This window comes from Nematolebias whitei, chromosome 15 (assembly GCF_014905685.2).
Source record: "Nematolebias whitei isolate Nwh7 chromosome 15, NemWhi1, whole genome shotgun sequence".
Taxonomy (NCBI): Eukaryota; Metazoa; Chordata; class Actinopteri; order Cyprinodontiformes; family Rivulidae; genus Nematolebias; species Nematolebias whitei.
Window position 1 is genome coordinate 25,975,576 of NC_056512.1, and position 68,658 is coordinate 26,044,233.

General features: G+C 40.3%; 3 protein-coding genes across 3 annotated transcripts in view; 2 read left to right on the top strand and 1 right to left on the bottom strand.

The window, feature by feature from the left end:
- The window catches only part of grapa (GRB2 related adaptor protein a), an 85,904-nt gene extending 76,998 nt beyond the window's left edge, over positions 1-8,906 (top strand). The window contains exon 5 of the mRNA XM_037689537.1: positions 7,828-8,906. Coding sequence (XP_037545465.1) covers positions 7,828-8,013 — 186 coding nt within the window. The 3' untranslated portion in view covers positions 8,014-8,906. The remainder of the gene's footprint in view (positions 1-7,827) is intronic.
- A 9,042-nt stretch (positions 8,907-17,948) lies between these two features.
- On the top strand, positions 17,949-51,064 carry LOC119421118 (protein FAM83G). Its single transcript, XM_037688513.1, has 5 exons — positions 17,949-18,401; positions 21,283-21,450; positions 30,688-30,812; positions 31,311-32,295; positions 50,963-51,064. Exons 1-5 carry the CDS (start codon positions 17,949-17,951, stop codon positions 51,062-51,064), a joined length of 1,833 nt encoding a protein of 610 aa, XP_037544441.1.
- Positions 51,065-61,507: 10,443 nt separating this feature from the next.
- Positions 61,508-68,658, bottom strand: part of LOC119422178 (sphingosine kinase 1) — a 29,873-nt gene continuing 22,722 nt past the window's right edge. Inside the window, exons 3-5 of the mRNA XM_037689538.1 lie at positions 66,827-66,921; positions 64,218-64,333; positions 61,508-62,411 (exon numbers count right to left, since the gene is read on the bottom strand). Coding sequence (XP_037545466.1) covers positions 61,508-62,411; positions 64,218-64,333; positions 66,827-66,921 — 1,115 coding nt within the window. The remainder of the gene's footprint in view (positions 62,412-64,217; positions 64,334-66,826; positions 66,922-68,658) is intronic.

Consider the following 68,658-nt stretch of genomic DNA (forward strand, 5'->3'; position numbering starts at 1 on the left):
ATATATATATAATAACAATAAACTACTACTTACTACTTGCACTAATAGTCCTACTTAAATGTTTTTCACTCATCGTGTGTATTCAGGATACGGATCCCACGCGATAAATGAGGGACTACTGTACTATGAAACGGTTTGGGACTGAAGTTGTTTTAGGCCAGGAGCAGTCCACAGTAGCCTTAGTCTCACTCAGGCTAGACAATAATTCATTAGTCTGGTCAGAATTAAACTTTATGTCTCCAAACGGAGGTCGTTCAAAGAGCTATCTACAACAGGTGAGATATTTTTTGCTCATAATATTCACTTCAAAATTTCTGAACTATCCCTTTTGCAGTGTTACCGTATATGACTTTTAGGCATCTCGTTAGGACAACACAGTGCCAAAGCAACTCCAAACCAGGCAGGACCTACATGCATGCTTCGAAAGACTCCATTTTGTTTTCAGAGCAGCACGGCCTGCGCAGCCTCTGACAGTAAAACTCTTTACACTAGCAGTGATCAAATTGTATTACAAAATAATAAAACTGTAACCGTAAAAAATAAACCTTTTGTGCAGTGCCAGCAGTAATGCAGTAACACTGTGGCACAGTGTGGAACTGATGGTATTTAAAAATGATCCAATAAAAATGTTTAAAATAGGTCAGAAAGTCGGAGCTGAAATTATAAACTGAGGTTTAAAAAGTATCATCACAAGCTTAGTGGCACCTGGAAGTTTCCTCAGTCTATTCCTCATTTGATTTGTGTTCTGCATCAAGTCTAAAGTAGAAAAAACAAAACAAATCGACATTTTTGAATTCAAAAATTGTAGATTATCCACATTTTTTGAGCTTCGTGGTTCATGACATGCACCTCAATTGCAGGCGGCTCCTTTCACTCAACCCTCTGGAGTTTCATCAGCCGTCTAAAAACCTTGACTCTTGCTAACGGATTACAGACGCACTTCGTCAATGTATATTTTCATTGAAGGGGGGAGGTTTGCAGAGTAGCCAGCCTGGTGATGTATTTCGTCTGATGGAGTGAGAAACCCTCTGATGAGTGAGACAGGTTAGAATACTAAAAATAGGCTTTTTGGTTCCCAGAGCAGATTGTCAGAAATGTCGCTCTTGTTTGATAGCATCCCGCCTCACCGCTAAACAGTTGAGCTCGTCCCACATCACCGGGCAGGCGTTGCATTCAGCTCTCTGACAAAGAGCATCTGGAGCAGATGTCTGTGATGATTTCAGCTGAAGGGTGTGGTGATGGTGGGTAAGTAGGCAAAAATGAGAGCTGTCACGTCATTAATAAATTGTATGACCCACATAGTGCATCAGTCTAACAATACAGAGAGCAACACTGATGTCTAAATATAAAAGCACATCTTTCTGAACCCTTTTTTAGGTTCTTGAAAGTTTGTAAGAAAGCAGCTCTGTGTTGGTTGGTGATGGCGGGTCGTCTGTTAACACATTCTGTTTTAATAAAAGACAATGAGGTTGGTGCAGAAAAATGGAAAGATCTCCATCAAGAGGCCCTATCTACACAACTGTGGATATTTCCTCTCTAACACACACACACACACACACACATACACATATATATATATATATGAAGAATTAATAAAAATAAAAAAACTCCCAACTAGGCGATTAAACAAAAATGCTGAAATACTATTACTACACCACTAGGTGGCGAGAATAAAAAAAACTCCATCCACCCTTTATCTTTACCCACTTCTTCCTTTTCGGGTTGCGAGGGTCACTGGTGCCCATGTCCAGCTATCAATGTGCAAGAGGAGGGGGACACCCTGGACAGGTCTCCAGTCCATCACAGGGACACATGGAGACAAACGAGACAAACAACCATTCACACTATCTCTCACACCTACGGACAATTTAGTTACCAATCAGTCTAACATGCATGTTTTTGGTCTGTGGGAGGAAACCGGAGTACCTGGACAAGACACATGCATGCACGGACAGAACATGCAAACTCCACCCAGAAAGGTCCCGGCCGGGATTTGAACCGGCAACCTTCTCACTGAGAGGCAACAGCTCTACAACTGAGCAGTTTAAAATAACCACGAACCAAACTACAAAGAAAAACCTTTTTTACTTTGGTTAAAGATTCTTCAAAAAACAACTGCAGATCAGATGTTTGTTTGGTTTGTATTATTTTTGGACTGCTGACTATATTTTTCTCCCAGTTGTTGAGTGCATGACAAGAGTTTAATAGTGACAAGATGAAGATGAAGCAAAACAGATGCAGCTGAACAAATAAAAAGATGGCTCTTTTGTTGTTGTTTACAGTGCACAAAGCAATTGTGAACATAAATTAAAAAAAAGGAAGCTGCCATTGTTTCTCAAGAACTCCATACGTGGAGTTTACACATAGCTGCCAAAAACAGTTAATAAAATAAACTACACACATTGTTTGCATGTGGATGAGAGGTGCAAAAACTGTGAGAAATATTCATTAAAAAAATATCTGGAGTAGTAGTTTTGAAGTTTTACTCTCATTAGGTACAATATCCTCATTATTATTCCTTTTCTTTCCCACTTACTGCCACTGTTACCATTTCTGTTCCTGTATTAAAGCACACCATTCTGGTTGATGGAACCTATAGTTTAATTTCATCCAGACACTCAGGTCACAGTACCACCAACGCACGGCCTTTGACCTTTTGTCCCACGAACAGCAGGATAAGAACAGCTGCTCTCTCAAACTGCACAAAACCCAAATAATCAAAAGAAAAGAGTATAAAATGTGCCCGTTGGCAGATATACGCCATTAAACAAACCACCTGAAAATAAAACTACTCAGAGACAAAACAAAGTCTAAACACTGGATAAATAACCCAGACAGATGCCTTCTTGGTTTTTACTGTGAACTGAAAGGATAATTTAACAGGATGCTTATGCTCATCAATTTTATTGGCGCGAGTATTGTCCATGCTGCCTTCTGAGTCATGAGAGAGTCAATATGTTCTGCTTTCTTAATTTATAAACAGGTATTAGAAATCAGCTGCAACAATTCAATGAGTTTTTTAATAATTTGGAACAAAAAAGGCTGTTATTCTTCTTCATAGAAAAATGTAAAAAAATAAATAAATAAATAAATAAAACGCAAATATCTTTGAGCAGCTTCAGAAAATTTAGTAAGTTTACACTTATTGTCTTTTAAATAATATAAAATAGTATTTTCACCATTAACTAATCAACTCTTCATTGACTATTTCTTACTCGTGTTGGCAAACTGAGTCAGACTGAGCAGTGCACAAAAACATGAAATTATTAATTTTGCTGTGATTAAGATTTGCATAAAAATGAGTCCATAAAGACACGGTCTAGTGATCCCGGTAACAAAAACAGCATATAATCATCTTAACCTCCATTTAAATCAAAGTTTTCTCACTGGTATGCCTCCAGAATTATTCCTTTTAACATTATTTTCAGCCAGCTGCTAACGCGCTGGGAAATCCCTTCGTATAATGTTTGGCGTCATTGTGAAGGTTGGGCTTTCCCCTTTTCAAATGTACTACTGGAATTCCTAATGACATCACTCTAGACCAATAAAAATCAATGTTTTCAAACCAGCACGATCATAATCAGAACTACAGTAAGTTGTTGCCAGGTGGTAAATTGCCATATTTCAACAAACCATTCATTATTAAAGCTTCTGAGATGGAGAATTTAAAAATAAAAATATCCCAGTATTAAAAAAGTCCTCAGTGTGCTCGTTTTGCCAGCATGGGTCATGCATGATGTGCAAAATATTATTAACAGTCTGTAATGTTGGTCAACAAATAATTATATCAAATTTATAATTATAAATAATTAAATCAAATCTCATTTTAAACTTGTTTGCCAACTCTGCAGCACGAGTTTAAAATAAAACAAGGAGCTGTGTAAAATATTTCTAAATGTCTATTACCAGTTGTAAGTCTGCTTTTTCTAATCTTGTTACATTAGAATTATTTCTTTATGCTTCAAAAATATGTTAGTGTTGCCAACATAGACTAAGTCTTGTGAACGGTGGTTTAATTGCACCTTTAAGCTTGTTGCATCGTTGCTCCAAAATGTGCCGTAAGTCTTTCCAAGCTAATCCCCCTCAGCTCATTACATGGCTCTCACATTTTATCTGTGCAGGACAGAATGGGAAATGATTTACTGTCTTTTTACCTTTCATCTCCCAACACTTTTCTAACGTCCGTCTTTGTCACTTGGAAAAAAAAAAAATCCCTCCCTGTGCAAAATTTGGACTTCTGTCCCGTTATGTTTTTCAAAGACCTGTTTGGTCACAGCCTTAATCGTCATTTGCTTTGGATAAGTAGCTGTCCCAGATTTTGATGCTCCATCAAAATCGATGTGGAGATTAAATGATGTTACTATCTCAGACTCACATGGGCACAATGTGACTACATCAGCGAGAAGATGTGAACCTGTACAGTTATGGGATTATATCTAGACACATTGGTCGGTCACGTCCTTTAATCAATAAAACCTGATTTATTTATTGGTTAGGCGAGAAGTCTGCAAGATCCACTCTAAAAAAATGTAGAATAGTAAACAAATATAAAAGCAGTTACATCTCTGTATAATAGAACTTGTGTATTCACTTCTTTTCATAAACAGCTCTTCTTCTGGTTACACTTTCTGCTGTTTAGCCGCAATGTCTTTTCATTAGTGACACCTGCTGTTCATACGAAGAACTAAAGCAGCACAAGTACAAACAGCTACAAACACTGAAAATGTGCTTCACTTTGATTTTTGTTTCTTTGCAGCTGTTCTCTCTTCAGGGGTCACCACAACGAGTCATCCTCCTCCATCTCTGTCCTCTGTAACTGCATCCATATATCTCCTCTTTGTCTTTTTCCTGGTAGCTGCATTTCTAACATCCTTCTACCAGTATACCCACTATCCCTCCTTTGGACATGTCAAAACCATCTCAGTCTGGCCTCTCTAACTTTATCTCCCAGTTGTTCAACCTGTGCTGTACCTCTGATGATCTCATTCCTAATCTTATCCATCCTTGTCACAACTAAGGAGAACCTCAACATCTTCAGATCTGTCACTTCCAGTTTTGTCTCCTGTCTTCTTGTCAGACAAGAGACTGACGCGCTTCACTTGGATCATGTGGAATAAATAATGGTCTAGAAAGAAAATATTTGTTCATATTTTAGGTTAGAAAGTAGAAAGTGAAATTTGCTGAACAATAAAGCACATCTGGGTGACTAAAGGCTGAACTGATCTGGTTTTGCCCAACTGTTGACAGTGTATCAAGATACGTACCCTATCAGCCACAAGCCAATGAAGCACAACCAAAGTACAACTCCTTCTACAGTACAATGTGACAGATAGTTCACCCCATTTAGACTTTGGAGATTACCATTTAACGTTTTGACTGAAGTGGTAACAACAATGTATTCTGAATTTAGAGACTTTCCTCACACACATACATAAAACAAACCAACTTCCACTAGAAGTCTAGACTAAATCAGGATGCAATCAGGTGTAAGACTGTGAGGGTTTTGTGGATTTTCAAGACTATTTGTATGCTACTTACTGCCTTAATTGTTCTCTAGTTCATGTCTGCCCACATCAGCTCATTCCACCATCTTGGCCTTGGTCTATGTTAAGATATCCCACAATGATGGTATCCAAAACTGCAGCGTTGATTCCTCCACAAACACAGCAAAAGCAATATTAGTGCTCCTTTCAGTCTCTCAGCTTAGAAACCACATCCACTTTCCTCTGCGGGAGTGCAGCTGACAGCTAAGGGGTTAGATACGGTTAAGATTTTTCCCCCCCCCCCCCCCCCCACACACACACCTAAAATAGCCTTTTATTCTGCTGCTCTTAAACTGCTTTTACTTCACCAGTCAACACAGATCAGAGGAGGCCAGCTATAAGGGAAGCAGAAAAGCACTACTTCTGTTGAGCTTAAAGAAAAAAAAACACGGGGAGACAGAGAAAGCACAGCGTCTGAGGCCTGAACTGAAGATGGCTCACATCGGAGCAGCAAACACATATTGTTCTCTGTTTCTGCTCCAAGACGTTCAGCCTTCAACAGATAAAACACCTTTCCGTCTTCCTTGTTGTCACTCTTACATCTTCAAGGTTCACTTCTGCTTTTATAGAGTGACTTTCACGCTCCGTGAAGTAACCTGATGTTTAATTCATCACAAACCATCCCAAAGCGTACTTGTTTTCTGTTTTTGTTGCTCTTGTTCGGGCTCTGACTTGATGAAACCACAGTTCCACTGACTCAAAACGGGACAAATACAACTTTAATGATAAGAATAAATAAAGTATATTTGTACTGTGTAGACACAAACAGTACAACGTTTACTATGTGGAAAAAGTCCAGGCTGCTCTTCTGCCTGAGTGTGGACAGTCTTGCCCTAGTTAAGTTTATTTTGATACTAGAATACAAGCAAAAAAAAAAGCAACTACTTTGAAGAAATATAATTACCATTAAAGAAAATCCCCGCTGGATGGTGGTTGTTGAATTAAATAATATCTCTCAAAAATGGAAAAAAGCATCTGTATTGACAATTCAGACTTTTACAATTTATTCAGCCAAACCTTCTCCCTTTACAAACTCTTTGAGTGAATCTTAAGAAAAACAAGGTTTAAAAAAACAAAGGAAGAATGGGGGTGATTGTCTTTTCCTCAGGTGGAAGAGTTTCAGTATGTCTTGTTCATGAGTGATAGTAGGATGGATCCGGACATGGATTAATGCATCGGGGCCTCGTCCGCAATAATGACGTTGTTGCTTTGGTTGGTTTTGGTGAAGAAAGAGTTGCATCGAAATGCAAAGCTCTTGATTTAAGTGGTCTATGTTCGTCTACGTTCACCTACTGTATGGTATTGAGGTTTGGTTCATGACCGAAATAAAGATCCCAGATCCCTGCTCCTTCGCATCAAAAGGAGTCTGTTGAGGTGGTTAAGGCATCTGATTAGGGTGCCTCCTGGGCACCTCCCTTCTGAGGTTATCCAGGCATGTTCCACTGGTAAGAGGCCCCAGGCCAGACCCAGGACCTGCTGGGGAGATTATTAATTTTCTCTTGCCTGAAAATGTCGCTGGGTCCTCCAGGAGAAACTGGACAGTGTCGCTGGAGAGAGAGGGAGGTCTGGGTTTCTCTCCTGGACCTGTTGCCTCTGAACCCACTTTGGATAGGCAATAATAGATGGAGATGGAGAGATGTACAAGACCACGAAGTAAATTTATTCAAGAACAAACAAACAAGCACATCAAATGTCTTAAAGAACAAATATTACACCTCATAGGAAGGTATGGTAGCTTAGCTCAAAAATCTACACAATCAAAAACATAATTACAAAAAGTAGCATGTTTATGCCTTCTGTTGTAGTAAGCTCAGCTAACTATCTTTCTTTAATGGTTCGTTCCGTTTGTATTCAGAAGTCAGAATTTTGTAGTGACAAGTCAGAGAAATCAACAGAATCCCACACAAAGTCAGAATTCTCACTCTACAAGTCAAACGATCCTGACCATCCCTAACCTTACAATCGAATATGTCTGCCTTGTGCATAAAAATTGCAGTAATAAACGTTTTATTTTCAATTCTGTCAGTTTGTATCTCATTAAATAAGTTGAACTTCACCTCGACTATTGCCACAGCGTTTTACTGCAGAGAAATAAACTGCTCTCAGCTGTGTTGCATTGGTCCTGCAAATGTTTTCAAAGAAATCTACTGTAAATGTGTTTATGTGTTTGAAAATAGCTCAAGACCATTTGTATCTCATGGTGTTTCATACAGGCTGTCTCAAAAGGTTTTGTGTTTCTTTACCATTAACTCTTTTATTCCTTCTCTCCTTTCTCCTCACACAGCGTCCCCACCACGCCCACGCTCTCTTCGACTTCACCCCCCAACACCCTTCCCAGCTGCACTTCCTGCGCGGTGATGTCATCGAACTCATTGACTGCTCCGATTCGCTACGTTGGAGGGGTCGTTGCCAAGGACGCGTAGGCTACTTCCCCCCAGAGTACGTCCAACCCATTTACCAGCACCAGTGACCGGAGACGTCAAGCAGACACGCATTCATTCCCGAGGCCTTAATCGATGAGGCATCCTGACCCCCCTTCTCCCTCCCTCCAAAACACACGCACACATGCCCTCAAACTTCTGGAGCGAATGAGTAAATGAGCTGAACTGATTTCTCCCACGTCTCCGTGATGTCACCTGTCAACAACAAAAACAAAGCTCTTCAGTCTTCTCCCCCTGATTCTTTGCCCCATTTCTCTATTAAAGGAATCACTGGGATATGGACCTACACACTGTGGAAGACACAGTCATTAACTAACAGACACACACAAACTCCCAGGCATAATCATTCATTATATCTTATCAGTGCTGGTGCAGGCTAGCAAAAAGGAACACACACACCCGGAGAAGGCCACTTTTGATAGAAATGCAGATTTGCTCCAGGATCATCCAGGAAGACATCTGGTGAGCCAAGAAGAGACACAGGAACAAATTGTGATGGAAATTTTTAGTCCAAACACTGAAGATTCTGACGCAACAGACCCCTCAGTCATTAGGCTGATACATGAAGGGGTTTAACAGGAGTGGCTGAGCGTATGTAAACCTGTGAACTCTACATGCTAGTGATCATGTGTGTTACTGAAAAAAATAATTGTGTGTGTTGATACTCTGTGGAATGGTAAAGGGTGTTTCTGTACATTTACTGAGTGGAATACTGCTTAAGACGCTGCTTTAAAAATACTGCTTAAGATGTGATATGCCTGACTCAGTTTGTGGATCATTTGTTTGTGTCTACATATTTATTCTCTTTAACCTGAATGCAAAGATACTGTAAATAAAAGTTCATCACTGTAAGAAGATTTTAATTCTGTTGCAACAAACAGTACAACCGCTTAGAAAAAACAACACAATTTACAGTAAAAACCTGGACTGGTCTTCCATTATTACTTGTTCTGAAAAAACATTTCAATAAAGTGTATTTACCTCTTTGAACCTGTAGTTTGTGCATGAATAAACTAGCAATGACTATGCTCCAAATTTCCCTTTAGAAATCAATAGTCATCATGATAGTGAATTGACCAATACAGCAGTCCCTCGATACTTCGTGGTTCAACTTTCGCAGACTCACTCTTTTGTGGGTTTTCAGCGTAAGATTGTAAACAACACACAATTGGCTGATTGATGGAAGGCAACCAACCAGAGCATTGTGCAGAAGGGAGGAGTGGCCAGCACCGGGACATTTCCCGGTGGCCTGGCCTGCTCATGATTGTTGAGGAGCCCCTTCCTTTCTTTTTCTGAGGCTGTATGTCACTGCAGAGACACACAACAGGTGGGCACAACCTGTTGTGTGTCTCTGCTATGACATCACAGACAGACGCAGAAAAAGAAAGGAGGGGGTGGGGTCTGTCTTTTCCCATTGCTGCTGTGGGAGCTTAAGTGAGGCAGTTACCAGAGTGAGCGGCATAGATTGTTTATTTAAAATAGTCAAGTGTGACCCGAACCGAGACTTTAGTCCCCCTCGGCAATGACTGAGCAGGCCAGGCCACCAGGAAATGTCCTGGTGCTTCCTATGACCAGTCCGCCCTCAGTCCAACTGACTCAGTAACCATAGCATCAGTCTGTCTGCTCTTTCGCTATGCTCTTTTAGAGCGTTTAGAACATGGTTAAGAACATTGCAAGAGTGTGGGAAGGATTTATGAAGTCTTAAAATATATATAACTACTAAAATAAATATAAAGTCCCTACTTCGTGGATTTCCACCTATCGCATGGGTGTCTAGAACATAACCCCCATGATAGGTGAGGGACTACTGTATACAAAAAGGTCAATAACCCACTGTAAAACTTTGCTCAAAATCTACTATACAGCATTTACACCAACTATCCTAAAATCCTAGTCCAGAGGGTTCGCAAGTTCCTTGCACGAGATGCTTGGCTTCACTCTCGAGTGGCCGGAACTTTGAACAGATTTTTAAAATTCATTTGACATTTTACTCTCAAAACAGTCACAAAGTCATCATCGTTATTTTGAACCTTCTCAATAAAGTTGAGTTAGAAAGTGAAGCCAACTTTGGGAGGGTATGGTGACATATGAAATCAAACTAACTGAATGGAGCCAAGAAAGAGAATAAATTGAGATTAAACTGAGACACTGATGTGAGATTATGGGACTAAATTGCAACAACAACAAAAAATCAATTAGTTCACCAGAATGTAGCCATTTATTTGTTGTTATAGAAATATACAAGCTGTGTAGATACCAAATCAGTATGAAAATTTGTCTATTTGTATTTGTTATTCTACGTTTTTGCCTCAATGTAGATGCCATCAGGGATGAGTCACAGTTCTGGGAAATTAAGACTTAAATACAACATTGAGGTAGACAAAATGAAACCAAATATACACAGCAATGGTTCTCAAACTATTAAATGATCAGAAAGTACTAATTCCCACCATACTTTTATCAAGTATAGTACCTCCATTTTGACCGGGGATAAGTCTAAGTAGTACAGGCTTACATTTATATTTGACAAAAATGAGTGAACTGGCTAAATCCCATGTCTTGGTTGAAGACCAGTGTATTATGTGATGGTTCCTTGCATTCGTGGCTTAGACCATCACATCACACACTACGGTCTACAGTTTCTTATTCTCAGAAAAACTCAGTACAAATCTGAAATAATTTAAATCACATTTCTTCACTTTTTGTTGCAAGCAGTTCCAACAGAGACTTTTGTTGGTGGTTCTTCAGTTGCTACAGACACATTGGTTAATTATGATTCACACCGGTTTCTACAAGATTCTCAAAATCTTCACTGCAATTAATGTCTTTTTGTCCACTTTTGCTGGCTTTGCAGCACAGTTTAGATTGTGATAGTTAATTAGCTTATTATTTAACTTGTTGAGTTGGTGTCATTTATGATATTTCTGGGTACTGTCAGAGGAATACCACTTGTGTTATTTGTACCACAATTTGCCAACAAACTAAAGTGAAATGATAATTTGATGCTATATTTAAAAATTGTATTATTGTTGATATTCACATGAGAAGAGAGTTAAATGGAGGAATAACTCATTACGCCCAAAGCAGATAATGGATGTATGGACGGTTTTGTTGTCTACTGAATGCATAGACAGTAAGAAATGAATGTTTAGCCAGCTTATTGCCACCAGCTGGTTTGTTCTTGAAGCACTGAGCTGGACATTTTTACCATGGACTTTTTGCTTTATTAAAACCAAAAGGCCAGTTTCACTGAAACTACAAAATTTCATGGTAAAATGGTCACAAATTTTCAGTAACAATGAAGTCTTTCACTAAAACTTACGTAACTGATGAAAATTTACTTTAAATGAAGCTATATTTTACAAACCAAACATGAAGCTGTCAGAACATTTACAAGGTTTATTGGTTTCCTCTCAGAATTGTATACAATTATTCCTAATTTAATGGGCATGGGTGTTGTTTCTGTCAGTTAGAAAGAATGCAGGTTTGAAGCATTTCCACTGTGGTTTTATTTTTACGATCTCCCTCTATGGAAACGAGCCTTAAAGCAAATATTAGTTTACCACTTGTAGATAGCTTTTTGAACAACTTCAGCTGTTCGGTTTAATTCTGACCAGACTAACAAGCTAACAGCTCCGCTAAATGAAACCAAAACCAAAGTAGGTTGTTTTAAAACTGCAATCATCTTTTCGAAGCACTTCATGAAAACAATATTTTAAGTCTTTACACCGCCATCAGCTTTGCGATATATAGTTATTTACATTGAACTCTGTGGTTTTACAAGGACAAATAGCAGCAGCAGCTAGCTCTAGCCCTTCCATGCACAGTGTACTACAATATTTCTAACAGTGTAATGCTAATTTAAATGTGTCGTAAAAATTTAAAAATTATGTCCATCTGAACTTCTTAGGTGGCGCCAATCCACTTAGTTCTTGTCAAACTGTCAGCATGGCCACGATTACTGTACACTTTATGTTCAAACTCAGGTCTTTCAAAAGCCTACCTACACATAATCTTTACACAGAACCGCAGTGCAAAAGATCTGAACTATTGCTTCAAGCTCAGAGGACTTGTGATTGACATATTTTTGACTACACCAATAAATTAATATTTTTTCAGAGATTTTTCTGTTCAGGGTCGAAGGCTGAGGGGGGCTGGAGTTTATCTCAGTTGTCAACAAGAGGGATAGGTCCAAACAAACAATCTTGTCAAAGTGTTGGTTGTAATTATTAAATATCATATTTAAATGTTATTCATGTCACAATATATTTCATGCACGTCAGCACAGATCTCCCTCTGGTGTAATTCCTGCGATCAGATCAAACATTACACATCACTGCTGTCACTCCTGAGGTCTGCTCCGTTCAATAGAATGAAAACGTGAATCGAAGCAGACAGCAGGGTTGAACACTTCACTTTGCTCCTTTTGACTCCTTTGTCTCTTCTTTTGTTTCAACAAACCACTTCCCACCGTCTTTCCTCCTAACAGAGTCACCTCTGGCTTTCTCGTGACAGATAGTCAATAAACTAACAGCGTCCAGGAGGTTGAAGAACAAAGACGGTAAAGGTGTACCAGAAATAGTACAAGCTGTACTCTTCCTTCGGATGCGTTCAGGAACCGCTGAGTTACTTTGAAGTCATGTTTGTGTCACTCTCGAAAAGTCAGAAAGTGCACAAAATCTCACCGTCATTGAGCAAAATGCTGCGTGAAAAGTAATCAGGTCAAGGTAAAGATACGGCTGAGAGACAGCAACACAGACAACAAAAAGGACAACATGGAAAATATCAAGGAATAAACAAAAACGGGGTATGACAGGCAAAAGGAAACGAGAGGAACCAGATTCCAGATGGCTCGCTGAGAGCGAAGTGTGTGATGGAATTAAACCTGAGCTGTGCTATTTACAAGTGTTAGACGTAAAAATAAGCAGCTAACTAACCAGTCTGAGTCATTAACTACCAGGCCTCCAGTACGACTTGCTAGTGAAGGAGGAAATAGTCACCAAAAGGTATTGTGACACTCTTAAAACAACTCCAACTTAAAAAAAATGTCATAGTTTTCAAGCAAATGATCTTTACCTGGTTATCAGTTTCACATTATTGTAGTCCCTCACTTATCACGGGGGTTACGTTCCAGACACCCCCGCGATAAGTGAAAATCCACCAAGTAGGGACGTTATATTTATTTTAAGGCTTTATAAACCCTTCCCACACTCTTGCAATGTTCTTAACAATGTTCTAAGCACTTAAACCAATGTCATTTTAACAACATATGTACTGTACATTACTCCAAAATTTTATATGGGTACTCACCATTGAAGATCTACAACTTGAAGGATGAGTTCAACTTCAGGATTATTTACGACTTTCCTGCCAGTTCCGTGAGCTGAATAGATAGATTGTTACTAACGATTTTTACCACATCGGTTTCTCTAGTAGTGTTTGCGCCCTCCACTGTTGTTCTTTGAATTTCAGCAGAAAGCAGCAGCTGGAAGCGCTGTTGGCTTCTGGGTCGTGTAGTTCTTATGACTTGTGTTACAGTATAGGCTTATTGAAAGAAAACTACAAAAAGGAAGCGCCTGTTCAAAGTATTTTTTTGTTTGTTTTTATCCTATTGGTTGGTTCCTGCTCCCATCTATTTCCATTAACTTTTTATCCTGTACTGTCCCAATCACGTGAGCAATACTAAAGTTGACAATTGTGTCGTGTTTTAAGTTGAAAATTAGCAAAAGAGTGAGTCAATTCAATTCAATTCAATTCAATTCAAAAATACTTTATTAATCCCAAAGGGAAATTATTTTGTTGTTGTAACTCATTATCTTCATTAAGCGATGTTATAGATGCTGATGGCTGTAGACAGGAAGGATCTCTTGTAAAGGTCCATCCCACAGTGGATCCTAAGAAACTGGCTGCAGATGCCGTCAGATCCGTCCACCCAGACTCGGCTGGCCTTTTGGTTCCCCCGGTCTGTAGGACCACCAGAATGCCGGGCAGAACTCCTCCCAAAGCAATGGCCACTCCACCCAGCAGTCTGCCGAGCTCCTCGTCGCTGCGGACAGCTAGCTGCAGGTGCCTGGGGACGATCCTGTCCTTCTGCTGTCATGAGCCATGTTTCCTGCTAGTTCCAGGATCTCAGTGGTCAGGCACTCGAGCACAGCTGGCAGGTAGATGGGAATGCGTCTACAGAACATCCTTTCCAACTCATTTGAGATTTGGGGCTGTAGTTGAGATATTATTTGAGCTTTTGAGATGTTAATCAGCTGCTGTTGGTTGTATAAAACTGCCTTGTTGCCATGGTTACGCATCATAACAAATGTCCAAAACTTAAAAAGTTTCAGTAAAAATCCTTCCAGCTGCACAGCATCTGATACCAGAAGAAACAATCATCCAAAAATGTGATTTACATCCAGAAAAAGAGGAATTAAAGTTTCCAAAAGCAAAATCTCAGAATGGAAGTAACAGAGCTGCTCCAACATGCAGCCACCTTGAGCGGCGCAATTCTAGAACATGAATGGCCACGAATGTCGAATTGCCAAGTATCGAGGAACTACTGTATATGATTATAACAGAGGCAGCTGGCAGTAGCACTTCCAGTCCTGCCTGAGGATCTTATGGCAAAAATATGATATTCTTTCAGGAATAATCAGGTAATGTGAAACTGACAGTATATAAATGTGTCTAAAGTTGCTTTAGCTTAAACCACTGGAATTTTTGAGATTAGAGTCATTTTAGGGAAGTAGCTATTCATTTTAGTCTCGACCACACTCGGATTAGCCATTAGCTTATTAATATAATTCCCTTTAAACTCTAGTTTCTTCAAGCCAAGGTCATTCACAAAGCTATGCACAAATAAACATTTTTAATAACCCTAAGCTAGTCCTGCACCGTTTATGAATAGCATCTGCATGGGAGTTTCCAAAATATTTCATTCACGTGTTCTCATTTTTCTGTGTGTACAGGGCTTTGCTCTTGTGTCATGGAATTCTAAACATGTTCTAAAAATTTGCAAGTTAAATATTATCTCAAAATAGTCACAAAGTTGTTGCAGGCACCTGGAACCCTTCTCATTTTAGCTGCTATAATTCTAGGGCTCTAGTTTTATGTAATTAAATAAACATACTTTCAATAAACCCCCAGTGTCTTTCAATGCAGGTGAATAACGTCTCACAATTTTATGTGCCCGACTAGTCCCTACACAGCACAGCTCAGTGAGAAACTATCTTTAGAATACCACTTCGAAGTTAAAGCTCTAAGCTGTACTTTTATTTGCTGGAAGTTTGTATACTGACATAAAAGTATAGCTAGGAAAGTACAGCTTAGACAAACTTACCTCGGGGGCAATTTTGAAACTTCCCCTCACTAAAAAAAAAAGTGCTGATGTGAAAGGTCTCAATTGGAAGCAACCACCAACATATTTTACAAAAGAAGGTGCGTGGAAAAACAAATCTATTTATGGGTTAATCCAAGCACAAAAACACCTTTAAAAATGTGCAAGCACACCTGAAAAAAAATCTACCTGAATACCAGAAAATCTTTAGGAAGAGCATTTTTGGCTTTTTTCATGAAAAGCCAAACATTTCTACAATGTCCATAAGTTGTGCACCAAAACCATTCTCAAGCAGGCTAACGTCGAATAGCTGCAGCGTCTGTCTTATGGTGAGTTGACTCCAAGCGTTCATCTGCTGTAGATAAGGATTTATTGATTATTTTCTAAATGTGGCAGCCTTTAACATTAAAAAGGGGTTTGGTTTTAGATGCTGCTCCTTTAAAGGGATCATGCTTGCACATATTGATTGGCCTTTATGCGTTATTTCTTTATTCTACTACATAAATGTTGTTTGAGATACATGAAAACTCCAAATTACTTTAAAAATATAGCTTTATCGCATTTTTTTCACCTAAGGATGCGGCCATTATTTTACCAGCGCAATGCATTCTGGGGCGATGATGTAAATTGGTGGAGACTAAAACGCAAAAAGTCAAGGATAAAAAGTTATAACGTGACAATAAATTCATATTTTGGATTAATCTTTATGCACAATATCAAAACTATCAAACGTGATCATCTTCCATCCATCCACCCGCTTGTTCCATTTTGGGTCACGGGGGTCGCTGGCGCCCATGTCCAGCAATCACTGTGCGAGGGGCGGGGTACACCCTGGACGGGTCTCCAGTCCATCACAGGGACACATAGAGACAAACGAGACAAACAAACATTCACTCTCTCACTCACACCTAGGGACAGTTTAGAGTTACCAATTAGCCTAACATGCATGTTTTTGGTCTGTGGGAGGAACCGGAGTACCCGGGGAAAACCCATGCACGCACGGAGAGAACATAAAATCTCCACCCAGAAAAGTCCCAGACCAGGATTTGAACTGGTGAACTTTTCGTTGAGAGGCAACAGCTCTACCAACTGAGCCACCGTACCAACCCTGCTCTGGAGCGAACGCATTAAATAAACTGTATGTGTGTTCTGGAGCTAATGCTATTAGTTCAAGTTCAAGGTTCTTTATTGTCATTCACATCACATTTGGTACATGAGGTGGAACAAAATTGTGTACTCAAGGTCCCAGTTTCATCCAAAAAATAGCAAAATTATAAAGTATAAAAAGAAACAGTATATAAGGATTTAAGATAGCCTTTGCTAAACGAACGCTAAACGATACGCTACAATATCTAAGACAGATGCTAAACACTAATAATGTAAAATAACAAGGTATATTAAACAACAGCCCGAACATGAGTCTATAGTGAGCAGATGGGTATGAACAGCCAGCAGCATAAAAGGCAAGATGTCAGCATGGATAATCAGCAACACAAGTCACATATCACCAATTAAAGCGGCGTTAAAGTGATTTTTTTTTCTACAGTGGTTATCCTGGTTAGGGATTTATTAGTCTAACAGCTTTAGGGTAGAAGCTGTTCCTCAGTCGAGTGGTTCGACACTTAAGCTATTAGCTCCGGAGCTAATGTCAAGCTCTGGAGCTAACGTGAAAGCGGAGTAATTTCTCCATTTTCCTCTCGGACAAAACAGACTCTGGTTCAAATTAAAGGGCTGGATGTCAGATAATGTTCACAGTTAACATTCAAGCTGAGTGGTGCTCCCACCTGTCTACAATATATCCAGAATACATTCCAATAACAGAATGGCGATGTCTACGTATCACGATTATTTTTGATTCATTATAAAAACTAAACAGCCTATTTTTACAGCCTTGTATTTACAGTTCAAGTGATTGTATTGTTCCAACTAGTCGGAGATCTCGTTAAGGCCCGAGCTGCCTCAGTTGTTGCTGCTCGCCAAACTGATCGAGCTCAAAACACATTTTTGTGGTGACACAAAACACGGTCAAATTGAAGGTTGGCTACGTTAAATCCATGTAAACGATTTGGATTCTATTAAAAACGATAATCCCTGTTGCATTCTGTTACAGATGTTCTAATTAAGTGCTTGAATTTGGTCTTTTCAAAGAACATAATAGAGGTTTCCCCTTCGGCAGCACGGTGTACAGACAGCAAAGGTAAAAAGAATAAAAAATAAAGACACAACACGACAGAACAGGTAGAGCAGCACAGTTATGATCTGCCTGGGGCTAATGGTTTAATGAGACAAACTGGTGGAGAGTGGTGGCCTCATCCGTCGTTCAGTGGTTTTCAGAAGGCAGGTTCCTGCTTGGATAAAGCTTACAGGTGACGTGCAGGGCGTGTTTTACCTGTCAGTGTCACACCTGGCTGACAGGCGGTACGACCCGGGGCATGTCACTAAAACTCTCACTACCAGGGAGAGCTGTGCTGTCAGGGATGGCAGACAGGACGCTCTGCCTGGCTGCAGCTGCTCTAACCTGAAATGTGTTTGAACAGCTTGGACACGTTCAGGAGATGAGCGTCTCCTGTAGCGGGATTTAATAGTGTTTTTTTTTTTTTTTTTTTTTTTTTTTTTGGCGGCGTCTCCAGGATCCAAATAATGGCTTTATCCCAGATTCAGTGTCTGGATGACAACCACGTCAACCCGCGGACGCACGAGTCCAAACCGGAGTTCCTCTACTGCGAGGAGCAGCGGCTCGCGCTCGAGGCGCTCCTGCGAGATGGTCGCGAGGCGTTCGCCAAGTTCCTGGAAGCGCGCGGCCTACGGGGTTTCCTGTCGGACCTGGAGCGGGAGACCCTCACCGCGGCGGCTGAACCTTTTGACCCGGACTCGGAGGTTCTCCCGAGGGACGCGGACGACGAGCGCACGCCGCTGTCGCTGCAGTACTGGCCGGAGCTCTCGGACACGTCCGTCCCGCAGCTGGACCTGGGCTGGCCGGACTGCGACTCGTACAGAGGCGTGACGCGGACCTCCGTGTACTCGCAGCCTCCGCTGGAAGGTCAGGTCCACATCAAAGAGGTGGTCCGAAAGATGATTGCGCAGGCGCAAAAGGTGAGCCCTTTGATCTTCTAAATAGTTTCTGGCTTCACCGCTCAGATTGTTGTCACGTGCTGAACTTTAGACTAAAAAGTTTTGGGATTTCCCCCCAACATTTATGTATTGTTTATTATTAAAGGGGTAGTTCAGATGTTTAGAAGTAATGTTCTGTGAAAAGGTTATGAACAATTATTATCTAACCTATTGCAGATAGCTTTTCGAGCAGCCTCAGTTTGGGAAAACGTTTAGCAACACCTAAAAATGTCATGGGCAGCACGGTGGCACAACTGGTACAGCTGCTGCCTGTCAGCAAGTAGGTCACCATGGTTCAAATCCCGGTCAGTGGGTCTTTCTGCGTGGAGTTTGCATGTTCTCTCCGTGCATGCGTGGGTTTTCTCCGGGTACCACGGTTTCCTCCCACAGACCAAAAACATGCATGTTAGGCTGATTGGTAACTCTAAATTGTCCCTAGGTGTGAGTGAGAGAGTGAATGGTTGTTTGTCTCGTTTGTCTCTGTGTGTCCCTGTGATGGACTGGAGACCTGTTCAGGGTGTCCTCCACCTCTCGCACAGTGATGGCTGAACATGGGCACCAGTTACCCCCGTGACCCAAAATGGAAGGAGTGGGTAAAAAATAATGGATAGATGGATGATTTTAAAAAGTTGTTGTTTTTTTGTTTGTTTGTTTGTGTGTGTGTGTGTGTGTTTACAGTATATATATGTCTGACTCAACCTTGTTAGATTTATCTACCTGGACCATACAGCATGCATCAGGACATTAAGTATACAGTACATGCAGTTTGCACATGAGGTGCTACAGCTAACTGCTGCTGCCACTATTTGCATTTGTACAAATTCTTCGTAAATAACCATGTATTGCAAAGTTGATGGTTACGTGAAGGTTTATAAAATAGTGTCCACATTCTAAAACTGTTAAAAGACAGCAGTCTGTTTTGCTGTGCCCTGACTCGTCAATCCTCTAAAAATATCCCATAGAAAACCACTGGTATTGCATTAGGGGCTGTGTTTACATTAGTTGGCCTTGTCATCTTGTTTACTCACTCATTCCCTAGTTTTATATGTTTCATTTCAAGCATGATAGAAATAAAAGGACAAAACAAGCAAAAATAATAATTATAAAGTAATAATAAATAGTGGAAATTAAAATTATTTACAACAGAACAGCTTCAGGTATGTTTGAAACAAGTATAGGAGGAAATACAGTATAAACATTAAATTATACATGATCAGAATCAGAATAAGCTTTATTATCATTGTACAGTGAAATTATTATTATTGTGTTTTTATCAACACTGTTTCATCATAATAGCGTATTTATGACTACCTATTATAAAAGTTTAATAATTTTTTAACTATGTCACATGATGTTACATGAAACAATCGATCTGATCTTGTTTTCACACGAACATATAGAAACATTTTACACACACATACAACAGATACAGTATACGTATATACACACACACACACACACACACGTCTGTTTGAATGTAATGTGTTTAAATCTTTTTTAAAACTTGAAATATGTTTGGACTTTCCTGTGTATTTCCATCTAAAACCAGTTTTTGTATATGTACAAATAAAATGTTGTGTCTTACTTTATACATGCTGTTTTTATATTTAACCAGATCAATAAATATTAGAGCGTTTTAACTCGTGGAATAACATGTTTGTATGTTCAAGAATATGAGTTGATCAATTACTGCTCTTTTGTTATAAGTTTATAAAATGTTCAAAGTGCTGTTCTCTGAGTGTCGCCCCACACCTCCACACAGACATCCAGATATGATACGAGTGAGAAACACAAGATTTAAAAAAAATATTTATAATTCTGAAATTAAGCTGTATATATTTTCTATGGTTTCCAACTGATTTTGTGATCTATACTTAACCTCCCTTTCTATAATTATGTTAGTTACTTTCAAGTTTACTTCAGTATTTTTTACCACAGTTTCCAAAATCTTTTTTTGTTTTTGGTCATTTAATAATATAAACAGACACTGTCAAAAAGAAAGTAGTATAAAGCATGACAAGTTATCAAAATGGGCTGTTATCCTCAAAGGATGTCTTTTAAATGGTTTGGATCTTTAACATCTGGACCATCAGCTGGTAATGTAATATTCAGATAATTACGCTGCGGTGTGACGCCACTCGAGCCTACACCACTATAGCTCTCTAAACTCACAGTGCTATCTACAACAGGTAAGATATTTGTTGTTTAAAAGCTTTCCACAGAACCCAGCTTCTAAAGATGCTAACTGTCCCTTTATTGTTGTTTATTATACCATTCTGGTAACATTGAAGTGCTCAGGTGAGTTCATGTTCTTCCTGTCTGGTACCAGTCGTATAAGAAACTTTTCAGAGTATTTTCAAAAAACTATACAAGTTGTAAGTTGAAGGCGAGCAGCTCTCAGTCTTTATAATAAAGTTCAGAGATCACCACGGACCAAAGGAGACGATCAAGGGCAAAGTGCAACTTGATTAAGCTGCGCCTCGCTGTAACCGTGCAGCATGTGCGTTATGCTGAATATTTGCATAGCTCTGCGCGGTGTACTGCCAGGCTGTGTGCGTATCATTGTGTGCCTGCGTCTGTTCAGGCACCTGACTCATCTGAGGCCACAAGTTTATGACATGTTTTATTTTGTGACAAAGTATTTGACTGAAACATTCCTGGATCGTTTTACTGAAAGATAATGAGTCATATAAGTGGAGAACGCTCGTGAACTCGCACGGCAACAGGTTCACCGTAATCAAATCTTCAGCTCAGCCCGATAACTTTGTGGGAAAAGTATCAGTCAGGAACATCTAAAGAACTGCACACCTTTAGAGCTCGCCACGCCATGATGCTCGAGTCTAATGACGCCATGTGTTTCCAGGTGATCGCAGTGGTGATGGACGTCTTCACAGACGTCGACATCTTCAGGGATTTGTTAGATGCTGGTTTTAAAAGGAAGGTGTCTGTTTACATCCTGCTGGAACGCACAACGCTACCTCATTTCCTGTCCATGTGTCAGAGGGCCGGCATGCACGCTGGCCACCTCAAGGTAAGCCGCTGTCATCCGTCCCACACGTCTAATTAAAGTCTGCTATGAAACGACTAACTCGTTAAAGGCTCAACGTTCCTTAATGTAATGCAAACTGTCTGCTGCCCTTTAAACCAGAGTGTTAACCAAAGATTATCTTATAATGAGAAGAAATGGAGTTGTAGCCGTTTGGTCAAACCTTGTACGTGTGATTCTGGGAGATCTGTTCTTACTTTGAGTTGGTTGAAGATGACACTCAGCTACTATGACATCAAACTTGAGCTCAATATCTATAAATCTGACAGCGTTTAGACACTTTTATGTCGACTAAGTTCAGTCAGCTTTAGCAACCCTTATGATCAGGACTGACTCCAAAAGTTAATGAGCTGTAGATGTAAATTCAGTCCAACAGAGCAGCCAAAAACAGTCTTTGAGGTTATGCAGCTTGAAAAACGTAGAAGTTATGGAACATTTTTGTCATGTTACAACGTGTAAAGGTAAATTAGGTGGAAAATACAGCTGTGACATAAGCTTCCTAATCAAACCTAATTGTTTTGACATGACTTGTAAATGATCTTTTTGTATTTTGTAATTCCTGCCTGATAGTGTTTCTACTGAACACGGCGGCGCTCGGAGTGCTTGACCCATTTTGTTTAAAACATGTGTCAAACTCAAGGCCTGGGGGCCAAATGTGGCCCTCGTTGACATCTTATCTGGCCCCCAAGATGTTATTTTAAATGTAAAATACTTTTATCACTTTAATTCTTTCAGTAATCTTTGATTATGACGTCAAAAGTGCAACAGAGAACATCAAATGAGACCAGTCAAACTCTTGTTGAGGAACCAGCAACCAAGAAAAGATGTTGGATATCTAAGTTGAGTTTATGTGGATTCTGAAACCGGCCCTTAATTTGAAAAAGGTTTTAATTTTGGCCCCCTTTTGTAAGTGAGTTTGACACCCCTGGTTTAAAACAACTCATATGCTTTTGACTTGTTTGGTGGCTTGGAGCAGTATGTGACAGAACAAAAGCAATAGGCTGACGACACGCTCAAGCTTCAGAAGTTTGCAGCTAATTATCTGCTTTTAACAGATGCACATGCCAAAAAAAAGAAAAGAAAAAAAGAAAAACCACCTGGTTTTGTCAGCGCATGTCAAACACAGAGCTTCAAATCTTTTAGGTGTGACCACGCACGCAGCCCTTAAAACAAGTTCAGGTAGGTTGTTTTACCCATAAAGACGATTTCCAACGTTGGTAAAAGTTCTTTCAAGGTGATTTTGAATTTTCTGTCACAGCTACAATTAGTCTTTAACTCACACTAAGTGCACCATACTCCATATGTACATCAATCCATCTTCTTTTTTTTATTTGTGGTCAAGTCATGGTGCCATCAGGTCCAGGACAGAAACCCAATCTTTTCTCCAGCCATACTCTCTCACTCCTCCTGGTGGATCACGAGATGTTCCCAAGTCAGAGAGAAATATGTTGCATGCCAATGTCCCCTATTGCTGGATGTTTTAAAGAGTGAATCTTGTAATTTTTGAGATACAGTAACTGTTTCTCTATGTTGGAAATGAACAGAGAATGCAAGTGGTGCAAGATATTTACATGGATAGGAGATACACTGTGTATAAGAATAGAGGTACAGTAGTCCCTCATTTATCTCAGGGGTTGAAAGCCCGCGAAGTAGGGATGTTTTATTTATTATATATATTTTAAAGCTTTGTAAACCCTTCCCACACTCTTGCAATGTTTGTAACAATTTTCTAAACTCTCTAAACGCTCTAAAAGAGCACAGGAAAAGAGAGCAGACAGACTGATGCTACAGTTACTGAGCCCCAGGGGCGGGCTGGCCATCAGGAGCACTGTTCCTATACATGACGCTCGTACGGCTCACTCAGGTATAAGACAGACCACCCCCACCCCCTCCTTTCTTTTTCTCTACTGTGATAGACAGCCCTAGAAAGAGAAAGGAGAGGGACAGGGGTCTCTCTTACACCTGAATGAGCCGTACTTAACCGCGCTCAGCCTCTCTCTTTCTCTTTAAACTGATTCACTCTTATTTTTCCACTTAAGCATTTTCTCAGATATTCTACATTTGTTCATCTGATCTGTTCATCCCTGCTTCCTGAGCAGTAGCGATGGGGAAAGACCCCACCCCCTCCTTTCTCTTTCTGAGGCTGTCTGTCACAGCAGTGAAAGAGAAAAGAGGGTGTGGGGTCTGTCTTTCCCAATCATCAGTTGTGTGTCGTGTACAATCTTACACTGAAAATCCGCAAAAGAGTGAGTCCGCGAAAGTTGAGCTGCGAAGTATCGAGGGACCACTGTAGTTCTTTTTTTGTTGTTTTGCTTGTTGAAGGCAGAGCAAAGAGCCAGATCCTGGCGAGTGGAGAGAGCAATTTATCCACCACCAGGTGCAGTTGCAGAGCCAGGGGATGGCCAGTGATGGCCTTGGCCACCCCAATCATTTGAGAAAACTATACTTTTAAGCAATATAAAAACTAGAAAGCTTAGTTTCCTCAAATGATTGGGGTGGTCAGTTTACACATATTTGATGGTGGCCATCTTGGATTTTGATGTAGCAACCCCATTTTTGTAGCTATCTTTCTTATGCCTAGATGCAGCCATATAACAAAATGGAAGACATCATGTTGCTTATTTTTAAATCTATCAAACTCACAAGGGGCGGCACAGTGGCGCAGTTGGTAGAGCTGCCACCTCTCAGTGAGAAGGTTGCTGGACCGAATCCCAGCCAGGGACCTTTCTGGGTGGAGTTTGCATGTTCTCTCTGCGCATGCATGGGTTTTGTCCGGGGACACCGGTTTCCTCCCACAGACCAAAAACATACATGTTAGACTGATTGGTAACTCTAAATTGTCCCTAGGTGTGAGTGAGAGAGAGAATGAGTTTGTCTCGTCTGTGTCCCTGTGATGGACTGGAGACCTGTCCAGGGTGTCCCTCGCCTCTCGCACTGTGACTGCTGGACATGGGCACCAGTGAACCCTCATGACCCCAAACGAAGAAGCGGGCAAATAAAATAGATGGATGAAGCCCACAAGGTTTACTAAATATATGGTGGTAACCGTCTTGAATTTTGAAGCGGCAACTCAATTTTTGATAAGAAACTTTTTTACGCGTAAATGCAGTCACACACCAAAATGGAAGTCAGTACCTCACTTATTTTTCAAGTTTATGAATAAAGTGCTACGTATGTGTTGTCATCATTGTATGTTTCCATACAAAGATGAAATTGGTTCTCTGCATTTAGCCCATTGCACCTGGGATGCACCCAGGTGGGGCGGTGGGCAGCTATGTAAGCTACCCGGGGAGCAATTTGGGATTGGATGTCCTGCTCAGAGACACCACGAGATGTGCAGTGACCGGGGATCGAACCCAGGACCTTCGGGTCTTGGGTTGGCTGCCCTGCCACTACACCATCTCGACCCCTATTGTCATTGACCCCCTAAGTTATCATGCTAACAACACGGATGGACAAATGGAAGAATGGGACAGATGTTATTTCCACTCCCTTCTTTTCACTCTGTGACAGAGGACAATAATATAAAGCTGCAGATAGTTCTCTGTCTAACCTGGTTAGACCTGCACCATATTAGAAAAACCTTGTGATGTGCAATATTATTGTTAATATTGCAATGATGATATCAATCACAACAACTTCTAATTTTCCTTTCTCCTCACTTTCATTTCTGTCATCACTCTCTTTTAATCCAGAAGTTAGCATGGAGGCCAGTGAGAGTATATTGGACTTAATAAATATATTGTATATTGTAACATGTATTCTCCATCAGGCTCCAACGTAATTAAATTGCAAATCCGAAGGTGGTCCGAAAATGTACATTATACAGATTTAAGAATATACAGTATATACAAATGTTAAAGATAAACAAGATCAAAAATGCATAAACTCCTTCATTGTTGATTGAGGCTTAACAGATTCAGAGTACCATCTGGGTCCAGATTCTAAGAAAACATCAGTTAATGCCACAGTGTCTTTTGACAGTTTGTGGTTTATAATCATAAGCGTGTGTCTGTATTACATATGACATAAGGAAAGGGTCTGTGTTAAGATGAGAAAGTCTCCCATCATCATTTCTTCCATTATGTAAAAATAAGAAGCATTTCCCTTTCTGCTGTTTCTCTGTGGGATGTCTCAGCTCTGATTTAATGCGAGCTGCCGACTGCAGTCCTGCCCACAGTAATACATCTGCACAGTCTGCATTTCGCCTGAAGTTGTCCTACTTTTAAATTAGTCAAATATCAGATAGCCGAGTGGATCTACTGTATGTTAGTAAACAGCCGTCTGTATCACCGCCGTATAATTTTCAAAAGTTTAACCAAACCATGCCAATGGAAAATAAAGTGGTTTGTCCATCCGTTTTGATTGACATAGTAACTCAGAGTGACAGTTCATTGAGAGATAGTGAGAATGATTAATTAAAATGGCCTGTTTAGTTCATTTACACAGAAATACAGCCTGTATTTAGTGGCACATGGCGAAGCGTGCATGTACCCAGCATACAAATATCCATTCCTTGGTCATGTGCCAAATATTTAATTTCTTGTATGTTTTCCCTGGAGGGCACTGGAGGGTTTAGCTGTGTCTCGTACAGTGCTCTGCTGCTCTGAATTATTAGGGAGCAGCATCTGGAGCAGAGCCAGTTCTGTCAAAGGAAATTGTATAAATTGCATTTTTACTAGGGGGTGTAACATGACACTTTTCTCACAAAAATGAGATTTTAAGATGTTTTAAGGGAAAAAACATTTTCCTACAAACTTAACTGAGCTCTCTCCTGTCTGATTTCTCATGTGTCTCTTCAGACGTTAGAAGAGAGGCAAACTCATTTTTGCAAAGAGTCGAAATTAAAAACCTGATTGGATCAACCTTTATGTTTTATTATTTTCTTACAAAAATATCACATTTAATGATGTTTTTAGACTAAAAAACATTTTTTTTATTATCCTCCCCCTCCTCCTTTTTCTTGGTTTATTATGAAATCATTATACCAAGGGTCATTCATTATCTGCACGCTTCTTCCTTTCTGGTTTGCGGCTATATTTCCAACAGTCCCAGTGTGAGGTGGGGAACACCCTGGACAGGCCACAAGTCCATCACAGGGACACATAAAGACAAACAAGACACACAACTAATCACACCTGTTAACCTAAAATGAAGAATTTAGGTCTGTGGGAGGAAATTGGAGTACCTGAAGAAAACCCACGCATGCACGGAGAGAACATGCAAACTCCACCCAGAGAGGCCCCAGGCCAGCATTCAATCCCGCAACCGTCTCACCGAGAGACGTCAAAAGCTAAACACACAAACAAAAACTTTATGAACAGTCAAACAACTGCTCACATTTCATCTTAAAAATATAGAAGAAAAAAACAAAAAGATACTACAGATAAATTAAATTCTGGCAGACGCTCTGTAGCTGTGATGAGAGTCTGATCATGAAAACTAAGGCCAGATTAAAGTGGACATTAAAAAAACATGTTTTTTTGTAATTTTCATCACAGAGATAAGTTGCTCACACTGACCTGGAAGTGGGGGAGAACTAAGTAAACTATTTTATTTTTAGTTTGATCTTATTTTTTCCACTCAGTAGATTAACGAGAGGTTCAGACTAGGGGTTGAACGACTACATAATTTTTAAACTCGACATTAACATATTAAAACTCGAGTAGAACTCGAGTAGTTGATGACGTCATAGGATCTCAAGATGCAAAAAAAATAAATAAATAAAACCGCAAAAAAAAACGTAATTTATTATTTACACACAAAAAAAAAGACCAACAAAACATCAGGAGCATATATTATGCTCCTACCATTTATCATACTGCAAATAAGTCACAGGAAAACCAAAACTATTAATTGTTATTATTAAGCTGCAGAAGTGAAAGAAACGTGTGGCACGTGAAAAACGAAACTTAAAAACAGTGGGGCGGTTGAGCACCTCGCACCACCGCCAGCTGTGGTGCGCATTAGGGTTAGTTTTAGAGATTAATATGTTTATAGTTTTTTTTTATAGGTTTAGAGATGAATATTTTTTGCTTTTAGTTTGTGAAACAAAGTCAGAAGGAAGCTGGTACTGGCTCGGTCGAATGGACCCGGCGTTACACCATATTCTGTGACCTGCAACAGTGCATGCAACACCGCCCCCTATGGTCACAATATACGGTGGTCACAGAATATGGTGTAACACCAGTTCGCAACGAGCTCCAAACAGTCAGGAAGTTGGTTCATTTTCTGTTTCCTTACGGTAGTTGAACCGGAAGATTCATTTTTAGTGAAATATTTCCATACTACTGATGCATTTCTACCTGTTTGCCAAGACTGATCCTGCTCCGCGCCATCCGTCTGCTGGGAGGAATCCATTTTGTAGCCTCTACCAGTAGCCCAGTGTGGATCATGTGACACGTGACGCAATGACGTAACAGCGACGTAATGACGTCACTACGAATACTCGACATGAAATTTAAAAACTCAATAGATGTCCTAGGAATCGACCTGTCGATTTCTCGAGTAGTCTGTTAAAGCCCTAGTTCAGACGTTATTTTTGTCTCTTCAAAATCAAGTAACTACTGTGTGACATCTGCGTTAGGTCTGCGCTTTTTGAAATAATTCACTCTTCCTCTCAGTACGTAGCTACAGAAGCTGCTCGAGTGATATGGTGGCACTGGTCTGAGTGCCTATGTTTGTTTAAACTGTTGTCACAGAGATTATTTAAATGGGAAGGAACATCTTTTGTAAGAATTTAACCAAATAAAGTCACAGGACAAGATTTCTTTTAGGTGAGACGTAGGCCTGTCGCGATAAACAATAAATCAGTCGACATTTTCATTTATCGGCTTTATCGTTTCTTCGTGTCTCTCTCTTTCTACTGAAGACACTGGATGACAAAAGGCTCAACTCCGGTGCTCTTCACTGATCCCTCCTTTCTTTTTTCTTTTTTCTTTAAAATCCGTTTTAATTGTCCAAAATCACATTTTTGGATCATTAAAAGCAGCTAAAATGAGAAGCTAAGTTAACAGGCCGACCTCAGGAAAAAACCTCCGTCTTGTTGAAGCTCTAAAATTCACAGTTGAAACCCGTGCCTTCATGTAAAAAGGTTGTTTTTCTCTGAAAAAGAATTATTTTTTTTAATTAAAAGCTTTGTGTAACAAATGCTATGTTAAGAGCTCAAACCACACAGAGCATCAGCCATTTTGAGAACCGAAAAAAGGAAAGTGAAACAGCCCGTGTCACGTCAAGGGGCCTCCCTCCCATTTTTCTTAAAGAGACACGCTGCTCGCACCCTCACTATCCATCATTTGGTTCAAGTGGTCTTATACTTCCATCCAGTGGTCAAAAAAGGTACTACTTACAAAATTAACCAAAATTTATTTTGAAAATTGACAATAATTACTAATTATTGTCAAATTTCAAACAATATTATTGTTTATCACAATAATTTCTGAGACAATTAATCGCCCAGTAAATTTGTTATCGTGACAGGCCTAGTGAGACGTTCACAAGGTAGTTTTCAACTGGATGATGAATCTCATCACGTTTTAGTCTTGAAAGACCTTGTTAAACCTCTATTTTTCTGATATATATTTTTTTCATTCAACCTTTATTTATACAGGTTAGTCTCACTGAGTTACGAGGACTCATTTTCAAGAGAGACTTGTTTTAGACAGACAACATATAAAGTACAGGCAACAATAATTCAACAACAACAAATTAAAATAAAAAAAGAAGTTATAAACACAATCAAATCATGATGCCATATAAAACAAGGTAAAATACTAGAAACAAGAACGTATTTGCTTTGATATGTCTATTGACACTATCAAATGTTTAAAATCCCTAAAAGAAATCAAAACTGATAGTTTCATTGATATTATCGGTTCTGTATATTCTGTATACAGATGTGCACACCTGTGGCAGCTCAGAGCTTTTGTCCAAGGGGCAACTGTAGAGCATTAATGAGCAGCCAAAAGCCAAATATTCAAATGTGATAAGTCTGTAGGAAAGCTGTGACTGAATGAGAAGATGGCTGGCTGATAAAGGAAGACAAGTGCGACAGATTGAGATTTTGCTGCAAACTGGAAGTTAGTGGAAGGGAGGATTAACAGTATGGGAGCAGGAGCAGATGAGTTGACATTCAAAGAAGAGAAAGAAGAACGTTGCACTCCAGCAAGCTAAAAACTACAGACCCTTTCTGTATCACGGTTGTCCGAGGAAGTTTCTAAATGTTTGCAATCTCCAAACGAGACCCTTCAAGTTTCCAGTATTTGTTTAGATATTTTAACAAAAAATGCACATCCCACATTGTCTCAGCTGGTTTAGGATGTCTTATTGACATTTCCAATGAGAAACATAGACAAGTGAAAGTTAGTTCAAAGCTAAACACACACAGATGAGCAGTTTGTTGATTTATCTAATCTGCTAACCAAAAGATAACACTGACAGAAAGAGAAAGTTAAGGGTGTGACCAAAGTATGAAGTGCAAGTGTCTTGGCTGTAAAACGAGCTGCGCCAGTATAATTTCTACAGCTATAAAACAAGTTGTTTCACAATACTGTAGACACATCCCAGCAGTTTCTCTGTAAGACTGCACACACAGTTAAATCTAACGATCCTAGCAACTGTGAACTTTTCCCTCAAAACGCTGTCTTTAAAAAAGGCAGCTCATAAGATCAAGGATGACAAATGACATCAAATTCTGCAAACACATTTCCCTTTTTCTGACTGAGTTCCAGGTAGTTGGGAGGAAAAGTAACAAGCTTAAAAATATACTTCTAAGTTTATGAACAAAGTCTGCAGGAATGTCAGAGCTCTACTTCAGCTGCCAAAACAAAACAAACAAAAAAATAAAACCAGACAGAGTAGCAACTGGAAAAGTACTGATGTTCTGTTGTACATGTCAGTTTATTTAAAAACACTCCATGTTTTTCACACATGACCTTATTTTATGGCTACAAAAATGAACATACATGTAGCTCTTGCAAAAAAACAAGCCGACATTGAAAAATCAGCTGAAAAAAGCAACGTTGGTGAATGTGTCGTCCATAGACACTGCTGGCTTGTTAATTCATCAGCTGCAAAAACAGCTTCAATAACCTCACCCTGACATTATTCCTTGGTGGTTTCACACCCTTGTACCACACAAATGTATTTAAAGTGTGTGAAAAGGAATATATTGTGTGCTTTTGACAAGGTTTTTTTATACCAACATTTGTGTGTGTGTTGTAGCATCTTCGTGTCAGCTGCACCGGAGGCGCTGAGTTTTACACTCGGCAGTGCATTAAAGTCACGGGGCGAATGGGCCACAGATTCATGTTCATCGATGGCGACAAAGCTGTTTCTGGGTCATACAGGTCAGTGTACATTTTATGGTGTTCAGGTGTAAGGACACAACTGTAGAAGAAAATCAGGAGACTAAAATAGACACATTACCTTTACGCTCCAGCTGTATGTGCTTTGAGATTGGAGAGGTACTGCGCTGCAAAAATAAACAGGTTTTCTTGTTAATGCGAAATTTAAGTAACATCATAAAAGAAAAATAAGTTTCAGTCTACAATAAACAGGATAAACTAGGAGGAAGGTATTGAAGGACAAATTAATTCAATTTCATTGAATTTATTTATATTGTGCACATTTATAACAAAAGCCATGTCAGGGCATTGTCCAAAGACAATCGTGCAAACATACTCTGTAAATAGTTCTGCATTCCATACAAAAGATGTATTTGAGTCTGTTGACACAAACGTCTTATTACGTCTCCCTGGAGGAATTCTTGGCTTTTCGTGTATGAAATATTTTAACCTTTTGTTGTCATTGACCAAGTCTAACTTTGTATTTGCTTCTGCTTTTAGTTTTACCTGGATGGCTTCACGGCTGGATAGAAATCTTATCACTGTGACTACGGGCCAGGCTGTGGATGCATTTGACCAACTGTTTCGCTTCCTGTACTTGACGTCCAGGGCTGTTGACCTCCGAAAAGTTGCAACAGAGCCTGAGCCTGAGCCAGACTCTCGGCCCCAGGTTGCCTCTGTGGTAGCTCCTTCTGCTGCTGTTGCTAGAAAATTGCACAACCCTAAATACGCCTTGGTTGCTTTAACCAACCCCAGCCCCGCCACCTCAGCCGGCAATGATAACCCTAAAGAGCCCAAAACTTCAGAGATGTCCAAAAAGAAGGAGCAACGAAGGCTGAGTGTGGATACTCCTCTCCTTCACCCAGGACTAATTCATCTAGAAAAAGCCTACTTAATCCCATACCTTCCCACCTGGCCAGAACCTGACCCCCCAAGCGATGTAATAGGGTTCATTAACATTCGGGATGCTAACAAATGTACACAAGTCCATCTGCAACGATCTGAGAGGTTTGAAATCAGCCAAGCAATCAAGTTTAGCAGCCCGCTCAGCAAGCCACAGCAACCTTTGCCAGAAGTTGCAACTCCTAGACTTAAACATGACGAAATTAATAAACTCCCACCAGCACAAAATGAACTCAAAGCTAAGGAGCTGGTGGTCAATACTACAGTTACTGGTCAAAGCAAAAGTGAAGACAAGACATCTAAACAAACATCACCTCCATGTAGTCAAAAGTCTGTACTTCACGAGGACAAAACTATGTCTCTAAAGGATGAGAATAAACTTTGTTCAAACACAACCACAAACCCAGATGCAAGCTGTGAGACACTCAGTGTCAGTCAAGATACACCACCCCAAACAAGCAATAAATCCCTCTTGTCTAATAAGGAAAGAGCCTCAGACAAAGCTGAAACTGTTTCCACAACTAGTCTGAAGTCAGACTTTCTCACTCCACTCGGCAAGCCCCAAGACATTTTACCAGAGGATGTAATTCCTAGACAAATAAGTGTTGAACATAAGGAAATAACTAAACTTCAACCAAAACAAAAGGAACTCAAAGCAAATGAGTTGGTGATAAATAATAGTGCTTCTGATTACAACAATAGTAAAGACAGGATAGCTGAACAAAGTAGTCAAAATTCTGGACTTGATAAAGACAAGTTTGATGAAAAACTTGCTTTAAACACTGCAATAAACTCAAATGCCATTGATGACCTACCCAGTTTTAGTTCCAAAAAACCATCTCATTCTTCACCTTCAACTGAAAAGAAGAGACCTGTTACCAATGCTGAAACTGTCTACACAACTTTTTCAAAGTCAGGCTCACTCACAGACTCTAAAGTTGGCTCAACAAATGATTTAACTGGACTCGAAAATAGTCACGATGTCAACAAACCAATGCAAGTCCATCTACAACATTCTAAGGTGTTTGAAACCAGCCAGGAAATCAAGTGTAGCAGTCCACCCAGCAAGCCACAAGAACCCTTTCCAGAGGTTGCAGTACCTAGACAGATACCTGTAAAATACCAGGAAATGAATAGACTTCAACCAGTTCAAAATGAACTCAAACCAAATGAGTTGGTGATAGAGAGTGCCACTCCTGAGCATATCAAATGTGAATACAAGGAACCTGATCAAGAACCACCTCTAGGTAGTCAAAAATCTGTACCTGATAAAGGTGAAACTAAAGTTTTTCAAACTACGGATGAACTTTGTTCCAACACAGCCATAAACGTGAGCCATGATACACATGATCTCAGTCCAAATATGCTACGCCAGTCTAACAACAATGTTTCCTCATCTAATAAAGAGAAACCTTCAACCAAAGTTGAAACTGTCTCTACAAAAAGTCCCAAGTCAGACTTCAATGAATCCAAACCTAAAGAGTTGGTGGAAACCACTATAGCACCTAGTCATAACAAAACTAAAGGCAAAGCACTTGATCAGAAATTGACTCCATGTAGTCAAAAGTCTGTACTTGATCTGGATGAAACTAAAGTTTGTAAAACTGATGAAATACTGAATTTAAACACAGCTGTAAACCTAGATGTAGGCTATTGTAGACCTGATCTCAGTCCAGACACATCACCTCAGTCTAGCAACAAGGCACCCTCATCTAATAAAGGAAGTCTTTTAAACAAAACAAAAACAGTCCCCACAACAAGTCCAAAATCAGACTTACTCAAACAATCTGAACCTGACCAAACAAGGGATGTAAGCAGGCTCATAACCATTCAGGATAGCACCAAACCATTAGAAGACCAGCAGCACAGTTCTGAGACGTTTGAAAACAGCCAGGCAATCAAGTTGAGCAGTCCACTCAGTAAGCCACAGGAAAGTCTGGCAGAGGTCACAATACCTAAAGAGATAACTGCTAAACACAAGGAAATGAATAAACTTCAACCAGCACAAAATGAACCCAAAGCTAAGGGTTTGGTCTTAGATATTGCCATGCCTGGTCACAGCAAAAGTAAAGATAAGGTACTTGGTCAAAAAACACCTCTATGTAGTCAAACTTCTGTACCTGACCAGAATGAAATTAAAGTTCTCAAAACAGTGAATGTTCACTCTTCAAACATTGCCATACACCCAAGTGCAGTCCATAGTATACCTGATTTAAGTCCAGATACATCACCTCAATCTGACAATAAGTCACCCTTATCTAATCAGAGACTTTTGAACAAAGCCAAAACTGTCCTCACAACCAGGCCAAAGTCACTTTCACTCACAGAATCAGAACCTGACCTAACAAGTGATGTAAGAGGGTTTGTTAATAGTCAAGCTGGTTCCAAACCAACACAAGTCCATAAACAGCATACTGAGATGCTTGAAAGCAGTCAGACAATAAAATTTAGCAGTCTGCTTAACAAGCCACAAGAAACTATTCCAGAGATCGCAGGAGCTAGACAGATAACTGTTGAACATGAGGAAATTAATAAATCTCAACCAGTTCAAAATGAAACAAAAGTGGAGTTGGACATAGTAAGTGCCCCTCCTGATCACAGCAAAAGTAAAAACAAGGCACCAGAACAAAAATCATCTCTATGTAGCCAAAAGTGTGTACCTGACAAGTGTGATACTGAAGTTCTTGAAACTGAGAATAAAATATCTTCAAACACTGCAATAAACCAAGACGGGGACCACAATATACCTGATCTTAGTACAAATACACCACCCCAATCTAGCAACAAAGACCCCTCATCTAGTAAAGAGAGACATTTAAACAAAGCTCAATCTACTCTTGCAACCAGTTTAAAGTCAGACTCAAATGAATCCAAACCTAAGGATTTGCTGGTAGATACATCTGCTCCTGGTCAAAACCAAAGTAAAGACAGGACACCTGACCAAAAATCATTTAGTCAAAAGTTTACACCTGACAATGATGAAGCTAGGGTTCTTGAAACTGAGCGTAAACTTCTTTCAAATACAACACTAAACCCTGATGTAAGTCCTGATACATCCAATCTCAGTCCAGATACATCATTCCAATCTAGCAACACAAGACCCTCATCTAATAAAGAAAGACTTTTAAACAAAGCTGAAACTGTCTTCACAACCAGTCTTACGTTAGACTCAATGACAAAATTAACCTCTGAGAAAGACACTAAATCTGTAGAAACAGTAAGTACTGTTGTGGACATAACAAACACCTTAAAGTCAAACGGTGCACAAACTTCTCTGTTGCAAAATCCCCCTTACCCAAGCACAGAAGACAATCAAGAAACAACTTTGGTTTCACATGCAGATTCACACACATCAGCTATTAGCATGCAACCTAAAGTCTTTTCTGAAGTCAGTCATACCCTCCAAAGTTCCAGTGGGCTTGGGAATACTCCCCATTTTACTATTTCAACACAGTCTGAAGGTTCTATCCCCACAAATAACTTTATCGCCATCACCGCTGTGCATTCAAGAACAGATTCTATCCCTTGTAAGTCTCACTCCTCCACCAGCTCCCCAGGTCTACCTTCTTCCATCTTGTCTTTTACCACAAAGCCTTCACTCACAGCTTCTGCATCATCTTTTGTGCTTTCTCTTCCACCAGTTCCTAAACCTTGTACTATCCAGCACAGCCAGATGCTGTCAGAGAGGACCAGAAGTCCTGACTCCAGTGCAGAGGTGCCTCCTCTCACAAGTATAGTTCAGATATCTTCTGTTAAAAGGATTGAGGCTGCTTCAGAAATGCAGGGCAGTAGTAGTAACACAGATCAAAAAGTCACAGAGAATCCAAGTATTTTTGAAGATACTCCATTGCAAAATCTGTGTGTGAGTTCCCAAGAGAAAAAACATAAGGATGATGGTGGACAACATCATGGCATAGCAGGGGAGCTGTCAGTCACTGGAACCAAATTAAAAATGCAATCAGATCTTCTGATTACTGATCCACTAAAGACAGTGGGTGCAAATACTCAAGAAATAATTCCTAAAGATGTTGATTCCAACATTTTGATGTTGACAGATTCCAAGACATGTTCAGACTTTGTACGAACAGAACAGACAGAAGAAACCCTGACAAACTGTGAACTTGCTAAAGTGCCAAATTGTATACAGCCCCAAAGATACCTTGCAAGGTCACATGAGCCTCAGATAATATCATTTAGTAAGTTTATGTCACAAGACCTAGATGTTTTAGAGGCAGCAGACACTTTAAAATCTCCAATGAATGATCCAACACAGAGCCCACCACACATATTGAAAGACAGTAATGATGACAAAATACACGTATTTGTTGGAAATGCACTCAATCAGCCAGACAAACAAACACAAGTCAAACTCAGACAAAAGGAGAAACACATTGCCTATCATGAACAATCAGAAACAGGTACAAACACGGCAGAGAAACCCTTACATTTAAGTTTCCCTTTTCTACAAGCAACCTCAAATTCACCAATTACAATGCAAGAATCAAAATCAGCTGCTGTGAAAGCTTCCACTTCTGATGCACTTTCTTCACGCTCGCCTACCCCAAATTCACAAACAACTTCACCCGTCCCACGATCGTACACTCCGGACTTTCAAACACCTGTGTCTGACACTAGTGATGGGTACTTCTCACCAAGAGAAGACTCCACTTTCTCCAACACATCGGAAGAATTTTATGAATGTTGTGACTTTCCTTCGATAGAGCTCAACCCGGACACAAGTGAATCCACTAACTATAAGGTAATGGATGAACTTATCAGTCTCGTAGCTGCTAACACAGGCACTAGTCTTGTAAACTATAATTATTGCCCTATTGCTGCAACAGAAGGCACTGCAGATCAGAACACTTCAAGCACTGAAGTTGATCTTTTGCCCAGAACTACTGAAGTCACTTCGTCTTCACTCAGAATAAATAGGCAAAAATGTGAGCCAAAGGAGGACATAAATGCAAGTGACCAAGAAGAGGACATATGGGTGAGAAGGAGCAACACAGAGAAGATGAACCAAGAATCCCATGAGACTGAGGAGACAGACAGTCAAGAAGCCATTAGAATGATGAAGCATGCACAATATGAAGATGATTTAACTGAAACGGTAGCAAAAGGCAATGAGGCCCAGACTTGTATGCAAAAAAGAGCACTAATCAACTCAGCAATTGATAACGTGGTTGACAGAAAAGTGACTGGAGCAGGATCAACTGGTCAGGAAACCGAATCAAAGCGATTGTCCACTGGTGACGTTAAACTGGAAGAGGTTTCTTCTAAAGAAGACCATCCAGAAAAAGCATCTTTAAGAAAGGAGGAGGCACCAAACCAAGCTTCACTAAAACCCAACAATGAGGAGAAGAGAGGAAGACAGCCTACCAGAGAGACCAAGGGACAGAAGGTATGGCTAACACTGAATTTCTTGGGAACAATGCAGTTTTTTTTAGCAGCATAAGTATGAATTTCTGAAAGTTAGCCTTTTTCTATTGGAGATAGTAGACTAGAAAAACTAGTAAAAATAACTTTACAAAATAGCTTTGGTTTCAATATATTAAAAAATCCAACACAAAAAAAGATAAAAGCCTCTGAAGTAAATGCATACATTGTCACTTTTATACTTGCACACTGATCCACCTGTCCTTATATAAATCATTACATATTAACATGTAATGAGCAGCTGTGAAATTAATTGAGCGTCAGTTTTGATGTAGCATCTAGAAAGAATTGTGGGATGTCGGTATATTCTTCAATTTCATCAGCGATAGTGCAGTGTTTCCAAAGTCTTAATTTAGAAAACAGAAAAGCTGTTTTAGTTTGGCATCATAAACATTGTGTCAGCTCCTGCATTGATGCCCACGTAGATATGTAACAATATTAAATCTTACAACCTTTTTATCAATATCAAATATCACCACAGGACATAAACTGTAGAAAATGATTAGAATTGTGTACATTTTTATCTGCCCTGTACTTTTTCTTGAACTAGATCTAGATTTTTGTTCCCCTACGTGTTCAGTCTTCAGCTATTTAGCTCAAATTAGCATGAAGACGGCACAAAAAGTGAGTCCAGTAAAAGAAAAAGTAGGAGAGCAGGAAACTAAATTGAGCTTTTGTTTGCAAAACAAAATTAGTTGTGTTTTTGTTAAGAAATAAAAAATGTGTATTTCTTGAAATTATAGTTTCTGAGACTGTCATGATAGATACAAGTAGAACTGTAAAAGTTACCACAAGTGACAGTATGATGTTTATGATTTCAATAAAACATATTTTATTGAGTTACTTACTACACTGTCTGCTCATCCTGATACGACTGTCCCAGACAATGGCAGAAGGCAGCTACTTATCTTTAATTGTGAAAATGATCTGAAGAAAATGTTGGGTCATGAGCTTTATTTGGTAGATATTTTGGTGGATGCTCAATTTTTCTGCAACAACCAGTCGTACAGTCCAGCAAGTATTAAAACTTGTATCATGCAGTGTGACATGGGTTGATTTCAGACTCTCAGTTTAGCAAAGTATGGAACGCACTGGTAGTTTATGACAGAGGAAAATCAGTGTGAACCAGGCATACTCCTCTAAAGGCAACACTAAAATCCTGCAGAAACCATCAACTTCCTGAACATTTTTTTTTTTTATGTTGAAACAAGGTAGTCATTCAGTGTGAAGGGTGACTAAGTTAAAACACAGCTGTTGAACAAGGACACAAAGGCTAAATGAAAGTGACAGTTTGACATAAAGTGACACATTGGTTCAATCGGATACAATATTCATAAATCGACGAAAGATTGATACTTTCACTTCCTGTGGTTCTGAGTCCTCTTCCATTTTTTATCAGTGTAATTTATTATCACGCTTGGTAATTTGTTTTAGACATTATTAATTCAGTTTCAATTCAGTTTGTTTATACAGCGCCAAACAGGAGCCATCTCAGGTCACTGAACAGAAACACGGATACATATAAAGTCAATGAATAACATTATTTATCTAAGGAGCCAACAGATTGCTTTGAGTTTTCACTTGGTCACAGTCTCCCAACCTAAGCAAGCACAAAGGCAACAGTGGAAAGGAAAAACTCTGTCATGAAGAAGAAACCTCAAGCAAAACCAGGCTCAGGACAAGCAGCCATCTGCTTCGACCGGCTGCGTTTGAGAGGACAGGAAGGAGAAAATGAACACACAATGGAGGCCTCCAGGATGGAGGCCATCAGGTGGAACGACAAAAAAACAGAAATCACATGCTAAGAAGGAATAATTACAAATGCAAACTGTTCATTTGATGAAATGACGTCAGTTAGCTCTCCATTCTCAAATCTAAGGTTATAGCAGCATAGGATAAGGAATAGGTAAGAAAACCAAACTTACTAACTACAGTAGTCCCTCATTTATAGTGGGGGATTCGCACCCTGAAGAACCGCGATAAGTGAAAAACTGTGAAGTAAGAATAGTAGTACAAGTAGTAAGTAGTAGTTTATTTTCCGGCTGCACTCTCGGCCACGCCCACTTCTCTGCTGTGCACGGAGATCAGCTGATTGGCTGCAGGAGGAAGCTTCTCCCACAGCTGTGGGCTGCACACAGGTGCTAAATCATTTAAAATAATTTATTTTATATAAAAAGTCTATGCTGATCGTGCGGCTCATCCATCATTCATTCAGCCATTGTGTGTCATGTCCAATCTTATTTTGAAAAACCATGATAGAGCGAGTCCACGAAAAACGAACTGCGACGTAGCGAGCGACTACTGTATAGGATTTATCAAAAAGGAAAGTCTTAAGCCCAGTCTTAAAACTGGACAATGTGTCAGCTTCATGGACAGAAACTGGAAGTTGGTTCCACAAGAGAGGAGCCTGAGAACTGAAAGATCTTCCTCCTATTCTGCTTTTGGAAACTCTAGGAACAGCAAGTAAGCCTGCAGTCTGACAGCAAAGTGTTCTGTTAGGAAAATATGGAACAATAAGATCTGTAATATAAGATGGAGCTAGGTTGTTGAGAGCTTTGTAGGTTAGAAGTAAGATTTTGAATTCAGTTCTGGATTTGACAGGGAGCCAGTGGAGAGAAGCTAAAACTGGGGAAATATGTTCTATCCTGACCACTCCCAAAAAGAGACTCTGGCAGCATTATTATTATTAATATTATTATTATTATTATTATTATTACTGTAAATAAGAAGTGTTAAAAAGGAGTTTGTTGATGTGTTGCAACAAGCTAAACATGTTGTTTTTTTGTACAGGTTGCTAACAATCCGTCTAAACTAGAGCGACCTCAGCAGCAGGGCAATGGACCTCCCTCCTCTTCCCAACCACTGAGGGCCCCTCGATCCCTTTCAGGCCCCCTGATTTCCAGGACTCGTCCTCCAGGACGTCAGAGAGAAAGCAGAGTGTTCTACGGTGGTTTCAAAGTCTCAGATAACACATCATCTACTCGCAGACCCAGATCCAGAAGCCCCGCACTAGTTACTGGGGGTCCCACTGGGTCTGTAGTTGGTCGAAAACAGGCCCCCAACAGTCTTATTTCTCAACAGACTCCGGCAGCACAGATTAGGTCAAAAGATGACCAGTCTCAAATCCAGGCTCCGACGCCCCAGGCCTCCTATCTCTACACGCACTCTAACCTACAACCTCAGGTCAGTCCTCAAGGCCCGCTCCAGAAGATACGTGAACAGGCAGCTCCTGAACCGGAGGAAGGGAGGGGTCCATTTAACTTACCTTTTGGCAGACTCTACAGCTTCAGAGGTCTGAGGGACAAATGGACGAAGCCGTCAGCGCAGAGTAAGAGAACCAACACCAGCGCTCCAGTAAAAGAACATAAAAGCTCAAGCTAGAGCCGGTCCATCAGTCATCCTGTCAGCAGACTTGATGTAACTGAAACACACAAGGCACATGCGTCCAGGCTTAACATGACATCTATTTGTTTTGTTTATCTATTTAAAAAAAAAAAGGTTCATTGGCTCTTTCTACACTTTTTGAATTCTTCTCAAAGTTCTAATTAAACTGTAAATATACAAGATGTATGAAATCATTGAAGTTATTAACTCATGTAAAAGCAACAAACCAACCGGAAACGAGCTGTTACCACATTCAATCATTTTGTCTTAATCTTGTAAATATGAATGAGTGAAGATGTTTGTGTCTGTTCTTTTAACTGACGACCAAATTAATTTGCACATTGGGCTGTTTCTCAGCTTGATACACAAACTGGACTGACCCGACAAGTCACATGAGCAAAGCATTAGTTATCTTTTATCTGCTTCAGTTACTTCTTTTTGTGCAGTATTCATGCTTTTAATAAAACATGACCGTCATCGTTCGTTGTTTCACACATTCTGAAGTGATGTCATGTTAATTTATTTGTATTTATCTGCCTTTATTTTACTGTAAAACTAACTAAATATATAAAATCGGACTTTTTATAGTGTTAAACTGTGCATTTGTATGTTTTGTTGGATAATATAGGACTTGAATGAACATAATGGACTGTTTGTAACCTTTACAGGCGTTTCCTGCTCTCTGAACGCGTATGTTGAGGATGATAAAAATGAAAAAAACTGAACACTGCCTATTTTATCCTTTGTCTCTGACACCTCATACCTGTTGGGTGCATTTTGCATTCATACGTTGTGTTTTGTACAATGGAAGAAAAGAACTCCAGCTAGTGATTTATTCTTTGTTTACACCAAATCCCATTTACATTCAAAACGCTTTGGGCCCAAAAGACAAAATCACAACGCCTTTATCCTCCGCTAAGCACAAGTTATCTGAGGTAATGAGCACAACACAAACTGCACCGGGCAGACGGGTTACGGTAAACAAAAACGCGGTTGTCACGCAGATTATAAAGACAGTGAAGACCGTGGCCTTGGTTTTTATTAGGGAGAAATGCAGACAGGTGACTCATCTCTCAGACGTGACAAATGGAAGTGATACTTTCACCTGACCTCGAGGTGTTGTTTTATCACCGTGACTCTGTTTCAGTGCAAATTATGTTTTCCAGTCTTGTGTTTAATCAAGTTCATTATAATTAGAGAAATTGAATTTACTGCGAAAATGCAGTGTGAATGCTGAACTTGCTGAAAACAGCTGAAATTAGCTAAAAACATATTGAAATGTAGCTGAAATTGAAGAACAAGCCTAAATTAGCAGAAAAAGGCAGAAAGAACACGTTTGCCCTATTAGGTTTAATTAAATAAGCAAAAATGAGCACAAAAATTATGAAATTAGCTATAAAATGCTAAAATTAGAAGGAAAAAAAATGCTGAAAAGTAGCTGAAAAGGCAGAAAGAAGCTTAAACGACCAGAAGAAAGTGGAACGAGCTGAAATTAGTTTAAAAAATGTGGAATTAGCTGAAAAAGCTAGAAATAGCATATGCAGCTAAATAGTAGCTGAAATTACTGACACTAGCATAAATGAAATGGGCGTGTAACTGCACTGGTCTCAAAAAGCCATGCGTCATACTGATGTCCAGTTTATTCCACTTTAGAACCACAGAGCACCGTGAAAACTATAAATAAATAAATACAATACATCTTTAAACATAAACTTCTATAAACAACATATATCATATTGACTTATTTTTCTGCCTCTCACAGTTTTATAGTATACAAGGCTTAACAATGTAACTTTACATTTATTAGCATTACCGTGTTCGCCAGTTAAAAACCAGTTGCAGAAATATGAGGTAGCCTCCGCGCTGTTCTGTCTGTTTGATTTATTTTACTTTCAGTACCGCTTCCGGTTCGCTGTGTTTCAAACAAATCATTTAAACACAATAAACATAAATTGTAGGAAACATGTTGCAAACATCTGACGTACCTGAATATAGGATATTGCTCAAAGAAGTAAATATGTTTTGACTATGCAGCGACTTGAGAACTTCTGGGTTGCCATGGCAATAAACAAATGGCAGTTACAAAGCACAACAAGCTGACAGTAGTAGAAAGAAGTTCATTAGATTGAAAGTAGCAGAAGTTATCACAAAAAAACTTGAATTGATCAGAAAACAGCTGAAATTATCTAAAAAATTATTTTAAAAAAGTAGCTGAAAAGAACAAGCTTAAATTAGCAGGTGAAGGCAGAAAGAACACATTTGCTTAATTAGTCTGAAAGACGCAAAAATTAGCACAAAGAAGTGGAACTTATCTGAAAAACACTAAAATTAACATAAACAGCTAAATAGTAACTGAAATAGCAGAAAAAGCTTAAACTTGCAGAAATAAGCTGAAAGGAGCATATCAAGCTGAAATTAGCAGAAAGAAGTTAGAAGAAGCACAAAAATGTTGTATTTAGCAGAAAGGAGCACAAAACAGCTGAAATTAGCTGAAAGTAGCTGAAAAAAATGTTTGAATTTGCACAAGGAGGCTGAAAGAAGCTGAACTAGAACAAAATGTGAAAGGATCAGTAAAAGGCTGTAAACAGAGCTAAAGATTTGAAGGATGGAAAATGAGTTTAATTAAAAAAAAATGGCAGAAAAGGCCAAATATTTCAAAAAGCTAAAATTGCACCAATACCTAAAGTCATAGCACCCTTCTCCTGAAAGAGATAAACATTTTGATATATGATTTGCTGAAATAGCACAAACATTGTGGAGCAAGAAAGATGCAGAAAAACGTACAGAAGAAAAATGGATCACAATAGTGTGAATGCTTCATAAACATTCACACAATTAAGAGTCGTTTTCATCCCGTGTGGCTGACTTTTGGTGGTTTGACTTGGCAGCACTGCAGGTTTCGGAGCTGATAGAGAAACCTCAAGCTTCTCTGTGAAAACAGTCCTGTCTGAACCTTCTCACATCATCAACATGCTTCTGTGGTTTCTGGAACTGACAATATGTCTCGCTGCGTGTTGCACTTCTGTATCAGTGAGGATTTATGTCAGAGGTTGTTGGGAGCTGTCGTCCAACTTCTAATGGTTTAAAAGTTCATCCAAGTAATTAAATAACATTTTCTTTACTGTACAAAAGCTTTTACAGTAAGATGTTCTGAATTATTATTATTTTTAAATAGTTTTTTTGCTCTTCTCTGGTTGTTGACTGTTTTTAACTCCTTTCAGTCCAGTTCTTTTATCTGATCATTTTCAGAGCAATTTGTTTTGTTCATTTTTTAAATGATCATACGAGGCAGATTTAAAAAAAGAGTCTGTTACTGCTTTCTGACAGAAGAAAGTAACTATTTAAAGGTGTTTGCTCACATAACAGAATGTAAAACTGATTCAGAGGAAAACTGTCAAATGATCTTCATCCTCCGTGGGTTTTGTCAGTGTGGGTGATGGCACTTCATCATCAGCTGATTTTTCACCTATGAATCATACAAGGTTATCAAAAAGTTAAAAAAATAAAAAAATCTAAGGGTAAGTCAGCATTGTGCCTGTACACAAAAAAATCAACACAAACAAAAATCGGACTCATTTTGACCACAAGTTGACAGTTAAGCTTTCTATTTATTACACATTATAGTTTGTCAAGGTCATTTATTTTTAAATCATTTCATATTTTGAACAAGGGTACAGAAGAGCATCTTTGTGCGTTCTCAATCAAAACTGACCAGTATAAAAAAAATTACCATCTAGACGCTGCACCACTTTATTTATGAAGGACTTAAACACAGCGAGAAGGCCAAACAGAGTGCTGTACAATAAAGCAAACGAGCAGAGGACACAGGATAAAATACAGGAAGGAAGGAAAACAAAAGAAACAGAACAATAAAAACACAGTGAGGTGAAGGCCAGGGAATAAAAGTGTTTTTAAATTACCATACTATTATGAGCATGGACTTTGTTGTTTTTAAATTAGACTTCGACACAGCAAGAGAAGGAGCCTCCACAACACCCAGCGGCAAATCATTCCACAGTTTTGGACCTGAGTATCACCTCTGAGCTTGCATTGTGTCCTTGGAACCATGAAAAGCATCTGATCTAACGTCAGGGAGCTGTGATGCATATGGCTGCAGCAGATCAGAGTGATGAAAACATATAAAAGAATTATAAAATGAATTTGTATGGGTGCCAGAAGCCAGTAAACGAAAGCCAAAGGTGGAAGAAAAGTGTGCTCTTTTGCCTGTACCAGTTAAAAATCAAGCTGGGGCGTTTTGAGCCAGAAGTCTGACTGATTCCATGAGAAAGAAGGAACCTCATTTTCTGACTCCTCTTCTACAGCATCTTTCATGTCAGGTTTTTCACCTCTTGAGCCTTCCTGGCTCAAGACTTATGCACAGTACTGACAGAAACTCATGTTTTAGTTTTGTCAGAATACAGGCACCGACAGCTGCTGCGGTGGAGGGAGAGATCATTGTTTGACGGCGGGCTGAATTCCAAACCGTTCTACATAAATGATTTGGATTCAGCTCTCCCAGAACCTCTGGGTGTCCCTGCTCTCCTTTAGTTTTGTGTCCTATCAGTGCACTGCGTATACCCCAAACTAACCACGTGCATAGAAAAACTGCTTTTTTGGGTCGTACCGTGCATCCAGATTTAGAATGAGTCAGACGCAGCCAGTACACATGCAATAAGGGGAACGCTGGGGAGAAATGATGCAGACAACTATAAGACAGAGAGGAGACCACAAACAGAAATGACTCTCTTTGGTGTCAGAGGAGACTCAGGGACTTGAGGATGTGAAAGAAAATGCAAATCTTAAACATGTGAAAGATTGGATGGAGGCTAAATGCCACAGTGATGGTGCGGTCGTGCAGATATATTGAATATTGACACGACAAACACACATCCACATTTCAGATACTGTAAGGTTCCTTTAGTTCTGCTCTCTGCAACTGGAATCAATATGTGTAAGAACAAAAGGTCACAAGACAGTTTCCAGTGAAACCCCTCTGGCATACTGAGCTTCATCTCAGCCGCTTTCAGCTTTTTGAGCACTGTTCAGCACATTACCATATTTTTCGCTGTATAAGTTGCAGGGTTTTTTTTTTTTTTTTTTTTTTGCATACCGGTAATTTGCATGCCCTGCGACATATGCGGCAAAGCAACATATTTATGGATTTTTCCACTTTATTAGACAAATATGGACTGATGCAACTTATAGGGCAGTGCAGTGTGTACGGCGGAAAATACGGTATTTGACTTTTCTTGACAGCTATTGTACTGTTTGCGTTATACGTGCTCCAACTCTGGAAACAAAAAAGCTGTTCAAGAACTTGAAGATACACCTTAAAGGTTCTTCTGCTTACTGACGTCTCAGCTCCTACAGCCAAGGCATTCATCTGACGGGTGAAAAACATTCATCTGATGAAGCTGTTGTTTTATCTAGAGACTCATTGCTGCAATTTAAATCCAGAAATACCTCTTTTCAAAGCAAGAAAGTGAATTGTGGATGGTTTGGACATGCAGAAGCTCAAATAGGGATAAAAATGCAGGTAAAGTACTGCCTCAATTTTTACCTGGCACTAACACTTGTTTCGATTTGTTTCCGTTTGCATTTGGGTAGCAGTAAATGTACTGTAGGTGTGAATGGCCTCGGTGTGCATTGAAAATGTCTTCACTTGTCCTCCTTTGGTGGTGGTCTAGACCATTTTTAGCTACATGAGTTTGGTAGTCTGCGCTACTGACGTAGTAAAACTGGACACCAGATGGGATTTAAGTTAAAAGTTTTAATAAACGGTTGATCAGAGCTGTACTTAAAAAAAAAACAGATTTTTAAACGCTGGCTGCAGATTTGGAGTCAGGGTGGCACTATGGCTCAGTTGCGCGATCCAATCCCAGCTGGGTGGCCTTTATGGGTAGAGTTTGTTCTCTCTGAGTATGGTTGGGTTTTCTCCAGGTACTCTGGTTTCTTCCCACAGACAAAAACATGCATTTTAGGCTGATTGGTATGGTTCTTTGTCTCATTTGTCTCTATAACCCTGTGATGGACTCCAGTAATGGTCAATCAGGTCATCTGGACTGTTTCTTTTTTGTGGAAAGACGTTTTGCCTTCTATCCAGAGGGCTTCGTCAGTCTGAGGAGTCCCGAGTAAACTGTTTTCCCCATTAAGCAGTACACTCTGGATAGAGGGTGAAACATCTTTCCACAAAAAAGAAACCGTCCAGATGACCTGATTGACCATGATTTGATTTTGTACCTGGATGACTGAGCATGAACTTTGATGCCTGTGATGGACTCTCTCTCTCACTCTTGCACAGTGACTGCTGGAAATGGACACCAGTAACCCCCACAATCCAAAAAGGAAGAAAGGATTTAGAGTCAGCTCCCTTCGTCCGAGGTCATGGTTCTCATCCGATAACAGCAGAATGTCCCCGTCTGAATCAGCGGAGTCTTTGCCTCCGGTGGAGGAGTTTGAGTCTGAGTGTCTTGTTGATGAGTGATGGTGGGATGGAGCAGGAGATGGACTGGATTGATCAAGGCCTCAGTAATAAGGGCATTGTTTTGGTCTTTTAAAGTAAAGTACTTGAAAAAACTTTTTTTTTTTTTTTACAAAAGCTAGTTAATTCTGAAATGTCTGTATGTTTTTACCATTGTTGATTTTTGCATGAATTGTAGGTTATCAGGTCATTATTTGTACTATTCTTTGTTTTTTTAACAAAAATATTTTTGTAGTGTTTTTGCTTTTGTGTTGTCCTCATTAGCATGGATGTGCTGCCGAGGCCCCCTGTCTTGTGGCGGATAAAAGTTACTGCAGCTTAAAGGTAACTTTACACACACAGCACATTGAATTTCTTGAAACACAAGACTTAGTTAGATGTAGAACTTCTACGTACAGTGGTGCTTGAAAGTTTGTGAAGCCTTTATAATTTTCTATATTTCTACATAAATATGACCTAAAACATCCGATTTTCACACAAGTCCTAAAAGTAGATGAAGAGAACCCAGTTAAATTAATGAGACAAACATATTATACTTGTTTATTTATGTATTGAGGAAAATGATCCAATATTAAATATCTGTGAGTGGAAAAAGTATGTGAAACTTTACTTTCAGTATCTGGTGTGTCACCCACACCAGAATCCTTCAAATTCATTGTTCCATGAATGATTTCAAGCCGTCCTGGCCCAGATGCAGCAAAACAGACCCAAACTATGATATTACCACCACCATGTTTCACACATGGGATAAGGTCCTTATTTAGGGATGCAAAGTTTTCCTTTCTTCAAACACAAAACTTTTCATTTAAACCAAAAAATTCTATTTTGGTCTCATCCGCCCACAAAACTGCTAATCCTAGAGGTTCGCATACTTTTACCACTCACCATTATGTAATATATGATCTGTTCTGCCCAATGCTTAAGGTTAAAAATAGTTCATAATAAGGTAGTGATAAAAAATAAATAATAATTAATCTGTAATAATTCATGTTAAAAAGATGGACATTTAGCTAAGAAAATTTCTATACAGCCAGTGTTGGTTTATCTGTATTTTATTTTGAAGGCAAATCTTTCGATTGCAATGCATTATGGGTAGCAGAAGCAGTTGTCAGTTGGAAAATCCCAGCTCCTGTGTCCAAAATTTTTATTTACAGTGCCTTGCGAAAGTATTCAGCCCCCTTGAACTTTTCCAACTTTTGCCACATTTCAGGCTTCAAACATAAAGATATAAAATTTTAATTTTTTGTGACGAATCAACAACAAGTGAGACACAATCGTGAAGTGGAATGAAATTTATTGGATGTGTCAAACTTTTTTAACAAATAAAAAACTGAAAAGTGGGGCGTGCAATATTATTGGGCCCCTTTACTTTCAGTGCAGCAAACTCACTCCAGAAGTTCAGTGAGGATCTATGAATGATCCAATGTTGTCCCAAATGACTGATGATGATAAATAGAATCCACCTGTGTGTAATCAAGTCTCCGTATAAATGCACCTGCTCTGCGATAGTCTCAGGGTTCTGTTCAAAGCACAGAGAGCATCATGAAGACCAAGGAACACAGGCAGGTCCGAGATACTGTTGTGGAGAAGTTTAAAGACGTATTTGGATACAAAAAGATTTCCCAAGCTTTAAACATCCCAAGGAGCACTGTGCAAGCAATCATATTGAAATGGAAGGAGTATCAGACCACTGCAAATCTACCAAGACCCGGCCGTCCCTCTAAACTTTCATCTCGAACAAGGAGAAGACTGATCAGAGATGCAGCCGAGAGGCCCATGATCACTCTGGATGAACTGCAGAGATCTACAGCTGAGGTGGGAGAGTCTGTCCATAGGACAACAATCAGTCATACACTGCACAAATCTGGCCTTTATGGAAGAGTGGCAAGAAGAAAGCCATTTCTCAAAGATCTCCATAAAAAGTGTTGTTTAAAGTTTGCCACAAGCACCTGGGAGACACACCAAACATGTGGAAGAAGGTGCTCTGGTCACATGAAACCAAAATCCAACTGTTTGGCCACAATGCAAAACGATATGTTTGGCGTAAAAGCAACAGAGCTCATCACCCTGAACACCCCATCCCCTCTGTCAAACATGGTGGTGGCAGCATCATGGTTTGGGCCTGCTTTTCGTCAGCATGGACAGGGAAGATGGTCAGAATTGATGGGAAGATGGATGGGGCCAAATACAGGACCATTCTGGAAGAAAACCTGTTTGAGTCTGCAAGAGACCTGAGACTGGGACGGAGATTTATCTTCCAACAAGACAATGATCCAAAACATAAAGACAAATCTACAATGGAATGGTTCACAAATAAACGTATCCAGGTGTTGGAATGGCCAAGTCAAAGTCCAGACCTGAATCCAATCGAGAATCTGTGGAAAGAGCTGAAGACTGTTGTTCACAAACGCTCTCCATCCAACCTCACTGAGCTCGAGCTGTTTTGCAGGAAGAATGGGCAAGAATTTCAGTGTCTCCATGTTCAAAACTGAAAGAGACAAACCCCAAGAGACTTGCAGCTGGAACTGCAGCAAAAGGCGACGCTACAAAGTATTAACACAAGGGGGTCGAATAATATTGCACACCCCACTTTTCAGTTTTTTATTTGTTAAAAAAGTTTGACACATCCAATAAATTTCATTCCACTTCACGATTGTGTCCCACTTGTTGTTGATTTTTCACAAAATAATTAAAATTTTATATCTTTATGTTTGAAGCCTGAAATGTGGCAAAAGGTTGAAAAGTTCAAGGAGGCCGAATACTTTTGCAAGGCACTGTACGCCTTCGAAAGCAATGGCTTTTCACTCAACCCCTTTCATTGAGCTTTTCAAGTAACAACTGTAAAGTAAGCTGTCAAGAAGACTGTAATAAGGAGCAAGACACTCAGTTTCCCGGCTCATGAAAATTGAGTTTGGCTTGCTGTTGATCTGCGTTAACATACACAGTGTATCCAACACGTAGTGATAACAGTACACAATCATTTTCCTCAATAAAGAAATTACCAAGTATAATATTTTTGTCAAGCACCACTATAGAGGAGAACGAAAACAAAAAATATCAAGAAAACACTACATTTCTCTTGTTGTTCAAGCTAGCGTTAGCATAAGATGTTCACCACTCCCATGAGCCTTCACTTCTAGAGTAGGGCCATGTCTTTTTGAATTCTTTATAATTAGTTTGTGTATTTCTACCGTTCAAGCAGATAATTATTATAGTGTGTGTTGTGTCGTTTCAGTGTTGCAAGGAGTGTTGCTTAAAGCTGACGGCTAACTGCCACTTTTGGGCGAGTCTGACACGCTAAAAGTAGAACTATCTTCTCGTTGCCAAAGTTCATGCTCAATAATCCAGGTAAAAATCCAACAATGTTCAGTCAACTCATCTGGATGGTTTCTTTTTTTTTTTTTTTTTTTTTTTGCTGAGACCATCATCCAAAGGACTTCTTCAATCTGAGTAGCCAGCCACAAAACAAACTGCATACTCCAGAGTGGAAAACAACTGTTTGCTGGTGCTAAGATGGCCTCTAGGGCCCTCCCTCTCCCCCGTCAACTCCTCTGAGACAGTCATGCCAAAGTGATTCAAAACAGCAAAGTTTATGTTCAATAATCCAGGTAAAAATCCAGCAATGTTCAGTCAGGTCATCTGGATGGTTTCGTGTTTTTATGAAACGTTTCGTCCTTCATTCAAAGGACTTCTTCAGTCTGAGGAATATATTCTCACTGAGATGTTTTGTGTTCTAGTACTTGATGTGGAGAACATTAGATCAGGGTTGAAAAGGGGACTTCCTGGTTGTCTCACCAACCAAGGGGTGACAAGTTGCCGAAAAAAGGCAGACCGTGAACAGATTAGAGTTAAATGAAGCAGCATTAAAGCTGTCACAACTAACACGAAAACACATGATGTCTGGGCGCAGGACTGTCACGCAGATTTACATGTTTGTTGTCTTCAGGCAGACATGACGCTGGAGTCTACATCAGCTGAGAGTCCAGTGAGCGTGGAACGCAACCCAACTCTGCACTTGATAGAAAACAGAAGAAGCCGTCTGCCGTAGACGGAGCAGGTTTCTGAGGCCGTGTCACAGAGCTGCACCGCTCCCTGCTGAGTTATGTGCGTGGATCTGCTGGGAGGAAGGGTGTGTTACATTTTTCACAGGAAGATCAGGTGCTTGTTTGGAGCGTTGCAGAAATCACAGCTCGGTGCCAAACTTTACTTGTTGACGCTGACTGTCGCAAAAGAAAAAAAAAAATTCCATTAAAATGCTAATTTGTTCAAGACGCGTCGGTAAACAGACCCAACCTCGACCCAGTTTACTCAGAATTTGAACAAATAATGCACAACTATGTCTTAAACTATAATTTAGACTTTCTGAAGTGATGTTTTGTAAAAAGCTGACATATAAATTAGGATCTTATGACTGTGCTGGGAGAGGAAATAAAAAACAATTTAAAAGCTCTGTCTCCTCTGGTGTGCAGCTGGTTGTCAGAGAATCCTTTAATTAATCCTGTCAAAGTTAAGAACAAAGAAGAGAGAGGGAACAAGAGTAAAAACTAAGACTTTGTAAATCACTCCGTGTGCCAAAGGGAAACACAATTAATTTCACTGAAGCATTTCCTGAGAGCTGAAATCAATCCAGCTGAAGATTCAAACAACTGGTCCTGAGGTCGCTGTTGTCGGGGAAGTTGCGGCTGCAAAAAGGAAATTGTTGCAGTTTTCATAAAGGCAACCTTGTTTCCATCATGTCGGCTCGCAAAGCTATTATCTATGTTGTGAGTACATCCATCCATCCATCCATGCATCCAATATCTTTACCGCTTCTTCCTTTTTGGGTCACAGGGGTCACTATTGTCCATATCCAGCAGTCACTGTGCGAGAGGTGAGGACACCCTGGACAGGTCTCCAGTCCATCACAGGGACACATAGAGACAAACAAGACAAACTCGCTTCTCGCTTGACAAATTCACTCTCACACCTAGAGACAATTCAGAGTTACCAATCAGCCTAACATGCATGTTTTTGGTCTGTGGGAGGAAACTGGAGTATCCGGAGAAAACCCACGCATGCACAGAGAGAACATGCAAACTTCACCCAGAAAGGTCCCGGCCGGGAATTGGTCTAGCAACCTTCTCACTGCGAGGCATCAGCTCTAACTACTGAGGCACCGTGCCACTGTTGTGAACACAGGCAGGCAGAAACACGGAGCAAAAATTAAACATCAAGCAGCAAAAATAAATGAATAATCTCAAAGTTCATGCTCAATAGTTCAAGTAAAAAAATCCAACAAAGTTCAGTCAGGTCATCTGGACAGTTTCTTTATTTTGTTGAGACGTTTCGTCCTTCACCCAAAAGACTTCATCAGTCTGAGGAGCCACAACAAACTCAGTCCCATAAGCAACACACTCCCATAGTGGACCAACCAGTTTGCTGGTGATAAGATGGTTTCTGGGTTCCGCCCTCTCCCCCGTCGACTCCTCTGAGGCAGCCATAGTCAAAGTGGTTCAAACGATCATAGTTGGACGGCATGTGTGGATTTTTTACCTGGATTATTGAGCATGAACTTTGATGTTTAGAACCAATGTGGCTATGGCTGCCTCAGAGGAGTCGACAGGGGAGAGGGCGGGCCCCAGAAACCATCTTATCACCATCAAACTGGTTGGTCCACTATGGGAGTGTGCAGCTTGTGGGACTCAGTTTGTTGTTGCTCTTCAAACTGATGAAGTCCTTTGGATGAAGGATGTAACGTCACAACAAAAAAATAAACCATCCACATGACCTGACTGAACTTTGTTGGAAAAATTACGAACCATAACAAAGATTTATGATCTTTAAGTAGCAGAAACATCTGGTTGGCACATCTGTACATTTCCTCTGCTCAGAGACAGTGGAAGTGAGAGAGTTTGGATGTGTGCACTCTGACCTCTGAGGGGATCTGAGAACAAACTGCATCACATGATACAACGAGTGCAGGTCTCAGGGATGAAAGGCAGCAGGTGATACGCAGCCAAGGAAAGCTAGGCTTTTAATTTGTGGACATCCATAAGATATTCTCAGAGTACCTCAGCATGGAACCTTCAAAGATCATTTCTTTACAAAGAGATGACAGAGGATCAGAGAAGTAATAAGAAATCTTTCCGCCATAAAACAAGAGTTTTAATACGTTTTAGAAGTCACGTTTAACAATCTCTGCACTCGTCAGAGATTAGCAGTTTGTCTGATTCAGCTGCGTCTGAAATCCTTCACCGGTGGACCTCGAGGCACAGACATCAAAGTTGTTGCATCCTTCAGAGGTGACCCGCACCGAGAGTCGCTTTGATGCTGCTGGTCGCTGGAAGTCAGTAACAGAACACACACGCACACTTTCTAACACCTTGTGAGGCCTGATAAGTGACATGACACTCATCCAGAGGCGTCTCAAACCTTGTTAGGCAGCGGCGCCACCTGCAGACTGAAACATTAATGACTTTAAGACGTACAGCCAAAGAATGGATCAGATATTTTGCTAACAAACAGAATTGGCGCCAACAATTAATGCCACATCAAAGTTCATGCTCAGTAATCCAGGTACAAATCCATCAATGTTCAGTCAGGTCATCTGGAGGGTTTATTTTATTGCTGAGACGTTGCGTCCCTCATCCAAAGGACTTCATCAGTGGGGGAAAAACTGTTTGCTGGTAAAGGTGGTTTTTTTTGTGCTGCTCAGTGGCTCCTCGGACTGATGAAGTCCTTTGGATGAAGGACAAAACATCTCAGCAAAAAAAGAAACCATCCAGATGACCTGACTGAACACTGTTGAATTAATGCCAGTTTTAAGGGGAAATGCTGTGCACTGCGTCGAGCTTAAAGTATGTGTTGTGAAGGACCCTCAGCTACCACCACACCAAATGTTAGCTCAATATCTTCAAAACTGTCAGAGTTTCGGCCTGTTATTTCTGTTCTTCTGTTATTTTGTCTTTGCTGAGGTTGCTTAGCTGTGGCGGCCATCTTGAAAGGGGCTTATTACAAACATTAATGAGGAAGATTTTCTTACAGATTTACCAGGAAATTCTTTAAACCACGGCCTTTGTCTCCCCCTTGTGGAGGATGATGGTTAAATCAGGCTCTAATCCTAAACCCAAAATTACTTTAAAATATTATTAAAAATAAATAATCAGAAGCTAATTAATCTTATCATGAAAAGTAGCTATGTAAAAATCAAGAGCCACTAACTTTATAATGATCGCAAAATGAGAAATCTCACTAACATGACGGATATTTGGGCAAAAAGTGAACAAAGAAGCATTATTTATTTTAATGAACATATTTCATATTAGATGGTGAAGAAGAACATCAGTAAAGGGAAACGTGATTTATGCATTTTTGTCTAAAAATGAATCACTCAGTGGAATTACTAATGATGTCCGACTCTTGACACTTTATGTCAAAGCAGAGGAAAAGTTCATTGTTTTATTTAAAGCTAAGGAGCTGATGTGCTTTGTATTAAAGGGATAGTTCAGCTCTTTACTTGTAGGCTTTTCTGTAAAGTTATGACCAAATACCATCTGAGCTCTTTGAACATCTTCAGTTTAACTGACAAACAGCTGATCTGAAGTCAGTTAGCAGTAACACTTTTGGTACTGTCTGGGTTATTTTCCGCAAGAAGTCTAAAAACTTTCCTTTTGGAGACCATGTGCCATGCGAGAGTGATTGCAATGTACAGGTTTAAAATGAACCACAACGAAATGACAGAAAGTGGAGTTGTGTTAGTAGTGAGAACACTCAAACCATTACTGGTTTGTCTGATCTGTTCAAATAGATCAATTGGGAGAGAAAGGTTTCACTCTAACTGCTAGTAGTGCTTACAGATTACAGAATTCAGTGTAAATAATTAAGTTGCAAAGTTCTATTCAACTAAATTGCTCAGTGGGCCATGGTGACAGAAGCCAACAGCTCGGGGGTCAGACATTTGGCAATTATTGTCTTTACGTAAAATTAATTATTTTAAAATCTTGTTTAATTCCAAATGAACTCATTGACTGGAAAACCAAGTTATCATCTGTATAACAGAGTCACCACTCTGCAGAAATATTTGTCATTTTAGATCTAGTTTTGATTTTAAACAAACTCATGATGGACCAAACTGAGCTCAGCTTTGTGCAAGCTCAGAAAGCAGCAAGTCAGACCCCATATATATATACATATATATATATATATATATATATATATATGCACAATGCAAATGTCATCTGAACTTATCACCAAGAACTGTTCAATATGTCCGATTCATTCTTGACCATAACGTGTTCTTGTGAAAGCAGCAAATCATAATATCTCCTCCACCGTGCTTCATCATTAGAGGCTATTTTACTGAAAACAGACTTTATTCAGCTGTCTGGGGCACAGTTTAGAAAATGAGCTGAAGATACACTGTTAAGTTATTTTTTTAAAGTTTATTAGTTTTAGTTTGAAGAACATCAGCTTCTTCTTCATGCATGTTTCTATCACAGGTCCAAATTATATTTTTTATTACGGAAACGCACTTTAATTCCTACAACTGCAAGAGACACCTGCAGAATGTTATAGAGCTCATTATTTAATTTGTTTCTTTTACATCAATTTTGTTGTAGTTATTAACAATTTAAAATCTACACAGCCTTTTAATAACATGTTTGTCAAAATAAATAAAAATAAACAGACTGTACTGATTTGTTCACATGACGGTCATCACAGAAACTATTCTTATTCAGTTTACATGTTTAGAAACAAACATAATTTAATATAGAGTCACACTGATAACTTAAAAAAAAAAAAATTTAATTAAAGCTACTTTAATATATTATCTGCTTGTAAGGACTTTGTATTTTTACATCAGCATTAGGTTTAATACACATTCTGTAAAACAGAAAGAAAAACTAACATTTTTTTTCCATTTGAGCATGTTTATTGAACTTTAAAAAGTCCATAAATTCTAAAATAACCAAATTAAAAAAGCACGCCTGATGTTCCCATTACACACACACTCTCGCACGCACGCACGCACGCACACACACACAAACACACACACACGTTGTGTTCATATTGCAGCTTGTGTCCAAACCTTCAGCAGCTTTTCTACAACACAAAAACAAAACTGTCCCTTCAAAATCCTCAAACTTTATTTCACAGAAAGAATTTATTCCTTACATTAATCTCTTTTTTAAAATATGTACACCATCTGAACCAGTGTGTTGTGTCGAGACCAAGGCACTGAAATCTAAATTTCACTTTAAAGCAAAAGAAAACTGATATTACAGTTTATACAACAGTCCCGTCAATATTATTATGAGCTTTTATTTTGAACACAAGAATATCTGAACACACCAGAAAACCAGTAAATGATTCACCAACTCTGTAAATCATGACATTACTTTTAGAAAATACGTTTTAACAATGATTTTGGATCAAGCATGTACAAAAAAAAAAAAAAGATTAAAATCTTATCGGGTCCCATTAATTCAGTCTGAACTAAAAAAAATAAAATCAAATCTTGAATTGTTTTTACATTAATGATGCAGCAGGTGTGTTCACCACCATGTTCAGCAGCCAGTGGAGTATCTACTTCAGTACCAGAGGTTAATAGTTTCATGCCGTTTGTCACAGGAGTTATTATTTGCAAGGATGAAGCTGTTTCCTGTGATGAGGTTACAATGAGCTGGATGTCGGCTGTAATTATTGTTTACGAGAACAAATCTGGACCTAAATGCAACCTCATTCCTTCAAAATGTAGGAAAATATATAAATGTAAAGTAAAAAACAGAACGCACCGATCACCTTATAAGCCTGTACTTTATTCACAATGGACCATAGTAAACGTATCAATTGTGCCATTTTGAGGGGAAAACATCGTTTAGAGGTTTATGGCAGCAGACTTCTTCTAAGTCTAAACCTGGAGGACCTGAGGAGAGCAGCTGCTGGAGCTTTCACAGATCAATGTCTCATTGTTATTCCATGCGGCATGTTGTCAATGCTATATGCACTAATGCACCCCCATACCATCAGAGAGGCATACTTTTAAGCTGTGCCCTTACAGCTGGTTAGATGGTCCTGCTTCTTTTTTCAGGACCAAAAAGTTAAACGTTTGAATTTGTCTGACCACGGAACAGTTCTCCATTTTGCCTCAGTCCATGTTTATTGAACTTTGTCGGACGGCACCGTTTCTGGATTGTGTTCAGTATTTTTTTTCCTTCTTTGCGTTCATTCGTTCAACCTTGATTTAAGTTAGTCTCTGTGAGTCACGAGGGCTCATTTTCAAGAGAGACATGTTTGAAACATTTTGTCTGTAAACACTCGTCCTATATTAAGGCGGTCAGGGCTGGCTCAGTCCTGATGGGTGGGTGGTGTCGTACGTCGACGTCGTTGTAGAAAAAGGCGCAGTAGGCAAGTGCGCTGACGGCAGCATGTTCTTCCAGTTCTCACCTCTTCCTCTGCAAATCTTTGTCTAGCTTTTGCACCGTCTCATTTATTGTTGCCATTTCCTCCTGCAGTTCTCGTCTCCTTCTCTGACATCCTCTCCTTCCTGCTCTTAATCTCCGCCCTATCCAGGTTGTCCTGGCAACGCGCCCATCTCTCCTCCAACCGGTCAGTCTCGGAGGAAACACCGATTTCCTCTGTCTTGTCTTTGACATCGGTCATTTTAGCACCAAATCAAAAACCGTGACACGGTTTGAGTGGCTACATGTTTGCATGATAGAGCTTTAACTTGCATTTGTGGATGGCACAGTGAACTGTGTTTACAGATGTTTGTGGACGTGGTCCCGAGCTGTGCAGTGATGCAGAATCAGACCTGTTTGTAACGCAGTTGGTCCCTGAAGGAACAAAGATCACAGCATCTATTAAAATGCTCCTCCAGCTTCCATAAAATTCAAAATCATCCATTTTTTCCCCTAAAAATGCCACAATTTATTTGTTTAAACTTTTGACGTGTTAACTGTGCTTCATTGTGAATAAAATACGATCTGCAAACCATTGCATTCTGTTTTTGTTTGCATTTTACACGAGAGGAAGTGAACGGGTGGATGTCGAGGAGGTCGTGTTGCCAAACAGAAAAGATGAAGCCTTCGCTCCAGCAGGGGGACCCCCGGCTCCAAATATCTGCAGCCATGACTTGGCGTTTGCATAGCTCATGTGAGCAGCTGGATAAACTTCACTGAGTGTTGCTCAGAGGTGCAGCATGTTGGGTACAGGTGCAGCAGGAGTAAAAGGTCACAGAATGTGAAATCAAGTCTTGGATGAAAAAAATGGCACCGCAGTGAAAATGAGTCAGCTCAAGTACAGCTGAACTCTTGAGGGAAGATGGATCTGAGGAAACCGTGCTTGTATACAAAGAACTAAAATAGGTTTCCTCACTAGAAACATTGTTGCAACATTCGTATTTTGTCGCAAACAAGACAAAAGTGTTAAAATTGTTAAACAGCCATCAGTGAAAGGCGTAGACAGTTCTAGACGCGCATCTACAGCTGGATTACCTTTTGGAGTCGACCCAATTCAAGATGGCTGACCTTAGAAACACATAACCACGTGGTCATATTTTACCGCTATAAAGCTAAAATTAGACGTGGTAGTAGCAGAGAGTCATTCACATCACATCCTCAGAACTGAGCAAGACATTTCTCAATATTGCGTGAAACTGCACGGCAGTATTTTTGAGGTTTCTCCCAAACGGCTACAACGAAAGAGTAAAGCTTGCAAGGCCTACAGTATGTAAACATTTCCTTAAGATACTTGGATCGTGCAGCAGAGCTGCGGGGTTAATTCACATTCACTTATGCTAATATACCCTATTGAGCCAAAACTGCAGAAGCTAAAGTAACATCAGATTCCCTCGTGGGATATTTTTTCGCAGAGCAGGCCCCACTGGAAAGCTTTTACTCCGGTTACAGAGGCGCCATCTTATCATCAAATCTCTTGCAGCTTCCAGAGCGTGACTCCTCCAGCTGTCTCGCCACCACATTCTAATAATTTTTGACAGTCCTGATTCAAGTTTGCATTTCGATTTAGGAAAATAAAAATGTTTGTGCTTTGTTCAGTGGAAGCCAGTTGCTTGGGAAGCCCTTGGAAAAGCAGCTGGAGGTTATTTGTGCTATCATTGTGTTGGTTTAGCCCTCAGAATGACAGAGCTAAATTTATCAAACTATTTTAAATAAAGCTAAAAATCTGCTATTTTCTGAGCCTCATTAACCTGCTAACAGTCAACAGTGTCACTTTGTGTAGGAGGTGGTTTTGTTTTCAGCAAACGCAGCAGTATTCAAACTCTACGATCTTTTTCACCCCGTTGACAAAACACAGAATCATGATTTGTTTTCAAGTTGAGGAACGATAGTTGCTTGTAAAAAATAAAATAAAATACAGCAGGGCTTGTGGAAAGTTTATGAACAATAAATATCTTACCTGTTGTAGATAGCTCTTTGAGCGACCTCCATTTGGAGAAATAGAGCTTAAATGTGACTGGATTGATGAACTAACAGCTACTCTGAGCTGAACTAAGCCCAAAGTGAATTACTGGCTTAAAAACCACACACCAATCTTACTAATTTCATAGCCATTCCAGAAAATATTCATTTATAAACGTTTACCTCACAGTCAGTTTCACACTGCAAAGTAATTCTGATCAAGATGGTACTACATACCTGCAGAAAATGTCTTCAGACTGCACAGGAAGTGCTACAGCTAGCTGCTACTAGCTCTGTTTGTGCTTACAAATGATGTAAATAACCATGAAATGTGAAAGTGACGACAGTGGATGAGTTGAAGTATACCAGTACAGTTTTAGAAAAGTGGCCGACCCACTTTGACGTAGACCTTGCTCAGACTAAACGTTATCTTGTCAATCCAGTCAGGATTAAACTTAACTGGTGTTCTGATTGGACTCAAAAGTCAGAATTTTAGAGTTTTAAATTGGAAAAAAATCCCCCTCCAAGGTTTGAATCTTGACCAGCTCTGACATTAAATCCAATATGGCTGCCTCACACATAAAATGCTGTGATAGGTGCAATAAAATCTTTATTATGACTTCTGTCTGTTTGTATGTCATTAAATAAGTCATAATACATCATAATACTATAACTGTAGTAGTAAAATGTTGCTACATCGAATGCAGACAAATACGTTGGTGTTGACTTATATTGCTAATAAAAGTCATTTCTTCACTCTGTGAGCATTCAAAGACCCATCTAAAACAGGTAAGATATTATTTGTTAATCGTTCCACGAAACCCTGCTTTAAATAATCTGAACAATCTGTTTAAAATGTGACCTGGTTCAGTCACACACCTGTGCGTGAACAGCAGTGGTGGAGCTGGAAGTAAACCGGCGAGTCAGAAAACTTTAATGCAAACATTTGCACGCTCCTCCGCGCTGCTCGCCGCCAGTCAGGAGGCCGAGCAGAGGAGCAAAACACTTGACTCCCTCCGGCCCACATTGATCATGTTGATCGCCAACGCTGCTCCTATGAAACTGCACTTTATCCACTAGAGTGTGCTTCAACCGGCCTAATGTGTGTTTGAAAGCCACTTACAGGAGCCTGCATGGGCCAAAACAAAAAAACTTTGTCTCGTGTGCTCTTACAGATGTAAATATTAAGGTCACATTAGGTGCTGATGGTTTGTTAACCAAACGGAGGAAGAGTACAATCTTAAGATGGCGAGGGGTGGGAATCATACTCTGTGGCAGATCAGGCCCCTCCCCCTCGCTAAGTGCTGCAGAGATGCAAGGGAATGTGTGTGAGCGGAAGAGGATGGAGGGGGGAGGGGAGAAGAAAGCGTGTGAGAGGAGGCCGTTCTTCCAGTTTGATGATGGTTGAGTAGAAATGGGTCGAACAGGAGCAACGATACCCAACGTGACCAGGTTTATATTGTTAAAGTACTTTTGTTTCAAGCTTTGTGAATATTAAAGATTCATCGGTGTTAAGTCCCTGAAGGATTTGTATGTTGTTGTTGTTTTTTTTAAAGCTGATGATGGGCAGGCAGTGGAGATTGTCTGCGTGGAGCGGCGTAGCGAGGGTGAGGGGGCGTGGCCTCTCCACGAGCCTCCGAGGACAGGAAAAAAAAAACCACACGTTTCTCGTCACATGAGCCCTGCTTATGAGGTCCGACAGCAAAGTGCACCACGCACTCCTCTGCCACCGTGCTGCCAAAGCTCCTCATGCACAATCGCACACATGTACACACTCGAATGCACACAGACGTACATAAAGATCTCTCTTTTTTTTTTTTAAACACATACACACACAATCCCTCCCTGCTTCTCTGAGCCTGGACCAGCCAGAAGCACCAACCCTCTCTGGTTCTGACCCTGAATCTAAACGATGAGAGAAGGAGGGGATGCTGGGGGTGGGGGTCCGTAAAAAATAGGACAAGTTGTCTCAGTAGAAAAATAACGGGACTTCCCGAGGCTGATTAAATATCTTTGGCACTTCTGAAAACAGCACAAAGACGCTGACACCGAGTAGAAAAAGGCCAAACTGGAAAAATAAAGACGATTCGTGTTCATCCACATATGAGTCTGGCTAATCCCGGGTGGACCTGAGCCTGAACCGGTCCGTAGTCCACCACCTCTCCATCCACAGTGATCACGCCCTGCGGGGAGGCGGGCTCCAGCCGCAGGGCCCGCACCTTCTCGTACACCAGGTGGGGGCAGCCGCACGCCAAGTGGGCGCCTTTCTCCATGGCGAGGAAGAGGCGCAGCAGGGCGGGTCGAGAGATTCCCGCCGTCACGTAGAACAGGTGAATTAGTCCGTCGTCTGCCGTTGCTCCAGGGACCATCCACAGATCCTCCGCCAGGTGGGACTGGTAAATGGCCAGCACCAAGACAAAGTCCTCCTCTTTGACCACGGTCCAGCTCTCTGGGACTGGCTGGTCCAGGCCAGGAAGCAGAGAGTCCACGGGGGAGGTGGTCTTCCTGTCGCTCGGTGTCTCCGGCCTCATGTTGGTGAGGACGTTGTTGGAGGAGTTGGAGATGGAGTGTTGGTTTAGGTTCGTGCTGATGCGGCTGTGGCGAGCGCTCTGCTTCGGCGACGTGTTGGGACCGAGGCGGCAGGGAAGAGAGGAGCAGAGCGAGGGCTGCTGAGGTGTGGACGATGGGCGGTTTACGCCTCCTCTCTGAAGCGTCGGCGCTTCCTTCACAGGAAGATACGCCAACCTGCCCTGGTACACCCTCAGGGTGGCCAGACGCACCAGGGTGCCCATCAGGAAGCGGAGGGCTCCCACGTGACGGTACCTCTCGCTCTCGATGTCCACGTCTGCCACAAAGCCCCAGGCCAGGGAGAGGAAGGAGAAGAGGCGCTGCCCCGTGGCCAAGTGGACCGACACCAGGTCCAGAGATCCTACCAGACCTTTGCAGAGGGTGAAGCCGCAGCACAGGAGCAGCTCTTCATTCCACGCTGGAGGCGACCTGATGGAAATCAATAATTAGAAACAGGTTTGGCAGGAAACAGCCGTGTTGGGATGTTACACAGTATTTAAACTGAGAAATTACTCTTTCACTGCATTTCTGTTTGTTTATATAAGAAAATACATTCTTGTATAAAATTGTTAGCAAAGAAAAGAGTTTCATTCAAATATGTCTAAGAGAATCCAATTTAAGACCTTAGTAAATACATTATTAAAGAGAATTTAGTAAAATTTGGTGAGTGAAACTAATGTTTAGCATACGAGATATCATTCAAATACAAATACAGTGAAATTAAAGGAACACTATGATGACTTTTTAACTTAAAAAGGAACTTTTCTGACAGATTATAGAGAACTGATCAGGGTCCGTTGTTACCGATGTCAAAACCAAGGGCACGGATTTGGAATCAGTTAGAAAAGCACTGATTCTCAGCTCGCCTTAGGTTGGTGCATGTTATCCAGCCATGGCTGCCGTGGTTCATGGGGCTCCACTGTTGCAGCTTGCTAACACCCTCACTAAAAATAAACACTAATAATTAGCAGTGAAACCATGATTGTGTTAACACGGTGAGACGTTACGCCTCAGAACTAAAGTCACAAAGAGAAGTCCAAGCCGCTCCTGACTACCTGTAATCAGTTTACTTGACATTTCTCACACCTGTGATTGTTACAGGTGAATAATACATAATAAAAAATAAACAAACAAAACAAACAAAAAAAACAGTAATTAGAGGTTCAAAACATCAAAGTTCATGCTCAGTAATCCAGGTAAAAAAAAAAAATCCTGTCCAGAAGTTGTCCAGATGACCTGACTGAACTTTTGTTGTTTTTACCTGGATTAATGCGCATGAACTTTGAAGGTTTGAATCACTTTGGTTATAGCTGCCTCAGAGGAGTTGACGGGGGAGAGGGTGGGTCCCAGAAACCATCTTATCACCAGCAAACTGGTTGGCCCACTACGCGAGTGTGCTGCTTGTGGGATTGAGTTTGTTGTGGCTTCTTGGACTGACGAAGTCCTTTGGATGAAGGACGAAATGTCTCAAAAAAAAGAAACTGTCCTGACCTGACTGAACTTTGTTGGAGTAATCAGAGGTCATTATTACAATGTAGTGCAGTAGTAAAACTATTCTAAAACCAAGTGAATAGACTTTGTTAAAATGTGCTCATGTTGGGAGATTTTCTGCACCGGCATGTAGAAAATAAGCCAAAAATATAATGACCACTACCATGTAAAGTAAACCCTTTCAGGGTTTCATCCCATTCTTCAAGCCGGAGCATGGAGTCCGAATGTCACTGAAACAGCAGGCTGGTTTGGGTTGAACTGTGTCTGCACCTGCCACAAATAAGCTAAAAGAATCTGTTGAGGGGGTTCAGATGTTTCAAAGTTCAGTACTGAGTAAATCTGAGGTATTTAAGTTATGCTGATGTGTTTCGTGGCTTTTTTTTTTTTTTTTGGCTTTGCGTCTTTGATGTTAAACAAGCAGCCAGAAGGTGGAGACGACACCACCGACGTGTGCTGGCTCCAAATTCTGCCCAGTTACATTCTGGACTGTAATCAGTCCAAATGCCCAAGTTTTTAAAGCCATTACATCATCCCTTTGGGAGTCTGAGAATACTGAAATGACCTCTTTCTGCACAGCAAAGCAGTCCTGGTGTCTCCACCCTCCTGAGGAATGATGCGCCCAGTCAGCCCTTTACCATAATTACACAGGAAGGAGATAAATTGTCCTTTTTTAAAACTTAACTTGGATCGTCTTCTGCACCGTTAGCTGATGCATTTAAATGACTCATTAATAAAGTGACTCACTGGGAGCAGTGGTGGACGGATGCAGCCAGGGCATTGCCAGAACCACCTGGTAGGATCCCCAGAGGCGTCTGGATGGCTTGCTGCCAGTCTTCTCGCTCCATCAGACCGTTTATCACCTGGATGAAGAAGAAAAATTACACTAACCAAAGAGTCCCTAAATAAACCAAAGCGTGATGAAAGTCAAGGGAAAAGAGCTTTAAGGACAAGTATAATGAATTTGACTGTATCAGTGTGTATTGTGTACTGTATTTTTCCTAGTTGGAAACTATTTGTAAGACTTTATGGGTATAAATGGAAATATAAATGTATCTGGGCTATGAATATTTTATCACAATCTTTACTAAAACCATCAGATTTCATTGTGGTACTATGTAATTAGAGGTGCTACGTAATAAAAAAAATGATACATTGCATCACCTGAACATGTCTAAACAGAAAGAAATAGTAACATGTTACACGTTAAGTTCAGAGGTGTATTTAGTTTTGTTGTGAAATGCAATTTATAGATTTTTTTTTTTGTAGATAAAATGACCCCCCATAAAGACTAAATAGTGATCAAATACCATGCAAGTAGTTTTGTTCAGAGCTCAATGAAATTTGACATTTTTTTAACATAAATTTGGACGTTCCAATGTTTTTTTGTGATATGCAACTGATTTTTGATTTATTTTTATGCAAGTACGGTGATATAAACATAAACATCATATAAAGTTAATATTTTGGTTCAGAGTTGTGTACAAGAGTTTAGAAAATGATTCCCACTGCAACAAAATATAACTGGAAAAATGGTTGAAATCCATTGTTTTCTAATGGTTGTGTGGTTGTACTACAATGAAGTCATCAATGATGCCATTGTATGCAAATTAAATCAATAGATTAGTTCACTTTATAAACTTTGGGTCAAATATTTTTTTGACAATATCTTCCTGTGACAAAAAAGCTTTATAGTTTTGTTTGGGTATGATCCAAAATGCTTAAATTACCCCCAATTTCCAACTGATACCCATAAATATTATGGAAAGTTTCCAATATGAAATATTTCCAAAATCCCTGAGCTTATGGTAACTCCCTAAATTTCCTGAAATTTACCAGAAATTTTCCGCCTTGTTTCAACTATAAACGTATCATCAGAAAATTAAATGAAACTATATATAGAAAGTGCATTTCCAGGGTTCTCAGCATTTCATAAAAATGAAATTCCCTGAGTTTTCCCCAGAGTGAACCCTGAACACTCCAGGAGACGTTTCAGTCACACTAAACACTCAGGACTTAGTGTCTTAGGTTGCAGGCAAAGGATTTCCTGTTTCAGTAGAACTGTAGGCTATGGTACGTGCATACAGCAATCATTCTGAATAATTCATTATATTGTATATCATCAGATACTAAAAAATCACTATGACCAGTCAGTAATGTACAATGTAGAAGCAGAACATGGACTATGATAACAGCATTCTAGCATTGTCACATGTACAAGTCAAAATCTCAGAAAATTCATCTTGCATTCAGATCAGTGTTCAAATTCCTGAGTTTTTCCTGATTTTTGACAGTTTTCTCAAATTCCCTGGGTTTTCCCTGTCTGGAAAATGTGAACGTCATTTTCCAGGTTTTCCCTGATTTCAGGCACATAAGTCAGTGAACCTAACAGATGGAAGAACAATTATTTTTAGATAAACATTTATGCAGACAGACACATCCAAACACAGTATATTGTGATGAAAAAACAAAACTAACAAAAAACACAACAATACAAACTTATTCTTTAGCAAAACAAAAAGGAGCGCAAATACAAAAGGCAGCTTCCCTTGATTTGAAAAAGGTACAAGGTAAAGCTAAGCTACCTTGACCTTTCAATAGGAAACCAGTGTAGAGATCTAAAAACAGGTGTAATACGTATTGTAGAGTTTTACTGATAGAGTGGTTCTGTACCATACTGTACCAATTCACATCACATATTTGGGGATTACTGGGGTTGAAATGGTGTAGCGGTAGGACAGCCGACTTTCGACTCCCTGCCATTCCCACATGTCATGGTGTCCCCAAGCAAGACACCCAATTCCAACTGCTCCCTGGCTATATCTCAGGTGTGATGGGTTAAATGCAAAGAACTCATGTCCCCATTGTATGGGAACATACACTGACGACAACACCTAGCACTTACAGTATATATTGTATTGTGTAATGTGAGAGGAAACCTTTAAGCAGAAAAAGAAACCGTCCAGATGACCTGAATGAACATTGTTGGATTTTATATCTGGATTATTGAGCAAGAACTGTTGGTTTATACAGTATTGTATCGTTTCCAATATTTTATTATAGATTAAATTCTATTGAAAAATAAATTCCCTGTTGGAAACATTTGTTTTGTATCAACTGAGACCAAAAATAAGACGAGAATGATTTCTAGAAGGCTACAGGTTTTTGGTGCAACAACCACAGCACCTGATCTCCTTTGTCATGTCTGAGAGCAAATTAAAATTTCATATTCCGTTTCCGAGAAGAGCTGAAAATAGATACAGAAGCGGATGGAAGGTGGATTTCCATCTGTGGCTGATTAACAACTGTCATGATTAGTAAGCAGAAGGAGGAGGTGGGGTGGGTGGGGGGTGTACCTCAAACAGTAGCCCATCACCGGACATGATGACCAGAGCGTCCCACTGTGACAGGTCGGCCTTCCTCACCAGCTCCCGCGCGTGGTTCTGGTGCTCTGAAGAACACATGAAATGCAAGAGTAAAAACTAACAGACAAGGCAGGAGATGTGTCGGGATGTGGGACAGACAAGGGCACAAAAAAGGACATGTCCCCCCCCCTTCTCCCCACCCTTGCCAGCCACTGGTGCGGGATCAGGGAGATTAGTCAGAAACAACTTTCAGTTTCCCCCAAACACATCACGCTAACTCATCCAGTGGCTACTCAGCCGCTCAGCTTGCTGTGTGTGTGCGCTGGTTAATGTGCTGGGGGAGAGGGGAACTATTTGTTCAGCCTAGATTTTCTGGCACCGTCCTTGAGTCGCTCTCTCTGCCGGGGGTCTCGGTGGACTCGCACTAAAGTCTACAGTCCCTGCCAGCTGAGACTCCCCAGAGTAGGAGAGTGGAAGCAGCTTTAAAGAGGGAGAGGGGAAGGAAGAGATGGCAGACATGAAGCTAAGAGGCACTGCATTTCTGATGGAAATCCTCTTCTTCAAGTATTGATCAGTTTTCTGTATCCCCCTCCCCCCACATGTCTGAGGTCTCCCATTTACTCCCCTTGTTGCTGCTGTGTGTTTGCTGTGTGCTGAACGAACTGGAGGCGGCTCTAGTGACAGATGGAGTACTGCACGGCTGACTCAGCTCTTTGAGACTGCCAGATCTTGGACGGATGCTTCACTTCCCAGACACTTCCTTAGTGAGTGTCCCACAAACACACACACGATGCCTTCACTTGTCCTGGTTTTGTAACAATTTGTTCATGCACAGCTCTCACAAAAGTCCATCACTGTGGTATTTAAATGAGCTCAGGCGTGACAATTTTAACACATTGATCATTTTCTTTCAGATCTGCTCCTGTTTCTAAATCAAATACGACTCACACAGCCTGCTTTTGGTCAGGACACTTTAGGTTGTTAAACACCAGGTCCTTGAGCTGGATGGCAAGCCCCAATCATCACTTCTCTGCCACCATGTTTGAGAGTTGGTCTGAATAACTGGCGCAACATGATATCTTGGAGGATCAGAACCTCCAAAATCTGAGGCCGAGGTCCTCAGTCAGAACAGGATGGACTCCCCTTTCTGAGACGGGAGCGAGGTTCTGCCTCAAGTGGAGGAGTTTATTTACCTTGGGGCTTTGTTAATGATTGAGAGAAGATGGGGGGATGAGACAGACAGATAGATTGGTGCTGCTTCTACAGTACTGCAGGCTCTGTGCCGGTCCACTGTGGTGAAGAGGAAACTGAGCTGCAAGAACAAGCTCTCAGTTTACAAGTGGGTCTACGTCCCTTCCCTCACCTGTGGGCACAAACTTTAAGCAGCAAGAGAAAGAACAAGATCATGGATACAAGCTGTCAAACTGAGTTTTCTTTGCAGGAAAGCTGGACTCTCCTTAGAGATAAGGTGAGAAGTTAACTCATCCAGGAGGGACTCGGAGTAGAACTGCTGAACCTCCACATCGAGGAGCCAGTTGAGGTGTTTTGGGCAGCTGGTAGGGATGAACACCTACCTAAGGAGATTTTCTGTCCATGTCCTGCTGGGAGGAGGCCCCGGGGAAGACCCAGGACAAGCTGGATAGACTGTCTATGGGCTGGCCTGGGAATGCCTTAAGAGTCCTCCAAGAAGAGCTGGAAAAGATGGCTGTGGAAAGAGATGTCTGGGCTCAAGTTGTTGTCCCCGTGACCCAACTCAGGACAATAGGATGGATGGATGGATGGATGGATGGATGGATGGATGGATGGATGGATGGATGGATGGT

Bases quoted from the DNA above. Each gene is read 5' to 3' on its own strand.
- LOC119421118 (XM_037688513.1), top strand. From the start codon at position 17,949: ATGGCTTTATCCCAGATTCAGTGTCTGGATGACAACCACGTCAACCCG. The intron at 21,451-30,687 runs GTAAGCCGCTGT...TGTGTGTTGTAG, and splicing joins TGCACGCTGGCCACCTCAAG to CATCTTCGTGTCAGCTGCAC. The intron at 32,296-50,962 runs GTAATTCCTAGA...TGTTGTCTTCAG, and splicing joins AAGACATTTTACCAGAGGAT to GCAGACATGACGCTGGAGTC.